Source organism: Aegilops tauschii, chromosome 5, assembly GCF_002575655.3.
Source record: "Aegilops tauschii subsp. strangulata cultivar AL8/78 chromosome 5, Aet v6.0, whole genome shotgun sequence".
NCBI lineage: Eukaryota > Viridiplantae > Streptophyta > Magnoliopsida > Poales > Poaceae > Aegilops > Aegilops tauschii.
Window position 1 is genome coordinate 395,358,757 of NC_053039.3, and position 72,089 is coordinate 395,430,845.

The following is a 72,089-nucleotide window of genomic DNA, read 5'->3' on the forward strand; positions in this document are numbered from 1 at the left end:
AAATCACCAGAAGGTGATAAAATATTGATTCCAATTGCTGATGATCAATAAACAAATTTTCTAGGTAGTCCTATTTTTTCTGAAGTTTTGGAGTTCCAGAAGTTTGCGTTAGTTACAGATTACTATAGACTGTTCTGTTTTTGACAGATTCTGTTTTTCGTGTGTTGTTTGCTTATTTTGATGAATCTATGGCTAGTAAAATAGTTTATAAACCATATAGAAGTTGGAATACAGTAGGTTTAACACCAATATAAATAAAGAATGAGTTCATTACAGTACCTTGAAGTGGTCTTTTGTTTTCTTTCGCTAACGGAGCCTACGAGATTTTCTGCTGAGTTTTGTGTTGTGAAGTTTTCAAGTTTTGGGTGAAAGATTTGATGGATTATGGAACAAGGAGTGGCAAGAGCCTAAGCTTGGGGATGCCCATGATACCCAAGATAATCTAAGGACACCTAAAAGCCAAAGCTTGGGGATGCCCCGGAAGGCATCCCCTCTTTCGTCTACTTCCATCGGTAACTTTACTTGGAGCTATATTTTTATTCACCACATGATATGTGTTTTGCTTGGAGCGTCTTGTATTATTTGAGTCTTTATTTGTTAGTTTACCACAATCATCCTTTCTGTACACACCTTTTGAGAGAGTCACACTTGATTCGGAATTTATTAGAATACTCTATGTGCTTCTCTTATATTTTTTGAGCTATATAGTTTTTGCTCTAGTGCTTCACTTATATCTTTTAGAGCACGGTGGTGGATTTGTTTTATAGAAACTATTGATCTCTCATGCTTCACTTATATTATTTTGAGAATCTTAAAATAGCATGGCAATTTGCTTTAATTAATATCATGAGAAATTTGATGCTTCATAATTGTTTTGAGATATAAAGGTAGTAATATCATAGTTGTGCTAGTTGAGTAATTGTGGAATTGAAAAATACATGTGTTGGAGTTTGTGATTCCCGTAGCATGCACGTATGGTGAACCGTTATGTAACGAAGTCGGAGAATGAAGTATTTGTTGATTGTCTTCCTTTGTGTGGCGGTCGGGATCGCGCGATGGTTAACTCCTACCAACCCTTCCCCTAGGAGCATGCGTAGTAGTACTTTGCTTCGAGGGCTAATAAATTTTTGCAATAAGTATATGATTTCTTTATGACTAATGTGAGTCCATGGATTATACGCACACTTACCTTTCCGCAATTTTCTAGCCTCTTCGGTACCGCGCATTGCCCTTTCTCACCTTGAGAGTTGGTGAAAACTTCACCGGTGCATCCAAACCCCGTGATATGATATGCTCTATCATACATAAACCTCCTTATATCTTCCTCAAAACAGCCACCATACCTACCTATCATGGCATTTCCATAGCCTTTCCGAGATATATTGACATGCAACTTTCCACCGTTTCATTCATCATGACATACTCCATTATGGTCATATTGCTTTGCATGATCATGTACTTGACATTGTATTTGTGGCATAGCCACCGTTCATAATTCTTTCATACATGTCGCTCTTGATTCATTGCATATCCCGGTACACCGCCGGAGGCATTCATATAGAGTCATATTTTGTTCTAAGTATTGAGTTGTAATTCATGAGTTGTAAGTAAATAAAAGTGTGATGATCATCATTATTAGAGCATTGTCCCAAGTGAGGAAAGGATGATGGAGACTATGATTCCCCCACAAGTCGGGATGAGACTCCGGACTAAATAAAAAAAGAGAGAAAAATCCCAAATAAAAATAATAATGAGAGAAAAAGAGAGAAGGGACAATGTTACTATCCTTTTACCACACTTGTGCTTCAAAGTAGCACCGTGATCTTCATAATAGAGAGTCTCTCATTTTGTCACTTTCATATACTAGTGGGAAATTTCATTATAGAACTTGGCTTGTATATTCCAATGATGGGCTTCCTCATATGCCCGAGGTCTTCGTGAGCAAGCAAGTTGGATGCACACCCACTTAGTTTCTTTTTGAGCTTTCATACACTTATAGCTCTAGTGCATCCGTTGCATGGCAATCCCTACTCCTCGCATTAACATCAATTGATGGGCATCTTCATAGCCCGTTGATTAGCCTCGTTGATGTGAGACTTTCTCCTTTTTTGTTTTCCCACATAACCCCTACCATTATACCTTATTCCACCATAGTGCTATATCCATGGCTTGCGCTCATGTATTGCGTAAGAGTTGAAAAGGCTGAAGCGCGTTAAAAGTATGAACCAATTTCTTGGCCAAAACCGAGGTCGTACATGATATGAATATTTTGTATGGGGAAGATGGAGCATAGCCAGACTATATGATTTTGTAGGGATAACTTGCTTTGGCTATGTTATTTTGATAAGACATAATTGCTTAGTTAGTATGCTTGAAGTATTATTGTTTTTATGTCAACATTAAACTTTTATCTTGAATCATACCAAATCTGAACATTCATGCCACAATAAGAAGAATTATATTGAAATTATGCTAAGTAGCATTCCACATAAAAAATTCTGTTTTTATCATTTACCTACTCGAGGATGAGCAGGAATTAAGCTTGGGGATGCTTGATACGTCTCCAACGTATCTATAATTTTTGATTGTTCCATGCTATATTATTTTTGTTTTGGACATTATTGGGCTTTATTATACACTTTTATATTATTTTTGGGACTAACCTATTAACCGGAGGCCCAGCCCAGAATTGATGTTTTTTGCCTATTTCAGAGTTTCGCAGAAAAAGAATATCAAACGGAGTCCAAACGGAATGAAACCTTCGGGAACGTGATTTTCAAAACGAACGTGATCCAGAGGACTTGGACCCTACGTCAAGACTTCAACCAGGAGGCCACGAGGTAGGGGGGCGCGCCTACCCCCCTAGACGCGCCCTCCACCCTCGTGGGCCCCCTGTTGCTCCACCGACGTACTCCTTCCTCCTATATATACCTATGTACCCCCAAACTACCAGATACGGAGCCAAAAACCTAATTCCACCACCGCAACCTTCTGTACCCGTGAGATCCCATCTTGGGGCCTGTTCCGGAGCTCCGCCGGAGGGGGCATCGATCACGGAGGGCTTCTACATCAACACCATAGCCTCTCCGATGATGTGTGAGTAGTTTACCTTAGACCTTTGGGTCCATAGTTATTAGCTAGATGGCTTCTTCTCTCTTTTTGGATCTCAATACAATGTTCTCCCCCTCTCTCGTGGAGATCTATTTCATGTAATCTTCTTTTGCGGTGTGTTTGTTGAGACCGATGAATTGTGGGTTTATGATCAAGTTTATCTATGAACAATATTTGAATCTTGTGAATTCTTTTATGTATGATTGGTTATCTTTGCAAGTCTCTTCGAATTATCAGTTTGGTTTGGTCTACTAGATTGATCTTTCTTGCAATGGGAGAAGTGCTTAGCTTTGGGTTCAATCTTGCGGTGTCCTTTCCTAGTGACAGTAGGGGCAGCAAGGCACGTATTGTATTGTTGCCATCGAGGATAACAAGATGGGGTTTATATCATATTGCATGAGTTTATCCCTCTACATCATGTCATCTTGCTTAAAGCGTTACTCTGTTCTTATGAACTTAATACTCTAGATGCATGCTGGATAGCGGTCGATGTGTGGAGTAATAGTAGTAGATGCAGGCAGGAGTCGGTCTACTTGTCTCGGACGTGATGCCTATATACATGATCATACCTAGATATTCTCATAACTATGCTCAATTCTGTCAATTGGTCAACAGTAATTTGTTCACCCACCGTAAATACTTATGCTCTTGAGAGAAGCCACTAGTGAAACCTATGGCCCCCGGGTCTATTTTCCATCATATTAATCTTCCAACACTTAGCTATTTCTGTTGCCTTTTATTTTGCTTTTATTTTACTTTGCATCTTTATCATAAAAATACCAAAAATATTATCCTATCATATCTATCAGATCTCACTCTCGTAAGTGACCGTGAAGGGATTGACAACCCCTTATCGCGTTGGTTGCGTTGATTTATTTGTTTGTGTAGGTGTGAGGGACTCGTGCGTGGCCTCCTACTGGATTGATACCTTGGTTCTCAAAAACTAAGGGAAATACTTACGCTACTTTGCTGCATCACCCTTTCCTCTTCAAGGGAAAACCAACGCACTGCTCAAGAGGTAGCAGTGCTTTGCATGGAAAAGGTTACTACAACATGTATACAACAGATGGAACCAAGCTTGGGACATTTGGGCATGGAGAAAATTAAATTTGTAGTTTATTACAACATATGTCGTTTATACTAAACTTTTGTACTTATATGTAACTTATTTTTCCTTATGCTACAATCTTATTAATTAATACCACCTCCGTAAACTAATATATGCCGTTTTAAAGACTTACCATTAAAAAGAAGTTGCGTTCCGATAAATGTGAATTATATTCTGTAAAAAAATCTCAAATTATTTGTGTGTGCGTGTGTGTGCGTGTGCGTGCGTGCGTGTTTTTTATTGCTTTATATTTCAATATTCTTAAATGTCATGGTAGAAATCTTTGAAATGCATGATCAACCAAATATCTTAATAAAACTTTCTAGTATATAATTAGACAATCATAATACTGAAACTTCTAGAGTATAAGTTGAACCATTTCCTCTTCTATTTTGCACGTTTTTGACAGGCCTGGTGTAGTGGTGAGGTACTGCTCACTTGTGGCAAAGAGGTACTGCGTTCAATGTGACCAGTATGTAGGTACATGGCTTGCCTGGTGTAATCCTTCCCAGGCCCTCCTTTTTTTACTTGTTTTACGCAAGGGATATGACTTATTCACTCCACACTTTGAAAATTTGTAGAAGTTTTTTTTGAGGAGAAATGCCACGTGTTCATTGAAATCAAAGCCAGGTACAACACACGTAGTTTCTCTCAGGAACTGTCCATAGAGACATCACACCACAGATAATTACAGAGAAAACCCCAGAAGAAAGAAATTCACAAACAAGCCTTTCCGGGTCCCTGCAACCACCAAATCCACGCTCGCCCAAACCAACCACCGCCGTCGCCGTAGCATCTGCCGGAGGAGAAGAAGGCGAGCAACCATACACCATGGATCCAAGAGAGAGTGCCATAGCAGTGTGAGCCAAGGCAAACAAACTGTGTTGCAGGCCTCAGAACAGGCGCCTCCGAAGACGACGGCACACGTGCCGCTATGGATCGTCAGCTGGGGATCCTCCCCACACTTCTTGGATCTGGAGCATGACATTCCTGAGCAGCAATGAAGCCGTTGGCGAACCACAGCACCATCAGCCTTCTTCCACAAACCAGTCTGCCGAAGAGCCGTCTCTCGAATGGATCCAGCGCCGAAATGCCGGCTAACTCCTATACATCATCTCCCAGCTCTTCGACGGCGTTGGAGGAGATGCCGACACGACGCGGATGGAACCGGAGGAAAAAATCCATGTGCGCGCCCTCCATCAACGCCTTGAGGGCGACACCAGGAAAACCTTACTCCGCCGACCCGGACAAGCGACGGAGAGACAGATCCGTGTCCCCTCGACAACATCAAACATCGCCGAGGAGGAGGCCCAGAAAGCTTTATTTGTTGCGGCGACGCCGGCATCAGCCAATCAACGTCGCCCAACATACCTATCCTACCACTATCTACACGCCGGGCGAGTGGATCCGGGGCTCCCCCTCTCTCCCGCTGCCGCCGGAGCGATGAGGGGAGAGAAGGAGAGCCCATGGCCTTGCCGGCAGCGGACGAGGAAGACTTTTCCACCCCCTTTTGCCTCTGTGTGTTGGAGAGAGGAACCGTCTGGGGCTTGAAAATTTGTAGAAGTTAGATTCAAACCTAGGTGATACTTAATCCGTTCTCATTATTTGCTTGAGCTGTAAAGAAAAGAGCGACTCCTAGTCATCTCCACACCGGTTATATTTTTTACCAAGCTATCGGTGAATCTTAGACCTAATAACAAAATTAAGTGAATACCGAAAATTATCACTACTGCAGGTTGCTGCTAACGCGACACTACAATCAGAGACCCTTCGACGAAACTATCTGCGATGCCATAATCGCAAACGGTGGTGTAAAAAACCATCAAAAAAGGTGCAAAACATTTGCGATGGAGGATGCATCAAGCACGGTTCAGATTTTAGTTGCGTGTGCAATGCAGGGCATATGGTTCAGTTCAATTAACTGTTTCCGATGAGGAGGAACACAAGAAATGGGCAGCCAGATGAAAGCGTGTGCGATATACAGCATACGGTTCACTCGGATGAACTATTTTTGATTAGGCAACACAAAAGAAACGGTCAGCCAGATCAAAGGTGTGTGCGATATACGGCATGCGGTTCACTCGGATGAACTGTTTGTGTTGAGACAAGAGAACAGAAACGGTTCAATATAACAAGATGTGTGTGATACGCGGCAAACATGTCTGTAATCAGAAATGTGTGCGAAGACCGATAATAACACAGACGGTTGCTGCTAATAAGACGTGTGTATTGTGCGATGGGATTGCATACAGAACAACAACATTATATACACACTTATAAGGACATGGTTGCATAACCAAATTAAACATCCACTTACATAGGTGGCTACTACAACCATGGCATTTGCACACACCAAAGTTAACTATTACATGCATAATTACATAGGTGGCTACTACTACACACATGACATTTCCACACACCAATAAAGTAAACTATATATTACATGCATGATTAACTAGCATAAATGATCATCTGATCATCATCTACTTCTTGTGACGCTTGCTCTGCTTGTTGCTCGATCCGGGCTTGTCGATTCGGGCAACGAGGCACTTCCTCATGTAAACGATCCGCCTGTGCATCTCGTAGCATGTGTACACGCTCTTGGCCGCGAACCTGAGGTGAGGTTCATCCAGTTGCCCCATCCAGGCCCTGTGCCAGGATAGGGGACTTGTTCTCTGGGCATCCTGGTTCATCTTTTCGTAGTAGGGGTCGATGATGGCCGAGGCGAATTCGACCAGGGAGTCCTTCTTAATGCTGCCCCAGACCCTGTAGTGGTCACGGATTTCGACAAGGTTCTTGCAGGCCAAGCCCGTAACACTGAGCGCATTTACATCGTCTTTGGTTTTCACCGTGGCGAACTTGTAGTTGGTGCTGTTGACAAACCTGTTGAAACGGTCGCAAGGCTCTATGGCCATGCAATAGTGGTAGATGAGGACATGATGGCGCACGCACAACTGGGCGACGACAACCTTCTGATCTATGCCGGGATGTCACGACCGGTTTTCCAATAAAACATTTATTGAGAAACCGATCCCTTAACGGACCAGTAGAGAAGAATCCTTCTTACCGGTAGACAAATTCTTGATTACAGAAATATCCAGGAGTACTAAATATAATACAAGGTTGAGCGGAGGCTGCTCAACAATCTATTACAAGCACGCCGATATTATACATAAAGGCGGATATGACACAGGAGTATGGTGGCATAACTACTGACTCGAATAAAAGTGGTGGTGGATATGTCATAGTGAAGTGGGTGACAGGACTCCTAAATCTTACAGCTCATCGAGCGTCGGAGTGAGGCTCGAGGACTTTTATTGTGGGTGGCGGAAGCGTATATAATACAAGTGACCAAATCCAGGATCGCACGGGACTGACTGGGACTCCTCTAGGCGTCGGACTCGCTATCAAACTCTTCATCCATGAGATCGCCTTCGTCAACATCTGGCCAAATCAACAAGCCAGGTGAGTACTATGAAAGTACTCGCAAGACGGTTTGGACATAAGATATAACAAATGCAAACATGAAGCACATGAGTACATTAGTAATGCACACTCCGATAATAAACTTGCACTGCATGGGAAATAAAAAGGAAGTCGGGCGGTAGTCCTCCCGAAATCCCAATGTAATGCTGAAGGCCAATCGAGTGTCTGAAATGACTCCTCGAAAGGGGTACAAATAAATTAACAATGCCGTAGTCGGGCGTCAGGGCGACACCACATAAAGGGCTTATAATGGAATATAAACGACAGTGCGTGCCACAGTCGGACGTCTGAGCGACATCACGTAAAGGGCTTATATCAAAAATAAATAACGAGAGTGCCACAGTCGGACGTCTGAGTGACATCGCATAAAGGGCTTATATCAAAAGTAAATAACAAGAGTGCCACAGTCGGACGTCTGAGCGACATCACATAAAGGGCTTATATCAAAGTAAATAACAAGAGTGCCACAGTCGGACGTCTGAGCGACATCACATAAAGGGCTTATATTTCACAACTCAATATTCCAGTAGCTCATGAAGTTAAATCATCTCAAGGAAATACTCAGGTACGAAATAATGAGATGGTTAGTCCGTCCACAGGAATAACATTCAACCGGGTTTACCACTCAAGCTTGCTCACCGGGGATTTCCACGGAGACTGACACAGGGACTGATACTGAGACTGATATGAATACTGCTATGGATACATTGACCCAGGTCCTTGACCATGGACACGATGACTCGGAAGGTTTTGACTCTGCAGAGTTTGTACTCTTAACCACAGCCAACGGATTTCAGTAGTCACAAGGGACTAGTTCCGTTTACGGTATTTTAGGAGAAACACATCTAACCAGTACACACCCATTCCACATTCCGATGCCAGGAATCACCCTAGGAAACGTTCAAGAAAAACCTTGAGACGGGGAGGCTACAACCTCGCGTAGCATGGGATCAAATTTATATCGCGTGCTCTAAGGGGTGCCCCCCTCTCGGTCCCAACCAGAAACACCCATGCCCCCTGACTGGATGACTGGCTTTAATCCAGGGCCATGGAACCCTCATCCCGGCCCCTCTATTTGGTGTGTACAAGGAAAGAGGTTTGCAACTTACTAAACCGTATTCTTTGCAGAAAACATGTGGCAGCACAAAAAGGGAACGAACGGTAACGTGGCTTAGTCCACGTTAACGTCGGAGTTTAACGGTTGACATAAGACTGGCATGCTACAACAATACCATCTTACTACCTCTCATGTCACCACATGATCAGGTCATCTCCCATCAAAAGATCACATCAAACTTTGAAGCACACGAGTAGTTGCCTTGCATGCAACGTGACACCATCGATGCCCATATGCCATGCACAAACTACTCAAGCAAACATGCAAAACACTCATCATATCAAAGGTTCAAACATGCTTGCCTGGTTCGGAGAAGTCGGAGTCTAGCTCGGCGAAGTTCGCGGCTCCGTCACCTCCTCCGGAATCTACGATATAAAGAAACCGTATACTAACGTGAATACCGTTGCGTGCATAAAAATTATTTCAAAAATTTTCCAAATAAATACCATAAAAAACTAGACAAAAATATAAGACTGACAAAAAAAGAATCAACCAAAAAGCATCTTTTGTTTAAAAGATATAAGGGTTTTAGTCCAAGGACTAATCTGTGATGAAACAGAAAAGATCCAGGGGCTTGTTTGAAAAAGCAGAAAATGCTTCGGTATGAAATACGCCAGCCCAGAAGGGAAAACGCACTTTGCCCGAAGGCGCCTTCAGAAAACGGTTCGAAGGGAAAAGAAAGAGAGGCTGACGGGGGGGGTCCCACCCGTCAGGTTCAAACTCCAATAGAGCTCGCCGGCGCCCGAAGGCTGCGGTGGTCGCCGGCGTCGATCCACGGCGAGCTAGGGTGATCGGAGGGTACCTACGGGTTCAGGGTGTTCTTCCGCGTCGGTGGGTGGTGGACTTGGCCGTCGGTGAGCACCACGTCGACGGCGACCTTATCTCCGGCGGACGGTGGTTCGGGCGAGGGTGGAACTCTCCGGTGGGTGCTGCAAACTCCAAATTAGGGCGCGGGTCAGAGAGGTGGATGCACTAGGAGGCTACTGGCATGAGTTGAGAGGTGGGGGCGCACGCACGGGAGCGAATCTTGCCGGATCCCGAAGCGGGTCGAGGCGGCCAGAGTTGGGGAAGAAGACCTCCTCAAGGCCCTCCCAGTGGCTTGGCGTAGTACTTGTGGGGTGTAGGGATGGTGCGTGTTCGAGTTCGAGCTCGGGACCTCCTTTTATAGGCGATCCGAGGAGGTGGCCGTGAACGGGATAACGCCGGCGAGCAATTACGACGAGGCAGAGGTTGGGCAGGAGGTTTAGGCGGTTGGGCATCATCGTGGTAGTCCACTGGCACCGTTCCTCCGCTAAAACCTCGGTCGGATTGGAGTAATGCTCCGGTCCTCGACGGAACGGCCGTACGGGCACAATGGCGGCAGGGAGCGCGCTCCGCGCCTTCCAGTTCACGACGACGGCTCCGCAGCGTGCACAGAGGAGGGGACAGCCACGCGCTGATCTCTGGTGGCTTGGGCGGTGCTGGACGGCGCCGTCCCTCGCTGCGCCTCTCTGGCAGCCGCAGCGGGTGCTGCTGCCGCCGCGCATGGGGCGATGCACCTCGGCCAGCTCGACGCCGACGCCCGCAAGCGTCCAGGCGACCGTGCGGCGCGGTGGATAAGAAGGAGCAACAGGGAGCAAGGCGCCACCGCGGCTACTGGCGAGATCGAGATGGTGTTCTGAAGAAAACGACATCGGCCACCGAAACTGTATTTCTGAAACTCTGAACTTGACAGTAACAGTGCCCTCCAGGTGTTCGACGATATGGTTTGGGCACGAGGAAAATTTTTCTGGAGCTGGGACTTGGTGAGGTGACCTCTTGATGCATCCAGAGGCTACCTGAATTTTCTCAGATTTTTAGGAGAAGAAAACAAATGAATTTCACCAAAATTTTCAAATATGGCCCAAACTTGCAGCAAGCACATTTTGAAATTTTTGAACTGGAGACCAGTGGATCTTCCTGGATCTTGGTTGAGGGTTCTAAGGACTAGCCAGGGAAATTTGTTTGGAGGTAAAACTCAAAGGAGAACTAGTGGTTCCTTTGTAAATCTCCAAGGGTCAAAATAGAGGACAGAAAAGATTTTTGATTAGAAATAAATGGAGATAAAATCATGGGGAAGTTAAACTTGCAGGATTTGAAGTTTATCTTGACACAAAGAAGGGAGATGGCCTTTGGGAGGGGGATTTCCACTTAGGTCATGGCAAGAGGAAAAGTTGAAAGGGAAAGGATCACTCCATATGCCATAGGGCTATTTTAAAAAGGAAAGATTTTCAAAAACTTTCCCAATGAAAAAACCATTTGTGTTGAGTCAAACACAAGATGAAAAACCTCCAAGACCAAAGGTCAAGTTTTGGATGAACTCAAGGAAAATACTTGTCATAAAAGAAATTTTTTGAGAAGGAGAGTCCTTTAGAAAAAAAATTTTAAATGACCTCCCTTAAATCAAATAAAGAATTTGATAAAACCAAATAAAATTTTTGGGTGTCACACGGGACGAACGGCGGTGTACTGGAGGCCGACGCCGACCACCTTGTACGTGTCTCGAGCAAGCAACTGCTCAACGCTGTTGATGTAGTCGTCCACCACGGCCGGGTTGATGGTGTACACCACCGAGAGATCCGTCTCCCTCGCGTGGGTCTCCACTCTATGCTCGCCGAACTCCATTGGAGCGCCGCTAGACATCCCCTCTCTATGTATCATCGTGGGTGTGCTTGTTGTGTTGTGGGGCGCGATCGAAAGGTCGAAGAGACTAAGGTTATAATGGCCACGGGAACTAAAGGGGAAGCCGGACGGCCAGGAATATCGGCAGGCCCTGATGGCAGTTCCAATTTGCAGCACGTAACTCCATCGTGCCGCACGTAACTGCATCCTGTGGCAACGCGCGCGGCGCAACCGCATGCATATGAGGCCCCCGACGTGATCGTGCGCACGCCCAACCGCTGGCAGAGCGCGCGCGGAGGGACGCGAGCAGAGCGCTCCGCAGTCGCCTCAACGGCGAGCAACCATATATATATATATAGGGTGGGTCTATTCTAATAACACCCTTAAGAGTCTTATTCTGCACACCAAAACTTCTTATTCTGATAACACCTCCCGAATCGCACCACAGACAGAGGCAAACGAATCCACCGACCACCACCTACACATGCATGACTCCCAGCCTCTATCCCCTCCACCTTCGCCCGACACGCCCCAACCTAGCTCACTACCTCCCACGGCCGGCGTGCCCACAACCCCCTCCCACCGGCCGCCGTCGTGCCCCCACCCCTCTACCTTTCCCGACCACCACCCCTGGTGCTGCACCTTCCCCCAACTCCACGCCCCACCTTCTACGCCGGCCGCCACACTCCCCCTCTTTCTCCCGTGCCACCCCAAACAATGGCGAGATCCGCCGCCACCGGCCCCCGGCGCGGCCTCAACCACCGGATCCGGCCACCATGGCCCCCCGGCGCGGCCTCAACCGCCGGATTCGGCCGCCACCGGCCCCCGACGCGGCTTGAAACCACCAGAATCGACCGCGACGGCCATGGGTGCGGCAACCAGCCCCCATCTTTACTTGGGCGGCTGTGGAGTTCGTCTCCATCACCGACGAGCCTCCCCTCTCCTCTGGCCGGATTCCAGCGATCTCCGTGGCCTGTCTCGCGCCGGATTCGGCCGCCGGGGCCACTGGATCCATGGAAAGTGGATCCCGTGCGTGCTAGATCCGGCTGTGGTGCGCCCCTCGACTCCATGCAGTTCTCTTCCCGTGAGGCTCGCCGTTCTCGAGCTCGAGCTCCAGGGCTCCTCAATGACGACTCCGAAGCACAACCGTGGCCGCCTGGGAGGCGCCCAAGGAGGGCAACGGCAGCGCCACCGCCGGACGGCCGGAGTCCTGCTCCTCCCCTTGTTCTCGTCCTTGTCTGCGTTCAGGCGCGCCTATCAGTGACGGCCGCTGCATGCGTCGCGTGCAGCTCGACCCACGAGGACGAGAAGTACGTCCCATGGGACAACGCAGTACTGGGTGAATCTCGTGCTCGTGCGTGCAGTCCACTGTTGGGACGGCGGGTATTGCAGCGCGAAGGAGTGCGGCGTGCAGCTCGCCCGGGCATGCGAGCCATGACGCTCACCTGCAGGATGCAGCTCTCTCCTCCACTCCTTGCTGTTCGCCACAGGGTGGCCGGCGGCATCCTTTTTTAGTAATTCAAAGTTCATCATGCAATACACTAGTTATCTGTAAAAATGGTACCTCATTATAATTTGTTATTCACACACGCAGTCCACTCACTATTTCTCTTCGGTTCATTTTTTGTTGTTTTCTTAGGATGGAGAACATACAAAAGTGGACGGCGTCCAGGGATGTAATTCTCTACATGTGGCACGTTCAGCTGGGTGCTGCCAGTGCAAAGGATATTGTTTTGTATTGGAGTATGTGTGTGTGTGTGTTGAGCAGGTTACTATTTTTGTTGTAGTCCATGCGCTCGACGCGAGTAGTGGTGTGGCAGTGCACTTCGTCGTCGTGTGAAGTTCCCTGTGTCGCCATTGCAGTGTGGTTGCCCGTCTTTTTATAAGTAAAACTTTGAAGCTCACTTTGTCGTCTCATGCAGTTTGCTATAATACTCCTCCACGGTTCGCTTGGTAAATATATCTCAATGAAGTTCGCTTTTCATTATATGTAGTTCACTCGCTCAGTCCCCGCGGTCCACTCGCGCGGTCTACGCACATAAAAAATATTGAGTTTGGAAAAAACTCACGCGGTTCACTTTCGGTAGTGTCGCGGCCCGTTTACGGTAGTCTCGAGGTTCAATTTTCATAGTATTGCAGTTTACCAACGCTCGACATGAAGTGCACTCCACCTCGTTTGCGAAAATTTACGTCCCATAAAAAAGGAAATTTACGTCCCACAAAAAAGAAATCATGCAGTGCATTTGTCTGTCCAATGAAGTGCGTTTTTAGTCTAAATAAGTGCGGTTTTCTGTCTGATGCAGTACGGCTCGTTTACGGTAGTCTCGAGGTTCACTTTTCATAGTATTGTGGTTCACCAACACTCGACATGAAGTGCACTCCACCTCGTTTAGGAAAAATTACGTCCCACAAAAAATAAATCATGCAGTGCACTTGTTTGTCCAATGAAGTGCGGTTGTTTGTATGATGCAGTGCGGTTTTCAGTCGGATGAAGTACCCACGTCGATTTGGGTGTCGCGAAAAACAGAGTGTCCGCATTTCGGTAAATTTAAAACTGCTCTTAAACTGTAAGGAATTAGAGAGAGTGTTCTACATGAAAAAGTTGCGTCTCGTCGATATCTTTCCAACGGCATATCATTTGAATCATTTCGACAACCGGTCTGTAAAACTTTCACGAAAAACGGCCGCTGCCACTCGTCGTCCGCCGCACGATTTTCGAAATTAACTTAAAACTGTAAGGAATCTCAAAACCATTTCTACATATGAAAGTTGCGCCTTGTCCATAGCTTTCCAATGACGTATTACACGCCTCGTTCGACAAACGGTTCAAAAATTAGAGCAAAAACAGTACCGAAAATTGCAAAAATTTCAAAAAAACAGAATTCCGCGATTTAGTAAATTCCAAACTGCTATTAAACCGTAACGAATTAGAGAAAATAATAGATATGAAAAAGATGCGCCTCGACGATATCTTTCCAACGGTTATCATTTGCCTTATTCCGATGAGCGGTTTAGAAAAAATCACGAAAATACGCTCGCTGCCACTCGTCATCCGCCGCACCATTTTTGAATCTTCTCTTAAACCGAGAGGAATCTCGGAAAGTGTTCAACATGGCGAAGTTGCGCCTAATCAATAGCTTTTCAACGGTATATTATAAGCCTCGTTCCGATAAACGGTTAAAAAATTAGAGCGAAAACAAAACCGGAAAAACACTGCGTGCTGTTTGTTTCGACACGATATCTTTTTCAAATAGTTACATTCCTATTGATTCACTACGTAAAATTTGGTATAAAAAATAAAAATATAGGTCATAAGACAAGAAAATTTGAAGTTTACGTATATTTTACACTATATTTTTATGTTTGTAATTTTACATAACATAATTTTTTTACGGCGACTATATATTTTCTTACGGTCTCTTTTTATGTCAGAAATAAGACAAAACTTAAGGAACGTCAAATTACAGTGCATTGGTGGTAAAATAGAGGGGTTTGAAGAATAACTATTCCTCACCCAGGGTAACGAATAGTCAATCCCTATATATATATATATATATATATATATATATATATATATATATATATATATATATATATATATATATATATATATATATATATATATATATATAGAAGATATGGTAATATGGAGAAGACAAAATTGTTTGAAGCACGCACAGAACCGGAAGCGCCCCTTGTTTCAAAGAGAGGAGGATGGGTTATTCACATTTAATTTGATGGTCAGAGGCAAATTGAAAGCTAAGCAGTGGTAATTAAGACCCCCGGGGGAAAATAGGGATGTCTCCTACGTTACCCATAATATGTGGAAGTATCGACGTAATTTCATAGAGTCATTCGATCTGAATGCTACATGAAGAACATAAGCCAGATGACGGAACGCAGAGACCTAGGATGTAGAAGATCATAACATGAGCGATTCGGCAGATTTGGATTCCTTTCCTATATATCCACTCATGTGGTACTTCATCATATGATTCATATAAGATCCATCTGTCTAGAGATCGTCATATACATCTAGAAAGCCGTATGCTTTGGAAGAAGCTTGTACAGTTTGGGAAGGGGTTTTTTGAGAGAAAAGAAGAATCTACTTCAACTGATATGCCCTTAGGCACGGCCATGCATAACATAGAAATCACACGTGGAAGGGGTGGGCAATTAGCTAGAGCAGCAGGTGTTGTAGCGAAACTCATTGCAAAAGAGGGTAAATCGGCCACTTTAAGATTACCATCTGGGGAGGTCCGTTTAGTATCCCAAAACTGCTTAGCAACAGTCGGACAAGTGGGTAATGTTGGGGTGAACCAAAAAAGTTTGGGTAGAGCCGGATCTAAGTGTTGGCTAGGTAAACGCCCCGTAGTAAGAGGGGTAGTTATGAACCCTGTGGACCACCCCCATGGGGGCGGTGAAGGGAAAGCTCCCATTGGTAGAAAAAAACCCACAACCCCTTGGGGTTATCCTGCGCTTGGAAGAAGAACTAGGAAAAGGAAAAAATATAGCGATAGTTTTATTTTTCGTCGCCGTAAGTAAATACGTAACTAGGAATATGGAAAATTGCATTTTTGGAATTTGCAATAATGCGATGGGCGAACGACGGGAATTGAACCCGCGCATGGTGGATTCACAATCCACTGCCTTGATCCACTTGGCTACATCCGCCCCTTATCCAGCTAAAGGATTTTTTTGCTTTTTTCCATTGATCATTATTCTATTTATTCTGACCTCCGTACTTCGATCGAGATATTGGACATAGAATGCCACTCTTTAAAAAGGAAAAAAGGAGTAATCAGCTGTGACACGAAAAAAACCGAATCCTTTTGTAGCTCATCATTTATTGGCAAAGATAGAAAAGGTCAATATGAAGGAGGAGAAAGAAACAATAGTAACGTGGTCCCGGGCATCTAGCATTCTACCCACAATGGTTGGCCATACAATCGCGATTCATAATGGAAAGGAACATATACCTATTTACATAACAAATCCTATGGTAGGTCGCAAATTGGGGGAATTCGTGCCTACTCGGCATTTCACGAGTTATGAAAATGCAAGAAAGGATACTAAATCTCGTCGTTAACTGAATTCTGAATAGAAAGATTAAGAAGAAAAAAAAGATTCAAAATAAAGACAGAAATACCCAATATCTTGTTCTAGCAAGATATTGGGTATTTCTGTCTTTTCTTTCTTCAAAAATTCTTATATGTTAGCAGAAAAACCTTATCCATTAATAGATGGAACTTCAACAGCAGCTAAGTCTAGAGGGAAGTTGTGAGCATTACGTTCGTGCATTACTTCCATACCAAGGTTAGCACGGTTGATGATATCAGCCCAAGTATTAATAACGCGACCTTGACTATCAACTACAGATTGGTTGAAATTGAAACCATTTAGGTTGAAAGCCATAGTACTAATACCTAAAGCAGTGAACCAGATTCCTACTACAGGCCAAGCAGCCAAGAAGAAGTGTAAAGAACGAGAGTTGTTGAAACTAGCATATTGGAAGATTAATCGGCCAAAATAACCATGAGCAGCCACAATATTATAAGTTTCTTCCTCTTGACCAAATTTGTAACCCTCATTAGCAGATTCATTTTCAGTAGTTTCCCTGATCAAACTAGAGGTTACCAAGGAACCATGCATAGCACTGAATAGGGAACCGCCGAATACACCAGCTACACCTAACATGTGGAATGGATGCATAAGGATGTTGTGCTCTGCCTGGAATACAATCATAAAGTTGAAAGTACCAGAGATTCCTAAAGGCATACCATCAGAAAAGCTTCCTTGACCAATAGGGTAAATCAAGAAAACAGCAGTAGCAGCTGCAACAGGAGCTGAATATGCAACAGCAATCCAAGGACGCATACCCAGACGGAAACTAAGTTCCCACTCACGACCCATATAACAAGCTACACCAAGTAAGAAGTGTAGAACAATTAGCTCATAAGGACCACCATTGTATAACCACTCATCAACAGATGCAGCTTCCCAAATTGGGTAAAAGTGCAATCCGATCGCCGCAGAAGTAGGGATAATAGCACCAGAGATAATATTGTTTCCATAAAGTAAAGAACCAGAAACAGGCTCACGAATACCATCAATATCTACTGGAGGGGTAGCGATGAAGGCGATAATAAATACAGAAGTTGCGGTCAATAAGGTAGGGATCATCAAAACACCGAACCATCCGATGTAAAGACGATTTTCAGTGCTAGTTATCCAGTTGCAGAAGCGACCCCACAGGCTTGTACTTTCGCGTCTCTCTAAAATTGCAGTCATGGTAAGATCTTGGTTTATTCAAATTGCAAGGACTCCCAAGCACACGTATTAACTAGAATATAGATAATAGAAGGCTTGTTATTTAACAGTATAACATAGACTATATACCAATGTCAACCAAGTCAGCCCAAAGATTAGCTATCCATATAACTAAATTAACCAAACCAATAATTTTGTATTTGTAAATGAAGTGAGTCAAAGTTAAAAACTTTGATGAGTCTTTTCTATATGGGTTGCCCGGGACTCGAACCCGGAACTAGTCGGATGGAGTAGATAATTCTTCCTTGTTACAATAGAGAAAAATCCCTCCCCAAATCGTGCTTGCATTTTTCATTGCACACGACTTTCCCTATGTAGAAATAGCCAATTTCTATTCCAAAGAGGAAGTTCTACTAATTTTTTTAATTAGTAAGTTGATTCACCTACTCTTTATTATAATAAAAAGAACATTTCAGAATGAAAAATAGAAAAGTTTTTTCTTGATCATTTATCAACCCTTTCCTGTTTCTTAATTTCGTCTAATGATTAATTAAGAGGGTTGACCAGGTCATTGATACGTATAATATCCAAATACCAAATACGCTCAGTATGTGATCCACAGAAAGAAAAAAGAGTTGTTTTGGTGAACATCAAAGAAAAAACTTGCTCTTCTTCCATAAAAAATTCTTCTAAAAATGCCGAACCCAATCGTTGCATAAAAGTTCGTACCGTGCTTTTATGTTTCCGAGCTAAAGTTCTAGCGCATGAAAGTCGAAGTATATACTTTAGTCGATACAAAGTCCGTTTTTTCGAAGATCCACTATGATAATGAAAAAGATTTCTACATATCCGACCAAATCGATCAAGAATATCCCAATTTGATAAATCTGTCCAAATGGGTTTACTAATAGGATGCCCCGATCCAGTACAAAATTGAGCTTTTGATAAGTATCCTATGAGGAGAGTAGCGGGGACTATGGTATCGAATTTTTTCATTCGAGTATCTATTAGAAATGAATTCTCCAGCATTTGATTCCTTACTAACAAAGAACTTTTTGGTACACTTGAAAGGTACCCCATAAAATCGAAGCAAGAGTTTGCTAATTGGTTTATATGGATTCTTCGCGGCTGAGTCCAAAAACAGAAATAATATTGCCAGAAATTGATAAGGTAGCATTTCCATTTCTTCTTCTTCTTCAAAAAAAGTGCCTTTTGATGCAAGAATTGCCTTTCCTTGATATCGAACATAATGCATAAGAGGATCCATAAAGAACCATAGGGTTTTCCGAGAAAAACCAGGGTACATTATCCCAAAATGTTCCATCTTCCTAGAAAAGTGGATTCGTTCCAGAAAAGTTCCAGAAGATGCTAATGGTAAGCAAGAAGATTGTTTACGAAGAAACAACAAAAAAAATTCATATTCTGATACATAAGAGTTATATAGGAATCGAAATAGTCTTTTATTTTCTTTTTGAAAATAAAAAATGGATTTCATTGAAGTAATAAAACTATTCCAATTCGAATAATAGTTGAGAAAGAATCGCAATAAATGCAAAGATGGAACATCTTGGATACGGTATTGAAGGAGTTGAACCAGGATTTCCAAATGGATAGGATAGGGTATTTCTATATGTGATAGATAATCCAAATGCAAAAATTTGTCTTCTAAAAAGGGAAATATTGAATGAATAGAGCGTAAATTCTGAAACTTTGGTATTTCTTTTTCTTTCGGACAAAATAATTCCCGTAGCGAGAATGGGATTTCCACAACGATCGCAAACCCTTCAGATAGAATCTGAGAATAAAACTCAGAATAAAAATAATTTTTGTAATCCAATAATCGATCTTGGTTAGGATGATTAACCGAGTTATCCAAAAAATTCTGCTGATACATTCGAATAATTAAACGTTTCACAAGTAGTGAACTAAATTTCTTGTTATTACAACTAACAACTATTTCCACAGGTTCAGAACCATTTAATCCATAATGGTGGGCAAATGCATAAATATATTCCTAAAAGAGAAGTGGGTAGACAAAGTATTGTGGACGAGATTTATGTTTTTCTGAATACCCTTCGAATTTTTCCATTTGTATTTCTACTTGAATCAGAGAGAAGAAGCATTTCTCGGTTTATCGAATGATGATACATAGTGCAATATGGTCAGAACAGGGTGTTGCATTTTTAATACAAACCCTGGAAAGAAAGGGAGTCTAATCCACAGATCTTTTTCTGCTCCTTTTCTACCCAATTAGTTTATGTTTGTTCTAATTAAAAAAAAGAACAGAACAAGTTTTTTATTTTTGCAGGCCAATCGCTCTTTTGACTTTGGAATACAGCCTCTTTATCAATATACTGCTTCTTTTACACATTCAATCCATAACATCCCTTATTCAATCCATAATCAAGAATAATTAGGATTTCTATAAAAAAAGAAAAAATAAAGGGTCCACTCATAGGAAAACCCAACCTTTCCCCGCATCCGGCACTAATCTATTTTTAACGTCTAATTAGAGCGGGGAATCATTCCAATTAGGAAGTTCAGCTCGTTGCTTTTTATTTTACCAGAATTGGAGCCAGGCTCTATCCATTTATTCATTAGACCCAGAAAATCGTAATTTTGGATTCCATTCAAAAAAGATTGATTTTATTACGACATGCTATTTTTTCCATTCATTACCTTTGAGGATCAGTCGTGGTCTTCTAGACTCTACCAAGAGTCTGGACGAATTTGTTGTTTCATCCAAATGTGTAAAAGATCATAGTCGCACTTAAAAGCCGAGTACTCTACCATTGAGTTAGCAACCCAGATAAAAAAAGGATCTTAGATACGATCGAAATCCAAAAATCAATGGAATTACACCGCGCGCTTCTGTCAAAACATTGAACTAGCAAGACATCAAAAGATTTTTTTATCGACCATGAAAAACACTCAAATGCCAAAACGAACAGGTCCGGTTAAATTCCACTAAAGTAAAGTTAAAAAAAGAGCGACCCTAATTACGATGGCCAAATTCTCCTTATTTTTAGCGATTTTTATTAAAAAAATATATATATTATATTGTATGAGAATACATGCAAGAGGAACACCCTTATCATTTGAGCGAAGTGTAGGCGGAAAAATTGAATATGGAGTGAGGATAAAGAGACCCATCTATCTACAAATTCTATTTGTTCAATAGACCTTTGTCAATGGAAATACAATGGTAAGAAAACAAATTAGATAGAAAAAGTAAATAAAATAGGGGCTTATGTTGAATTGGCACGATATAATATAAATCCAAATAGGATTAAAAAAGAGGTAAATTGTGTCTAAATAATTAGACAACTAGGAATACTAATAATCTTCTCCTATCCTACTTTTTGATTCATTTAGTTCTTCAATTAACTCAAAGTTCTTTCTTTTTCTTTAAAGAATTCCGCCTTCCTTAAAATATCATAAACAGTTCTTGTTGGTTGAGCACCCTTTTCAAGGAAATAGAGAATAGCTGGAACATTTAAACAAGTTTGATTCTTTATCGGATCATAAAAACCTACTTTTTGAAGATCTCTTCCTTCTCTTCGAGATCAAACATCAATTGCAACGATTCGATAGACAGCTTATTGGGATAGATGTAGATAAACAACGCCCCCCTAGAAACCTATAGGAGGTTTTCTCCTCATACGGCTCGAGAAAATGATTCGAATTTCTGTCGATAATAATAGAAATTAGACTATGACGTGCATTAATTTCCTTACAGAAAAAACAAATTTCATTTATACTCATGACTCAAGTGGGCTAATTTTGCCTGACAAACTTCGAAGGCAAAATCCTTCCAAAATTTTTGAGTCGTCTTTAAACTCTTTTCTTTGTCTCATTTCGAACGAATTGACTTTTATTCCTTATTCTGATCCAACTCTGTTGTTGAGACAATTGAAAATTGTGTTTACTTGTTCTGGAATCCTTTATCTTTGATTTGTGAAATCCTTGGGTTTAGACATTACTTCAGGAATTCCTATTTTTTTCTTTCAAAAGAGTAGCAACATACCCTTTTTTCTTATTTCCTTCGATAAAGCATTTATCTCTTCTATAGAAATCTAATAAGAGGGATTGATTCTGATATACTTTTATTGGACTTTATTCTTATTTTAACCTTTCGATTTATTTCTATATTAAGGATAGACTGACAAAGTTGGCCTAATTTATTAGTTTTCACTAACCCTAGATTCTTTCCCTTGATAAAAAAAAATTCTGTCCTCTCGAGCTCCATCGTGTACTATGTTACTTAAACCCAGCGCAAATTTGGTTCGGAACGAATAGAACAGGCTATGTCGAGCCAAGAGCATTTTCATTACTATGGAAAATGATGGATAGAAAAATCCACAATCGATCATGTCCTTCAAGTCGCACGTTGCTTTCTACCACATCGTTTTAAACGAAGTTTTACCATAACAAACATTCCTCTTTTCATTGCAAAGTGGTATAGAGAATTGATCCAATATGGATGGAATCATGAATAGTCATTGGTTGAGTTTTTTTATACTGATTAAAACTTGCTATCTATGGAGCAATATGGATAAAAGAAAGTAAGTATTTATCCGGGAAGCCTCCGCCAAGATCCAATTTATTTAAACCCATATTAAAATTCTATCATATGAATGAAACATAGTTTGAAAAAGACGACTAAACAAGTTTGCTTAAAACTTATTTATTCTTAAATTTCCACCCTCAACGGATGGCTCGAGATGATCAATCTTGAAGTGAGAAAAGAAGGATTGACTCTTCCTCAATAAATAAACTATCAACCTCCAAAAAAGTTTAATTAATTTAATTACTAGAATTAGAATTCTAGTAGTAATATATTTTTTCAGTACCAAAAACAATTAACTATAATAACTAAATAAACTATTCCAATGAAAAGATTGAAAGTTTTTGGTAGTTATAGAATTCTCGTACTTCTTCAACTCGAATACCAAAAGGAAGAAAAAAATATGACTAAGTGATTTTATAGTAGAGGCATATCCTGAATGTGCTTGATAGATCCCATTTTTTCATGAAAATAAAGATAGTCAATTTGACTGGACTTAAGACTTTATTATGTTTTCTGAGAAAGAAGTAAGATATCATTATTCTCTTTAATAAACTTTTGTCTCGTACGGAATACTATATGATTTCACCGTTTGTTTCATCAGAAACAATCTGGGACGGAAGGATTCGAACCTCCGAGTAACGGGACCAAAACCCGCTGCCTTACCACTTGGCCACGCCCCATTTCGGGTTTTATGCCACACTAATAAACACTAGTATGTTTATTTGTTATTCGTCAATACCATTTCAATTACATAAAAAAGGAGGGATATTCTCTTGCTAGTATTCTACACATGCGGATAATATAGAATCAAAAAAATGCATTGATCATTACATGGAATTCTATTAAGATATTATATGAAAGTCGAATTTATTCCACTCTCATTTGAGAGTGCAAATACAAGGAGGTATTTTGTGTTTGGGAAAGTCCGAAGAAAAAAGATTTTGAATCTGCCTTTTCCTTCTTTCCCTTAAAAAAATAACTCAAGAAAAATCCAATTATTTACTCTACAAGAATGAAATGCTTGTTATGCCTAATATACTTAGTTTAACCTGTATCTGTTTTAATTCTGTTCTTTATCCTACTAGTTTTTTCTTTGCCAAATTACCCGAAGCTTATGCTATTTTCAATCCAATCGTGGATATTATGCCTGTTATACCTCTATTCTTTTTTCTATTAGCCTTTGTTTGGCAAGCTGCTGTAAGTTTTCGATGAAATCTTTAGTACTCTGTATGCCAAATTGAATGATGTGTTCATTCCAAAAAAATTTAAAAATGGGTAAAAGCCGAGAAGTTTTATATTTTTATATTATGAACCTTCGATTCTAAAATTTAAATTCTTCTACATTGAATGGGTAGCTACAGCAATAAATTTGGATCAGCCTTTCTACTCCCCTGCACCTAGGTTGAGCAGGTACCTAAAGGTACCTACACAATACCTAACCACCTAACCCTATTTTTGCTATTGATAAGAGTGCTTACTATAAAAGAATTCTTGCAATTTTTTTCAAGAATTCTTTTTTGCATTTTTAGGTATAAAAAAAAACCATCCTAGTGGATCCGTGTGGTAAGGAAAAACTGGTAATCTATTCCTTAAAAAAAAATCTTGGAGATTATGTAATGCTTACTCTCAAACTTTTTGTTTATACAGTAGTGATATTCTTTGTTTCACTCTTTATCTTTGGATTCTTATCTAATGACCCAGGACGGAATCCTGGACGCGAGGAGTAAAAATTCAGTTTTTTTTTCTTATTGGATTTGTTTCGTACATTTATCTATGAGAAAATCCGGGGGTCAGAATTCTTTCCAATTCGAAAGTCCCAAATGATCCAAGGGAGCGGAAAGAGAGGGATTCGAACCCTCGGTACAAAAAAATTGTACAACGGATTAGCAATCCGCCGCTTTAGTCCACTCAGCCATCTCTCCACGTTCCAAAGCGAAAGGTTTCCGTGATATGATATAGGCAAGAAATAAGAAATAACGGTTGCAAAAAACCCCCTTTTTTTCTTTCAAAAGTCTATAAAAATTATATTGCCAATTCCATTTTAATTATATTCTTTTTTCTTAATGTTAATAAAAAAAGAAGAAAATTCTTGTTTTTTCTTTCTAAAAATCGATATTGGCCGAGAGACAATCAAATAGATTTTCTCTTTAGCGGGCATTTCCATATAGGACTTGTTATAATTATAATAAAACAAGCAGGTTATATAAAAAAACGCTTTTTTTGTCGATTATTTATCAAGAAAGCAAAAAGGGTTCTTATCAAATCCACCATAAAATTGGAAAGAAGCATAAAGTAAGTAGACCTGACTCCTTTAATGATGCCTCTATCCGCTATTCTGATATATAAATTCGATGTAGATGAAATTGTATAAGCGAATTTTTTTTATTTCCTTAGACTTAGACCGCGCAAGACAAGAATTTTTCGCTATTTACGATTTCATATTCTTGTTACTAGATGTTCTATAGGAATAAGAAGAAATCGCAACTCCTTTGCGCTACACATAAAATTGGATTTCGAAGGTCCATTTTTTTCAGAATCCTCTATTTTAGTTCTTCCACCCATGCAATAGAGAGGGAATGGGAAAAGAAGGGTTACTTTTATTTTCATTTTTCCCTTAAAAGATAGACTTTGAAATAGGAGTCTTGGAATAATGCTGAATTCAAAGGTTTATTTCTTTCTATAGTATAAGAAAAACAATTTATTTCTATTTCTATAGTATAAGAAAAACAAATAGTATAAGAAAAACAAATCGAATCAAATTCATGGATTTACCACGACCTCGGTTGTGACTGTGACTCCATAGATAAAAATGGGAAATTTCTCTCTTCGAGACCATTGAAAAAGGGCATTGAACGACAAAGAAATCATCCACAGATAATAAAACTATCATATGCCTTGGAAAGTGATATGAGGTGCTCGGAAATGGTTGAAGTAATTGAATAGGAGGATCACTATGACTATAGCCCTTGGTAGAATTCCTAAAGAAGAAAATGATCTATTTGATACTATGGATGACTGGTTACGAAGGGACCGTTTCGTTTTTGTAGGATGGTCTGGCCTATTGCTCTTTCCTTGTGCTTATTTCGCTTTAGGGGGTTGGTTTACAGGGACAACTTTTGTAACTTCTTGGTATACCCATGGATTGGCTAGTTCCTATTTGGAAGGTTGTAATTCTTAACCGCAGCAGTTTCTACCCCTGCCAATAGTTTAGCACACTCTTTGTTGCTACTATGGGGGCCCGAAGCACAAGGAGATTTTACTCGTTGGTGTCAATTAGGCGGTCTATGGACTTTTGTAGCTCTCCACGGGGCTTTTGCACTAATAGGTTTCATGTTACGCCAATTTGAACTTGCTCGGTCTGTTCAATTGCGGCCTTATAATGCAATCTCATTCTCTGGTCCAATTGCTGTTTTTGTTTCTGTATTCCTTATTTATCCACTGGGGCAATCTGGTTGGTTCTTTGCGCCGAGTTTTGGCGTAGCAGCAATATTTCGATTCATCCTTTTCTTCCAAGGATTTCATAATTGGACGTTGAACCCATTTCATATGATGGGAGTTGCCGGAGTATTATGAAATGGGTTCCCTCAGCCATTTCATAATTTTGTCTTCAAACAATTTTCAGCAATATATATATATATATATATATGACAGGCTATTCTGTTACTAGTAACAGAATAATATTCTGTTACCCCTCGGCACTATATGGGCGCGATGGACACCCGAACTCGTACGATGTGGCCCAAAACAAAAACAAAAAAGCCCACCCCACCTCCTCGCGACCCATCTCCCACCTCCCGGCGACCAGCCGCGCCTCTGCCTCCCACCTCCCTGGCGACCCGCCGCGGCCCTGCCTCCCAACCCCCGGCGACCCGCCGCAGCCCTGCCTCCCACCTCCCCGGCGACCAGCCGCGGCCCCGCCTCCCACCTCCCCGGCGACCAGCCACGGCCCCGCCTCCCACCTCCCGAGCAACCAGCCATGGCCCTGCGCCCCACCTCCCCGGCGACTAGCCGTGGACACGCTTCCCACCACCCTTGTGACCAACCGTGGCCCCGCACCAGCGTATCCACGCCACCTCCGACTCCTTGTTGATCTTGCTGGTAGATCTCGGGTGAAGTCCTCCAGCACCCATTGATGCTTACCCGCCACCACTCTGCCTCCTTCCCGATGGGACTACGCCGCCGCGTACAAGCAGTTCATCACCGCCGCCCCAGGCCGTTCAATGCCGCCGCCATGGACGCGCACCACTCCAGCGCCATGGTCCGCGCTTCAGCGCAAACACTGGAGCCTGCAGGAGGAGCCGCGAGGTCGAGAGGCTCCCTGTCAGCAGTCCAACTGCTAGCTCCGCCGCCGGTCGCTCAAGGAGCTAAGTACAGGCCACCCCGTGCTCTACCCTGGATCCTGCTGTCTTGTGCCTCACTGACTCTCCCTCTCTGATCGATCTCGCATAGTTTATGTTCCTTACATTCCCTACTGTGCAGTGTCGAGGGACTTTAGTTCTGAACCCTTTTTCTGAGCTTACTGTTCTATTTGTGTTACCTTATCCTCACATCAGTCTTATGATTTAGACTAGATTTCAGCCATGATTTAGACTTTCTTTTTGCAATAAATAAGTTCACTATCTCAGTACAACTAGTTGACCATCTCGGTTCAACTATTATTGGGTGTGCCAAAAGTAGATGCTTGACTGCCTTATTATTATCACTAGTGCCTTGTTCAGATTACTGTTGGTGGTGCACGCCACTGACGATAGTTGGTAGCTACGGCTGATGCACATTTTTTCACTACTGTTGTAACCTGAAGCACTGCTTAGCTACTGGTTGTGCGTGCAGGGTGATGTGAGTGAGATAGAGAGAGATAGCAAATGAAATGATCTTCCACATGTACTAACTCATGACACTGAAGAACGTTCAACTATGTTTCATCTCTGAACTTAAACGCGTTTGTTCTTTGAGCTAAAATTCCTAGAGCTTCAGTCAAACTTTTGGTGATTCTTGTACCTATTGTTCAGAAATCAATGGTGAAAAATTCTGATTGCAGCAATGGCATGCTCCCAGCCCGCCAAGACTGGATCATTTGACACTACTTCTCTGCACAGTGTGGCTCGACGCGCAGCCCGCCGGCTCCGTCGTGTACATCCAGACAAGACGCTATGGTGTACAATTTAATGCATGAAGTAAGCCCATCACTTTGGTTTCATTTTCTGAATTTCTTTTGAACTTGTTGTCACTTAACTTTTACATGTATCTAGTTACAGTAGTACTAACCAGATCAAGCTACTTCATTTTTTTTATCAAATTCTAGAATTTTACATATCCGTACTGCTGCTGCTCCATACTCGTATTTGTTATTTCTTCTTATGTGTGCACTAAACTTCTAATACTATTCACGATCCAGCTTCTAGTTTTTTGCTCTATTATGTGTTTCACTTCTACAAAAAAAGGCTGGGTTATATAAATAGGACAAAGATGTTTGCGTGCTTTCCAGAAATAAAATGGTTGGCATGTATTGACGATGTAAATAAAGCTCTTCTCTTGTGTTGTTTGAAAATAAAATCACACAAGTACGTGGTGGAAGTTTGTATCAGTTCGGAGGCCGTTCAACAATACATCACCCAGGTCGTCCACCTCTGCCACCCCAAGCCGTCACCTTTGCCACCCCCGTACACTCCCTCCCACCCCATCTACATTCAGTAGTTCTCTGCTTTTCTACCGATGCATGTTCACGAGCAATTCAAAACGTGTAGTTGTTCCCTGCTTTTCTATAACACTTGTTAGATTGCTCTCCAGAAACTGTATGTGTTCGTGAATTTGCTACTGGCGTAGCAACCCAATATGTATTTTATGATCAGTTCATAAAGAAAAGCTGAAACAGTGCAGTGTGTGTGTTAAAAAATATCAGTTTTAAATTGTATGGTAGTCCATTTTAGTATTGTTCTAGTCTCATATATACTTCAGTTCTAAATACTTTGCTCATTGTGATCAGAGATAATACAAAGTATGATGCAGTTTTGAAGCAATCCCGATGTCTCTTCGGAAAGCATTCATGGTTAAAAAGCAGCGGCAGCCTCTGTTCAAGTTGAGCACTCTATTTTTTTCTCTGTTTTGCCCGATTGATATCAGCCACTGCAAGTCCTTTTCTCCAGCCATGATAGAGATCCATTCAAATCAGTTGTTCTATGTTTCCACATTTAGATATACTAGTTGATCTGCTGAAAGATACGATATGTGTACTGCTGATAATCTCAAACATGTTTTACTTGATTTTAGAAAACATGTAATTTTGTTGTGCTGCTTTTTAATGTCTCCAGCAGTCCTACTTCTCCATGACGACAAGGACGACGTCGCCATGCGTGCTCGGCCGTGGTCTGCACGCTCTCCTTTCTTTCTCCTTCCGAGACAGTGAGGTGCTCCAGCAAGCGGCCGCTGGTGGGATCCGCAGGTTAGCCCCCATCTTCCACCTCCCCTACTCTCCTCTTCAACAGGAGCAACACCGTTAGGAGCTCGAAGTAAAACGAGGACGGCTGCAGCGACCGTGCAGTTCGCCCGCTCCTGTCCGACAAGTTCCCACCGTGCATTTTTGTGTGTGTAGAATTTCGTCTAATCTAGTTCTCGAATTTGGTCTACTTGTGTAAATCTGTCAGTTCAAGACAATTACCTTCTGATGCTTGAAATTAAGTCCTTTGTGAATATTGCTTGTTTCAGAAAGAAATAGACTATGTAATTGCATCACATGGTGTACTGATCAACATAAACATGGTGTACTGAACAAAACATACACATTCTATCTATTTAGCTGTGAGGAACATTTAAAAAACGTTTGATATGCACAACAACAATTGAGTCTTTGATCCAGGAATAGACACACCCAATGCCACTGCAAATAGATAGATGGCCACCTCCTACCTGATGTGTGTAATTCAAAGTTCCAAACCCAATGTAAATTACTCCTGCTGCTTAACACAAAAAAATTCACTTATTTGGACGGAGGAATATACTACTTATTGTCATGATCTATTGAAGCCAAGATCCGCTGTAGCATTCGAATCCCTTCAATTCACTTATAACTCTCTCGATAAGTTCAGTGTGTGTGTAATGGAAAAAACAATAATATAATAGTTCAGTTCAATTCAACCAGTTGATATTGGATTATGTTGGTTGATTGCAAAATACTTTGTTGTTTGCCCATCGCCATGGCCTGCACCCTGACCATCGCCACGGCCCCTCCTTTTCATGCCGTCGCATCGTGCACTCACCACGCCGTGTGTGGCATCCTCCCGGCGAAGCGCCCGCACTGGCAACACGCACTGTGCCGCGGGACAATTTTCCGGCGGCACCCTCCGCCGCCTCAGCCCAGGCCGTCCACCTCTGCCACCCCGGGCCGTTCACCACTGCGAAGAGAGCCCATTCAACTACGTGATAGAGAATTTATGTACCAGACTTAATATTAGTTCGGTGTGTAATCTATCGTCAGTCCATGAAAAATCACAGAATAGTTGGTGTGTGTGCAGAAATATCGTCAGTGCAAGTTTTAAAATTCTGTAAGTTTAGATATATCACCTAAATAAGTAATGATTTGCAGCGAGTTTCTTCAAAATTCTGTAAAGTTCAGATATATCACCTAAAGTATCGTCAGTGCAAGTTTCAAAATTCTGTAAGTTTAGATATATCATAAAGAAAAAAATGATGAGTCACCATCTGCTTTATATTCATGTTCTCTGCAACACAAGTAGCAGTGGGACTGACTGGGAGTGATCCCTGAACCATTTCATTGAACGCCATGGTTTCCAACAATGCTAATGCTACTAGAAAGTGTTAAGAGGCCATGAAGCCTCTTGGCTTCTCCAATAAGCAGGTTTGGCCAGTCCTGAAGCGCCTCCTCAAGTTTCTGAGTACACGATGCGTCGATGCACGCATCGCAGGTGGCCAAACACGACGTGTTTTGTCCTGCACCCAGAAGCTTTGGAGGCGATGTGTTGCCCTTTGTACTTTATTGACAAATCTAGCAGTGATGGTTCATATAGAACTTGAAATTACCTATCCGCCACGGGGATGTACTGCCCTCAGTCCTCTCTCAACAAATCGAGCAGTGCAGGTTCTCTGGTGCGCCAAGTACTACCGGCGGCGATGCCTGCTTATATATTTCTGCTTTCATGTATTAAACCTTATAATCTGGTACTATTTCATGATAATATGTGAACTGAAAGAAAGGTTCAACTATTTGTTATTTTAGTTGAGTTTAATTTCTTATTCTAGTTTAGTTTCAAATTCGTATCCCTTCAGTTCAGTTTCTAAATTTGGTTTAGTTCAATTCAGTTCAATATATTTGTGCCAATTCCTTCTTGTGATGCTTATACGTAGCTGGAAATGCAGATGCTGCTGTTTTAGAATTTATCATTCGGTATGGAATTAGGTGTGGTGTACCATCAGTCACTGCTGTTGATTTAGCCAGTTTGGTAGTACATGATAGTGGACGTCTCAAAAGTATTTTTATGTTTGATGCATGGCTTATCTTGATACTAGGCATCACGCCACTTTACAACGACATTACAGGGATCAGACCATTCTACAGCATAAATATTAAACTACACGCCAGGAAATTAGTACCTTTGTGCTTGCTAGGTGTTTGCATGTCTCTAAGAACCAAACAGTACTAGTAACATCCCTATATAGGGCCGTGAGTGTGCTATTAAGTTTGTTGATATGTCTCTTAAGGACAAAAATGAAAAAATTGCATCCTTTTCAGTTCATTTTGGGGGTCAAGGACAAGTAAATTTAGTGTCATTGCTAAAATGTAGGCGCTCGCCGCCGCCATCTCCGACTGGATCTAGCCTGGCTCCCCCTGGTTGCTAACACGACTTGTGCTGCTCTGGTGCTACTGTGGATGGGTAACAAGTTCAACTACGAGTCCAGACCAAGTTCTGGTATGTTGCATGTTTCCCACACATTCCCTAGGAAAAATACTTTTTAGCATTCAGTTTTGTTCAATTATTATTTTAGTTTCAGTTCAGTTCAAATTTCTAATTTTCATTTCAATTCAATTCTTATTTTTTCGCTAGCTACAATCAGAACAAAATACTCCTGCCTTCACCAGTTAACCTTCACTACATGACAAACAGGTGCCCTGGCCTGCTCCTGACGAAGCACCCGCGCTGGCGACACGCGGCGTGCCCCGGCCCCATGTCAGTTCCGGCGTTGCCCTTCGCCGGCTCAGCGCAAAGGCTGTTTTACTTGACATAAAAATTAGTATATGTTCTATTGTAAAAACATATCTAAAATGTCATGATGCATGCTAGCAGAAATCTGAAAATACACTCAGTTCAGTTCCTATATTTTATTTCAGTTCAATTTAGAACTATTTGCAACTGTTCAGACTCGAGTGTTCCTATATTTTATTTCAGTTCAATTTAGAAGTATTTACAACTGTTCAGACTTGAGTTTACAACGGAAAAACATTTGGAAGTTTAGCGAGCGAAAATACTTGTTAGATTCATTTAAAAAGTGTTGTATAGTTCAACTTTTATATATAATAAATTCATAATGAAATGTGGGAACAATTCAATATGTGTGTGTTAAAAACATAACAGTACAAAGAAATTTGGTATGTACTCGTCGAAAAAAATCGCATCAGTTCAAGAGGCACGGAAAAGAAAATTTGGTGCCAATAAAGTTCGAGGGAAAAAACAACTTTAAAAAGAAACGTGATAAGCTCACAAATTAATTCTGTGACATTGACGTCCAAGTTCTACAACTGATCCGTACAAACAAAAACGGTGGTCCGTTCTACAAAGGAAAATTGGTTTAATTAAAAATATTGATCAGTACAAGTTAAAAATGGTGGTCCGTTCGGAATAAAAGAAATGACAGAAATTCAAATTGTAAAAGTTCAAGCAAAAGGAAACGCCATGCAATTCAAATGGTAAAAGTACAAGTCATAAAATAAGAGAAGTTCAGAACATCGTTGTAAAAAAATGTTTAGTTAAAAAAAAGAATAAAAAAATGTTCAGTTTGATGATATAAACCATGCAAGTACAGGGCCGACGATACAATAACATTCAGTTCAACAATATAAACCATGCAAATTCAAGGCTAGGATACAGTAAACTGTTGAAAAATTATGAGAAAAATATTACCCAAAAACCAGAGCAAAGTCTAGTTAGTGAAAACACGCTTAGTACAAACCCATGCAAGCATCAGTACAAGTACCTTTGTTTGAAACCATTTAAAATCACTCTACAAAAAATAGCTCAGTACAAACATACACATATATCAGTACGACTACTCTGTTCTTCAGACGAGAAAACAGCAGGATCCGTCATGCCGTATTCAAGATTACTCTTAAACGGTTGCGAAGTAAAGAAAACGTCTAACATGACTAAGTTTCGCTTTTTCAATAGCTATCCAACGGTATATTATTTGCCCCATTTCGACAAACTTAAAAAAAACGCGTTCAAAACCATTTTTAACCGTATTTGAATTCGTATTTAAACCGTAAGGAATTAGAAAAAACTTTATATACGCAAAAGTTGCACATTTTTCATAGCTTTCCAACGCCTTATCATTTGCGTCAATCCGATAAACCGTTTGCAAAAAACAGTGAAAAAACATTTCGCCCAGAATTTCACCATTTGTCAAATTACTTTTAAATCATATAGAATTTGAAAAAAAGTAGATATATGGAAGATGCGTATTTTCACAAGCTTTCCAACGCCATCTCATTTGCTCAATTCCGACAAACCGTTTGAAAATTAAGTCCAAACTACGATTTGCGTTTTCGGTTTTGAAAAAAAACGGTTTTTTTCAAAACTGCTCTTAAATCATAATTCTTTTGCAAAAACAAATTGTAAGATTGTAATGCAACGATATATTACACGCCACGTTTTGACAAAAAAAATTGCAAAAAAATTTGAACTAAAGAAGACGATTTTTAATAGCAACAGAAATCATCAGTTCAACCGCTCGAATTTTATCAGTTCAACCGCTTGAATTCATCAGTTCAAGTAGGGTAGCAGAATAATATTCTGTTACGCGTAACAGAATAACCCATATATTATATATATAGCAGTTGAACACGCAAGAAAAATGTGCCCACAAGCCCAGCGCACCGACGGACGCGAGCAGATTGCGCCAACGGATGCAAGCAGAGCGCGCTGCGGCTCCTAACGGCGAGCAGAGGCCGGTACAGTGATAGGTGGCAAATAAGATGAACTGTGCGAGCGATGTCGGAGACATCAAGCACGAATCAGATTAGAGTTGCGTGTGCGATATGTGGCATACAGTTGATCCATCCGAGCTGTTTGTGATGGAATAAGCCGTGTGTGTTGCGGGCAAACGCTTACTGGTATATAACCTTAAATTTAACCAAAAAAGTGTTAATGCATGTTACAAAAATTGTATAGCTGGAAACTATGTTCAAATACGACTCCAACAATATAATCTTTGGGGACATGCATTCGTATTTTATTAGTTAAATCCTACTTATAAACCAGGACGGGGGTATAGTTGGTAATTAAATCGCAAATGTTTTTTTAATTAACCGTATGTGTACGCGGCCTTTCGTCCTCCTCTCGCACGTCTTGTCACCCCTGCGGTGTCACCCCGCTGCCGCAGACGTGTAAGTGCATCTAGTGCCCCTTAGTGATTTTGATGTATTGAAGACTTATAGGTTAAGGGACTAATGTGTTTGTGAGTGTACACAGGTCTATAAGTCTATGAGGAGTTTGATATTTACAGAGAAAGTCGACCCCTAAAAATGAATGTCTTCAACTGAGACTTTGGATTTCTGAAGACTTTGAAAGTGAAGAAATTGGTGTGATCCTGAAGACTTGGTTTTCATGCGAGGAACATGAAGCGTGAAGACTTTTGTTTTCATAGTTTCTTTTTCTCTTTCTTGAGTCATAGGAAACACCGTACTATTAAAGGGGGTCGAGGAAAAACTTAGGAAAAGTTTCCAAGTGATGCTCATCTCAAAATCCTACACCTACCCAATCCTTTTGAGTGAAGCCATTGGAAATCTCATACAGTTCAGTCAATTTCTTCAGTGACAGAGACGAAGATCTTCTGGTCTCGGAGGAATTTGTTCTGACTAAGGAGTTAGGAATTCGCTAGTGCGGATTACCTACAAGTGAGGAACATGATAGCCCTGAGGAATTTGATAGTCAAATTTCCAACCGTTGCTGTGCTACGCGTCAGCTATCCCAAAATATCTACCCACCTAACGGTCATATCATTGAAGGGCATTTATGTCTTATCATGTCGGGCTGCTCCCTAGGCTATAAATAGCCGCCCCCTACAACCACTAGCTGGTTGGCTGCTCCGAGAGAAACTGACACTTGTCATTGAGAGCATCCCATCCTTCGAGGACTTTGAGCGAAAATCATCAAGTGAGGAAAACCCAAACCCAAACACCTAGAAACCCAAAGTGATTGAGCATTACTGAAGAGATTGATCCTGCGTGGATCCGACGCTTGTTACCTTTGAAGACTGTGCATCTTTCAGATGGTTAGGCGTCATGGTCTAGAGCATCCAAGAGGAAATTATGGATCGCCGAGTGACCGAGTTTGTGAAGGTTTGGAAGTCACCTGAAGACTTACCACGAGTGATTGGGTGAGGTCTGTGTGATCTTAGCTCAAGGAGAATACGGTGAGGACTATGTGTCCGGGACTATGTGTCCTCAGGTTTAAATACCTAGCCGCTCCAACCAGACGTACAACTGTCACAACAGTTGGAACTGGTCTACCAAATCACTGTCTTCACCAAGCCTACTGGTTCTATTTCCTCAACCCTTCCATTTCCTCATTACTGTGTTGTGTGCTTGTTCATATCTGTTTGAAGACTTTGACTGAATACTTTCTCAATTTCCTCAGCTCAATTTCTTCAGTCTGTTTGTCTTCATCCTGCTTATCCCGTGTTTATGCTTCCTGTACTCTGTGCTCGTTTCATTTCATCATGATGACTGTGCTTATGTTCTGTCATGTTTGCATCTGAGTACTTATTCTGCTGCTAAGTATTTCTTCGTTTAGGAATTTCCTCACCCTGCAATTCCTAAGTGAAGAATTCATAAAAATCACCTATTCACCCCCTCTAGTCGACTTAATGCACTTTCAATTGGTATCAGAGCAAGGTACTCCCTTGTTCTGTGTGATTTTGGTTTAACCGCCTGGAGTTTTAGTTATGTCGACCGTAGGAATGAAGACCGTGTCATGCCCCATCTTTGATGGTCACGATTATCCCAAGTGGAAGGCCATGATGAAGAAGCGCCTCATGGCGATGAACAGCGAGCTGTGGACCGTCACTGAGATTGGTCTTACCGATCTGTGCAAGATGGCGGAAGCTGATGACATTCGCAAGTACACTCTTCTCAACCTCACGGCGAAGGACGTCATATGCTCCTGTCTGTCTCAAAATCAGTTAAGGAATATCATGCATCTCAGCCATGCGAAGTTTATCTGGGACTGACTCTCCGAGGTCTATGAAGGTCATCGAACTCGTCATGATCCTTGGTTTGAGGATTTCAAGGAATCGCTCAAAGCTATGACGTTCGAACCAGAATCATCATCCTCTACACCATGCCTTATGGCAAAAGGTGCTAAGGTAACTGAATGCTACCTATCCGAGTCTAGTGATGATGAATCTGGTGATGAATTTGGACCCAGTTATGTCAAACTTGCTTCTCTTGCCACTAAACAACAAAGAGCTTTGGAAAAATTTCAAAACATGCTTGATGAGAGCGATGATATGTTGGGTGAAGAAATGGATCGCACCAGAACTTTGACTGAAAATCTTCAGAGACTTCAGTCCAAGTTTGACAATCTTCAAAGTCATCATAACACTCTCTTATCTGATCATGAGAAGATTTCTTATGAATTTCTTCAAAGAAAGCAAGATCTTGAGAAGCTAAGGGAGAGTTATGAAGATCTTCAGAAGGAGCGTGATTCATTACTTGCTCAACAAATCAGCGTTGCTTAGGAAGAATTTATTCCTCCATGTTTGAAGTGCATTGAACGTGAATCTGCTAATTCTTCACCTGAATGTTCAAATGCTTCTACTGCTACAAATTCTTCACCTGTCTCTGCTATCACTAATTCCTCATCTGAGGATATTGCTAGTATCACTGACAATGCATGGCTGAAGGAATTGTATATGACAGGCATGTACAAAAGCCTCAAAGGGCATCATGCTCTTTGTGATGTGCTTAAAAAGCAGACCCTCAACAGGAACCCTAGGAAAGAGGGTTTGCCTTTGAGAGGAAACTCAATGCTGATGGAACATACTGGAAGCCTGAGCAGTATCCCAAAACCTCATGGGTTGCTGCAAAGGGACCTCCAATAGATCCATCTACTTTATCTGGCTTTACATGTGAATCTCCTCATTCTTCTGATGAGTCATTTGACTCCAACTATAAACTGTTCAAAAATCAGAATGGTGAAGTATTTGCTAGATATGTTGGCTGCAGGAACGGTTCTCCTATGAAGAAAATCTGGGTTCCCAAAAGGTGCCTTGAAAGTCTTCAGGTGAATGTCATCATGACACCACCTGTGAAGAATAGGAACCCCAGATCAAATTCTTCATATGGACCAAATTCTTCATATGGATCCAAGTCCTCATATGGACCAAATTCCTCACGTGGATCAAATTCCTCAAAAGGATCAAAGTCCTTATATGAACATCATTGTGCTAACACTTCTGTTTTGCTGGGAAGATCTAAGGGCTATGAACATGTGCATTATTCTTCTAACCATCATGTTCATAAGTCCTCGAAGAATTTCTCTGCTTATTCATAAGCTTACCCTAACTCCTCTTATGTGAAACGAAGTGGACTGGCTTCTATGCCACCTTTCTCTTATGGAGCTCGCAGAATGATGAACTCTTTGCCACCCCTTCAGATGTGGGTGGTGAAGAAAAAGAACTAATCTCTTATGCAGGGTCAGGTCTCCAGATGCACTTAAATGTCTGAAGAATTTACTGGAGACCTAAAATCGTCTGAAAGGACGCAGGCTAATCATGAAGAAATGAACTTTCATTTCTCACGTCCTCAAACTGCTTTAATTATGCTATTGCTTGATAAAATTGATGTCATATTCTTCACTGATGAAGTATATGAGTTCGTAAGCTGCACTAATTCATCTGCAGAATGATCAACCCAAAGCCACTAAGTGGGTCCTCGATAGTGGATGTACAAATCACATGACTGGTGACAAGAGCTTATTGATGGATGTTCCTCTATCTCCATCACATCTGAAGCATATCACCTACGCTGACAAAGGGAAAAGCAAGGTATTGGGTCTAGGTAAGGTTGCGATCTCAAAGGATCGACACATGGAAAAAGTCATGCTTGTCGAGTCCTTAGGATTCAACCTCATGTCAGTCTTAATGCTCTGTGATCTTGATATGGTTGTTATTGTTGGGGAACGTAGTAATTTCAAAAAAAATTCCTACGCACACACAGGATCATGGTGATGCATAGCAACGAGAGGGGAGAGTGTGTCCACGTACCCTCATAGACCGAAAGCGGAAGCGTTAGAACAACGCGGTTGATGTAGTCGTACGTCTTCACGATCCGACCGATCCAAGTACCGAACGCACGGCACCTCCGAGTTCAGCACACGTTCAGCTCGATGATGTCCCGCGAACTCCGATCCAGCAAAGCTTCACGGGAGAGTTCCTTCAGCACGACGGCGTGGTGACGGTGATGATGATGCTACCGACGCAGGGCTTCGCCTAAGCACCGCTACGATATGACCGAGGTGGAATATGGTGGAGGGGGGCACCGCACACGGCTGGAATAGATCAACAGATCAACTTGTGTGTCTAGAGGTGCCCCCTGCCCCCGTATATAAAGGAGCAAGGGGAGGAGGCTGCCGGCCAGGAGGAGGCGCGCCAGGGAGGAGTCCTACTCCCACCGGGAGTAGGACTCCCTCTTTTTCCTAGTTGGAGTAGGAGGGGGAAAGGAAGGGAAGGAGAGAGGGGGTAGGAAAGGGGGCGCCGCCCCCCTCCTTGTCCAATTCGGACTAGAGGGGGAGGGGGCACGCGTCCAGCCCTAGCCGCCCATCCTCTTCTCCACTAAGGCCCATCTAGGCCCATTAAACTCCTCGGGGGGTTCCGGTAACCCCCCGGTACTCCGGTATATGTCCGAAACTCCCCGAAACCATTCCGGTGTCCGAACATAGTCATCCAATATACCGATCTTTACGTCTCGACCATTTCGAGACTCCTCGTCATGTCCGTGATCACATCCGGGACTCCGGACTACCTTCGGTACATCAAAACACAAAAACTCATAATACAATCGTCATCGAACTTTAAGCGTGCGGACCCTACGGGTTCGAGAACTATGTAGACATGACCGAGACACGTCTCCGGTCAATAACCAATAGCGAAATCTGGATGCTCATATTGGCTCCCACATATTCTACGAAGTTCTTTATCGGTCAAACCGCATAACAACATACGTTGTTCCCTTTGTCATCGGTATGTTACTTGCCCGAGATTCGATCGTCGGTATCTCAATACCTAGTTCAATCTCGTTACTGGCAAGTCTCTTTACTCGTTCCGTAATACATCATCCCGCAACTAACTCATTAGTTACAATGCTTGCAAGGCTTATAGTGATGTGCATTACTGAGTGGGCCTAGAGATACCTCTCCGACAATCGGAGTGACAAATCCTAATCTCAAAATACGCCAACCCAACAAGTACCTTCGGAGACACTTGTAGAGCACCTTTATAATCACCCAGTTATGTTGTGACGTTTGGTAGCACACAAAGTGTTCCTCCGGTAAACGGGAGTTGCATAATCTCATAGTCATAGGAACATGTATAAGTCATGAAGAAAGCAATAGCAGAATACTAAATGATCAAGTGCTAAGCTAACGGAATGGGTCAAGTCAATCACATCATTCTCCTAATGATGTGATCCCGTTAATCAAATGACAACTCATGTCTATGGCTAGGAAACATAACCATCTTTGATCAACGAGCTAGTCAAGTAGAGGCATACTATTGACACTCTGTATGTCTATGTATTCACATAAGTATTATGTTTCCGGTTAATACAATTCTAGCATGAATAATAAACATTTATCATGATATAAGGAAATAAATAATAACTTCATTATTGCCTCTAGGGCATATTTCTTTCAGTCTCCCACTTTCACTAGAGTCAATAATCTAGTTCACATCACCATGTGATTTAACATCAGTAGTCCACATCTTTATGTGGTTAACACCCATCGTTCACATCGACATGTGACCAACACCCAAAGGGTTTACTAGTCAGTAATCTAGTTCACATCGCTATGTGATTAAGACCCAAAGAGTTCTAAGGTGTGATCATGTTTTGCTTGTGAGATAATTTTAGTCAACGGGTCTGTCACATTCAGATCCGTAAGTATTTTGCAAATTTCTATGTCTACAATGCTCTGCACGGAGCTACTTTAGCTAATTGCTCCCACTTTCAATATGTATCCAGATTGAGACTTAGAGTCATCTGGATCAGTGTTAAAACTTGCATCGACGTAACCCTTTACGACGAACCTTTTGTCATCTCCATAATCGAGAAACATATCCTTATTCCACTAAGGATGATTTTGACCGCTGTTCAGTGATCTACTCCTAGATCACTATTGTACTCCCTTGCCAAACTCAATGCAGGGTATACAATAGATCTGGTGCACAGCATGGCATACTTCATAGAACCTATGGCTGAGGCATAGGGAATGACTTTTATTCTCTTTCTATCTTCTGCCGTGGTCGGGCTTTGAGTCTTACTCAATTTCACACCTTGTAACACAGGCAAGAAATCTTTCTTTGACTGTTCCATTTTGAACTACTTCAAAATCTTGTCAAGGTATGTACTCATTGAAAAAACTTATGAAGCGTCTTAATCTATCTCTATAGATCTTGATGCTCAACATGTAAGCAGCTTCACCAAGGTCTTTCTTTGAAAAACTCCTTTCAAACACCCCTTTATGCTTTGCAGAATAATTCTACATTATTTCCGATCAACAATATGTCATTCACATATACTTCTTAGAAATACTGTAGTGCTCCCACTCACTTTCTTGTAAATACAGGCTTTACCGCAAGTCTGTATAAAACTATATGCTTTGATCAACTCATCAAAGTGTATATTCCAACTCCGAGATGCTTGCACCAGTCCATAGATGGATTGCTGGAGCTTGCATATTTTGTTAGCACCTTTAGGATTGACAAAACCTTCTGGTTGCATCATATACAACTTTTCTTTAATAAATCTTTTAACGAATGTAGTTTTGTTTATCCATTTGCCAGATTTCATAAAATGCGGCAATTGCTAACATGATTCGGACAGACTTAAGCATAGATACGAGTGAGAAACTCTCATCGTAGTCAACACCTTGAACTTGTCGAAAACCTTTTGCGACAATTCTAGCTTTGTAGATAGTAACACTACTATCAGCGTCCGTCTTCCTCTTGAAGATCCATTTAATCTCAATGACTCGCCGATCATCGGGCAAGTCAATCAAAGTCCATAATTTGTTCTCATACATGGATCCCATCTCAGATTTCATGGCTTCAAGCCATTTCGCGGAATCTGGGCTCAACATCGCTTCCTCATAGTTCGTAGGTTCGTCATGGTCAAGTAACATGACCTCCAAAACAGGATTACCGTACCACTCTGGTGCGGATCTCACTCTGGTTGACCTACGAGATTCGGTAGTAATTTGATCTAAAGTTACATGATCATCATCATTAGCTTCCTCACTAATTGGTGTAGGAGTCACAGGAACAGATTTCTGTGATGAACTACTTTCCAATAAGGGAGCAGGTATAGTTACCTCATCAAGTTCTACTTTCCTCCCACTCACTTATTTCGAGAGAAACTCCTTCTCTAGAAAGGATCCATTCTTAGCAACGAATGTCTTTCCTTCGGATCTGTGATAGAAGGTGTACCCAACTGTCTCCTTTGGGTATCCTATGAAGACACATTTCTCCGATTTGGGTTTGAGCTTATCAGGATGAAACTTTTTCACATAAGCATCGCAACCCCAAATTTTAAGAAGTGACAACTTTGGTTTCTTGCCAAACCACAGTTCATAAGGCTTCGTCTCAACGGATTTAGATGGTGCCCTATTTAACGTGAATGCAACTGTCTCTAATGCATAACCCCAAAACGATAGTGGTAAATCGGTAAGAGACATCATAGATTGCACCATCTCTAATAAAGTACGGTTACGATGTTTGGACACACCATTATCCTGTGGTGTTCCAGGTGGCATGAGATTGTGAAACTATTCCACATTGTTTTAATTGAAGGCCAAACTCGTAACTCAAATATTCGTCTCCGCGATCAAATCACAGAAAAACTTTATTTTCTTGTTACAATGATTCTCCACTTCACTCTGAAATTCTTTGAACTTTTCAACTGTTTCAGTTTCATTAAGTAGATATACCCATATCTGCTCAAATCATCTGTGAAGGTCAGGAAATAACGATACCCGTCGCGAGCCTCAACACTCATCGGACTGCATACATCAGTATGTATTATTTCCAATAAGTCAGTAGCTCGCTCCATTGTTCCGGAGAACGGAGTCTTAGTCATCTTGCCCATGAGGCATGGTTCGCAAGCATCAACTGATTCATAATCAAGTGATTCCAAAAGCCCATCAGCATGGATTTTCTTCATGCGCTTTACACCAATCTGACCTAAACGGTAGTGCCACAAATAAGTTGCACTATCATTATTAACTTTGCATCTTTTGGCTTCAATATTATGAATATGTGTATCACTACGATCGAGATACAATAAACCATTCACCTTGGGTGTATGACCATTGAAGGTTTTATTCATGTAAACAGAACAACAATTATTCTTTGACTTTAAATGAATAACCGTATTGCAATAAACATGATCAAATCATATTCATGCTTAACGCAAACACCAAATAACATTTATTTAGGTTCAACACTAATCCCGAAAGTATAGGGAGTGTGCGATGATGATCATACCAATCTTGGAACTACTTTCAACACACATCGTCACTTCACCCTTAACTAGTATCTGTTCATTCTGCAACTCCCGATTTGAGTTACTAATCTTAGCAACTGAACTAGTATCAAATAGGGGTTGCTATAAACACTAGTAAAGTACACATCAATAACATATATATCAAATATACCTTTGTTCACTTTGCCATCCTTCTTATCTGCCAAATACTTGGGGCAGTTTCCCTTCCAGTGACCAGTCCCTTTGTAGTAGAAGCACCCAGTCTCAGGCTTAGGTCCAGACTTGGGCTTCTTCACTTGAGCAGCAACTTGCTTGCTGTTCTTCTTGAAGTTCCCCTTCTTCCCTTTGCCCTTTTCTTGAAACTAGTGGTCTTGTCAACCATCAACACTTGATGCTTTTCTTGATTTCTACCTTCGTCGATTTAGCATTGCGAAGAGCTCGGGAATCGTCTTATCCATCCCTTGCATGTTATAGTTCATCACGAAGCTCTTGTAGCTTGGTGGCAGTGATTGAAGAATTCTGTCAATGATGCTATCATCCGGAAGATTAACTCCTAGTTGAATCAAGTGATTGTTATACCCAGACATTCTGAGTATATGCTCACTGACAGAACTATTCCCCTCCATCTTGCAGCTGTAGAACTTATTGGAGACTTCATATCTCTCAATCCGGGCATTTGCTTGAAATATTAACTTCAACTCCTGGAACATCTCATATGCTCCATGACGTTCAAAACGTCGTTGAAGTCCCGGTTCTAAGCCGTAAAGCATGGCACACTGAACTATCGAGTAGTCATCAGCTTTGCTCTGCCAGACATTCATAACATCCGGTGTTGCTCCTGCAGCAGGTCTGGCACCTAGCGGTGCTTTCAGGATGCAATTCTTCTGTGCAGCAATGAGGATAATCCTCAAGTTACGGACCCAGTCCATGTAATTGCTACCATCATCTTTCAACTTTACTTTCTCAAGGAACGCATTAAAATTCAACGGAACAACAACACGGGCCATCTATCTACAACAACATAGACAAGCAAGATACTATCAGGTACTAAGTTCATGATAAATTTAAGTTCAATTTAATCATATTACTTAAGAACTCCCACTTAGATAGACATCCCTCTAATCCTCTAAGTGATCACGTGATCCATATCAACTAAACCATGTCCGATCATCACGTGAGATGGAGTAGTTTCAATGGTGAACATCACTATGTTGATCATATCTACTATATGATTCACGTTCGACCTTTTCGTCTTAGTGTTCCAAGGCCATATCTGCATATGCTAGGCTCGTCAAGTTTAACCTGAGTATTCTGCGTGTGCAACTGTTTTGCACCCGTTGTATTTGAACGTAGAGCCTATCACACCCGATCATCACGTGGTGTCTCAGCACGAAGAACTTTCGCAATGGTGCATACTCAGGGAGAACACTTATACCTTGAAATTTAGTGAGAGATCATCTTATAATGCTACCATCGATCTAAGCAAAATAAGATGCATAAAAGATAAACATCACATGCAATCAATATAAGTGATATGATATGGCCATCATCATCTTGTGCTTGTGATCTCCATCTCCGAAGCACCGTCATGATCACCATCGTCACCGGCGCGACACCTTGATCTCCATCGTAGCATCGTTGTCGTCTCGCCAACTATTGCTTCTACGACTATCGCTACCGCTTAGTGATAAAGTAAAGCAATTACAGGGCGATTGCATTGCATACAATAAAGCGACAACCATATGGCTCCTGCCAGTTGCTGATAACTCGGTTACAAAAACATGATCATCTCATACAATAAAATATAGCATCATGCCTTGACCATATCACATCACAACATGCCCAGCAAAAACAAGTTAGACGTCCTCTACTTTGTTGTTGCAAGTTTTACGTGGCTGCTACGGGCTTAGCAAGAACCGTTCTTACCTACGCATCAAAACCACAACGATAGTTCATCAAGTTAGTGCTGTTTTAACCTTCTCAAGGACCGGGCGTAGTCACACTCGGTTCAACTAAAGTTGGAGAAACTGACACCCGCCAGCCACCTGTGTGCAAAGCACGTCGGTAGAACCAGTCTCGCGTAAGCGTACGTGTAATGTCGGTCCGGGCCACTTCATCCAACAATACCGCCGAACCAAAGTATGACATTCTGGTAAGCAGTATGACTTGTATCCCCACAACTCACTTGTGTTCTACTCGTGCATATAACATCTACGCATAAAACCAGGCTCTGATACCACTGTTGGGGAACGTAGTAATTTCAAAAAAATTCCTACGCACACACAGGATCATGGTGATGCATAGCAACGAGAGGGGAGAGTGTGTCCACGTACCCTCGTAGACCGAAAGCGGAAGCGTTAGCACAACGCGGTTGATGTAGTCGTATGTCTTCACGATCCGACCGATCCAAGTACCGAACGCACGGCACCTCCGAGTTCAGCACACGTCCAGCTCGATGACGTCCCGTGAACTCTGATCCAGCAAAGCTTCACGGCAGAGTTCCGTCAGCACGACGGCGTGGTGACGGTGATGATGATGCTACCGACGCAGGGCTTCGCCTAAGCACCGCTACGATATGACCGAGGTGGAATATGGTGGAGGGGGGCACCGCACATGGCTGGAATAGATAAACAGATCAACTTGTGTCTCTAGAGGTGCCCCCTGCCCCTGTATATAAAGGAGCAAGGGGAGGAGGCGGCCGGCTAGGAGGAGGCACGCTAGGGAGGAGTCCTACTCCCACCCTCTTTTTCCTAGTTGGAGTAGGAGGGGGAAAGGAAGGGAAGGAGAGAGGGGGAAGGAAAGGGGGCGCCGCCCCCCCTTCCTTGTCCAATTCGGACTGGAGGGGGAGGGGGCGCGCGTCCAGCCCTAGCCGCCCCTCCTCTTCTCCACTAAGGCCCATCTAGGCCCATTAAACTCCCCGGGGGGTTCCGGTAACCCCCCGGTACTCCGGTATATGTCCGAAACTCCCCGAAACCACTCCGGTGTCCGAACATAGTCATCCAATATATCGATCTTTACGTCTCGACCATTTCGAGACTCCTCGTCATGTCCGTGATCACATCCGGGACTCTGAACTACCTTTGGTACATCAAAACACAAAAACTCATAATACAATCGTCATCGAACTTTAAGCGTGCGGACCCTACGGGTTCGAGAACTATGATGACATGACCGAGACACGTCTCCGGTCAATAACCAATAGCGGAACCTGGATGCTCATATTGGCTCCCACATATTCTACGATGATCTTTATCGGTCAAACCGCATAACAACATACGTTGTTCCCTTTGTCATCGGTATGTTACTTGCTCGAGATTCGATCGTCGGTATCTCAATACCTAATTCAATCTCGTTACCGGCAAGTCTCTTTACTCATTCCGTAATATATCATCCCGCAACTAACTCATTAGTTACAATGCTTGCAAGGCTTATAGTGATGTGCATTACTGAGTGGGCGCAGAGATACCTCTCCGACAATCGGAGTGACAAATCGTAATCTCGAAATACGCCAACCCAACAAGTACCTTCGGAGACACTTGTAGAGCACCTTTATAATCACCCAGTTACGTTGTGACGTTTGGTAGCACACAAAGTGTTCCTCCGATAAACGGGAGTTGCATAATCTCATAGTCATTGGAACATGTATAAGTCATGAAGAAAGCAATAGCAGAATACTAAACGATCAAGTGCTAAGCTAACGGAATGGGTCAAGTCAATCACATCATTCTCCTAATGATGTGATCCCGTTAATCAAATGACAACTCATGTCTATGGCTAGGAAACATAACCATCTTTGATCAACGAGCTAGTCAAGTAGAGGCATACTAGTGACACTCTGTATGTCTATGTATTCACACAAGTATTATGTTTCCGGTTAATACAATTCTAGCATGAATAATAAACATTTATCATGATATAAGGAAATAAATAATAACTTTATTATTGCCTCTAGGGCATATTTCCTTCAGTTATCTTTGGCAAGTATCGTTGCGTTGTGATCTTGGAAGCTGACAATTCCAAAGTCTTCGAAGGCTTTAGGAGAGGAGATCTGTATATTGTTGATTTCTCTACGGGACCACAACCGGCTATATGTCTACTTGCAAAAGCTTCAGAAGGCTGGCTATGGCATCGACGACTTGGTCATGCTGGTATGAGGAACTTGCACACGCTCGCGAAGAAGAAGCATGTCATTGGCATTGAGAATGTCAAATTCCTCAAGGATCACATGTGCGGAGCCTATGAAGCTGGAAAGATGACCAAGGCCAAGCATCCAGCAAAGACCATCATGACTACCACTCGACCGTTTGAATTGCTTCACATGGATCTCTTTTGTCCTAATCACTATTCTGCATTCATAAATGAAGCATCTCTATATGGCTTTGTTATTTTTGATGATTACTCTCGTTACACATGGGTACATATCGTCACTTACAAACGTGAAGTGCAGGAAGTCTTCAAACGATTTTTCTCGAGGGCTTCAACTAACTTTGGTGTGAAGATCAAGCACATCAGAAGTGACAATGGGACTGAGTTCAAGAATACTGGTCTTGATGACTATCTTGATGAACTTGGTATTACTCATGAGTTATCTGCTCCTTATACTCCTCAGCAGAATGGCGTCGTGGAGCGCAAGAACAGGACTCTTGTTGAGATGGCTCGCAAAGAGAGCACCTACCTCCTGTGCTAGATGAACAGTCTCCTGAGGAAGCCATCAAGTTCAAGGCTACTAAGGATGTCATTCTTACCGAAGAATCTGCTGAAGAAGTCATTCCAGAATGTGAAGAACATCATGCTGGTGCACCTGAGGAAAATGGCTCTGAAGAAAATGCTGATCCAATTCCTCGTCGCCAACCCGCTCATCCTCGTGTTGCAAATGAAGTGCAGATTGAGAAAATCATCAGCGACATAAACATACCAGGTCCTCTCACACGCTCAAGAGCTTCACATTTATCTAACTTTTGTGGGCACTTTTCTTTTGTCTCTATCACAGAGCCCACTAAGGTAGATGAAGCATTTCTGGAGCCTGAGTGGATTCAAGCTATGCAAGAGGAATTACATCAGTTCGAGCTCAACAACGTCTGGGAACTTGTCAAGCGACCAGACCCTCGCAAGCACAATATCATTGGCACAAAGTGGATCTACCGCAACAAGCAAGATGAAAATGGCCTTGTGGTGAGGAATAAGGCACGACTTGTAGCTCAAGGCTACACACAGGTTGAAGGAATTGACTTCGATGAAACTTTTGCACCTGTTGCTAGACTTGAGGCTATTCACATATTACTTGCTTATGCTAACCATCATAACATCATCTTATATCAAATGGATGTGAAAAGTGCATTCCTCAATGGTAAGCTTGAGGAAGAAGTATATGTTGCTCAACCCCTAGGTTTTGAAGATCCAAAGCATCCTGACAAAGTCTTCAAACTCAATAAGGCCCTCTATGGCCTCAAGCAGGCCCCTCAGGCGTGGTATGATACTTTGAAGGAATTCCTCATGAAGAAAGGCTTCAAACCCGGTTCACTTGACCCAACTCTTTTCACCAAAACCTATGATGATGAATTGTTTGTGTGCCAAATATATGTTGATGATATTATCTTTGGCTGTACTGACCAACGTTACAGTGATGAATTTGCCTATATGATGAGTGAAGAATATAAAATGTCTATGATGGGAGAATTGAAATTCTTCTTAGGTCTTCAAATTCGTCAACAGCGCAATGGCATATTCATATCTCAAGAGAAATACCTCAAAGATGTACTGAGGAAATTTGGCATGCAAGATTGCAAAGGCGTCAAAATCCCCATGCCCACAAATGGCCATCTTTGCACTAATGAAAATGGTATTGACTTCGATCAAAAGGTATACCGCTCCATGATTGGTTCATTATTGTATTTATGTGCATCTAGGCCAGATATTATGCTTAGTGTTTGCATGTGTGCCCGCTTTCAAGCTACACCGAAGGAATCACACCATAAGGCTGTGAAGCATATTCTTCGATATCTAGCTCACACTCCAACACTTGGATTATGGTATCCCAAGGGCTCGGCTTTTGATCTCATTGGATATTCAGACTCTGACTATGCTGGTGATCGTGTGGACCACAAGTCAACATCTGGCACATGCCATTTCCTCAGACGATTTTTGGTCTGTTGGTCCTTGAAGAACCAGAACTGCATATTACTGTCTACTGCTGAAGCTGAGTACATTGCTGCTGGTTCATGCTGTGCTCAATTGTTATGGATGAAGCAAACCCTCAAGGACTACGGCGTCAATGTGAAGAATGTGCCTCTCTACTGTGACAATGAGAGTGCCATCAAGACTGCTCATAACCCAGTCAACACTCGAAGACAAAGCACATTCAGATTCGTCATCATTTTCTTCGTGATCATGTGTTGAAGGGCGACATCTCCATCAAGCATGTGAAGACTGAAGAACAGCTAGCCGATATCTTCACAAAGCCCTTGGATGAGAAGAGATTTAGCAAGTTGCGGTGTGAGCTAAATATCTTAGAATCTTCAAATGTCCTTTGAAAAGGATACACATCCTAACACTTATGCAAAATTGATGACTTAGATGTGCAACACACGAAGTAACGTTTTTCTTCAATCAATGAAGACTAACCCTCTAAGTGTGAAGAAATTAACGAAGAATTTGATTCTCAGAGCCCTACGACAATTGTACGCGGCGTCTGAAATCATCATTCTTATACGGTGGGTCACGCCACCAACAAAAGTTGAAAAATCTTCAATTTGAGTTTTCTTCAGTTTTGAATTTCCTCAGTTGTTCAATTTCTTCAATTTTACAATGTCTTCACTGTTTTTGTCGTTTTTCTTCATTGGCTATATATATATATATATATATATATATATATATATATAAGTTTATGTCTTCTACAACATTCACTTATTGCTAATTCTTCAAGTTGCTTTTTTCTGCTAAGTGAATGTGATCGGACCCTTCCCCCTCTATCCTAAACTCAACCCAATCTGTTCACAAATTCTTCATGTGCGTTCTATTTGACACCCGTTCAAAATCTTCACTATGTCCTTGTCAGCTGAAGAATTTGCGAATGAAACATTAAAATTTTCATATCTGAAATTTCTGCTGTTGCCGCTCAAACCGTTCGACATTCCATGATATATTATCCTATTCACCCACGATCTCCACCTCTCTGTACGTGGGTGACACATGTCGCACGAATGAGAAAGGTCAGGGGCACGTTCGTCCATTTTGCTCGGGCGAGCTTTTTTTCACCTCGGCTATAAATACCCCTCATCCTTCTCACTTCGTTTTTACTCTGCTCGACCTCACTCCCTTGCTCAAGCTCTCAAAACCTAGCGCCGCCGCTACTTCCGTCGTCGCCGGTGAGGAAGAGCATCGCTGCCTCGACCTCGTCGTCGTCGTACTCACGCCGGCCGCAGATTTCTTCACTCCGCCGCCGCCGTAGCTGTCTTCCTCCGCCAAGTTAGGGCGTGGAAGATCCGAACCGACGAGCTTCAAATCTACTATTCCCAGTTCGTCGTGTTCTTCGTCAAGGGTAATTAAAAGTTACTTTTACTGCCCTTGTTGATTCTGATGATTTCTACAAATCTTCAAAAAGGTGTTTATTCTTCAATCTCCACACTTTATACACCTCACACAAGCATCTGTTCTTGATCTATTTCTCTAAGCAACATTTCTCTTCAAGATTCCTCAATTGTGTGGATTTTCAATCTATACAACTCTGGAACCTAAGTCAAAGAACACTTAGTGAAATTCCTCAAGACACCTCTGGTCAAATTCCTCAAACTTGTTCTTTTTGCAAAAACTTCTGAGAACGCATATGACCTCTCCAAATTCTTCGCACCTATACTCTGTTCACAGGTACTCATGTCCGCTGCTGAATCACTAGGTTCTCATCAACTTAACTCATTTGCAGTGTTCCTCGAAGAAAAGTTGCATACCTCTTCAGAGAATTCAATCGTTAATAATCCTCAGCTGAAGAAAAAGGCTGATGGCAAGAAACCTCAGAAGGGAGGCAAGAAATTGGAAGTCAACAATGTTTTTGAGATTCCTGATGACATCTATGCAGGGTACTGCACTCCTCCTCATGAAACAAAGAATGAGCGCAGAGTGCGCATACAAAGGATTGAGAGGAGATGGGCCAGAGAATGGAGGGAATATCGTTATGTCACTCCAAAGTACATGATGAAATTCGCTGTACACCCTCCATGCCCAAGACCTCCATTAGCACCAGGCCAAGAAGCTAATCCCTCTAGCAGCAGAAGAGGTGAGGAATTTCCCAAGGAGTGGGCCAAGCGTCAAGCTAAACTGGACAAAATGGCAAAAGAGGCAGTGAAGAAATTCAATGAAGATTCTGCTGCTGCCACTGCTGAGGCCTCTGCTAGCAAGCCTAAGAAGGCTATGCCACAAGCCCAGGGCCTCTGATTCAATGCCCTCACGGCCAAGCTCCTCAGCAATGCCCTCTCGGCCCAGTTCTGCAAAGCCCTCACGACCAATTCCTCAAGCTGCTCCAGTTCCTCAAGTTGCAAAACCCTCTGCTCCTCCGGCAAAGTCCTCAGCACCTGTGCATCTCGCCTCGTGTCAAAGGACAACTGGCATCTCAATTGCCTCAGGAGCCTCTGCAAGTTCTTCAGCTCCTCCAACTTCCTCAACAGGCCCAACTCTGCTGAAGACCAAGACTACTGCTGGACGAGGCCCTAGACCAAGTCCTCACAAGAAGCAGGTCGCCTTCCAAGTACCGTCCGATGAAGACGAAGCTGATGATGAGGAACTTGCTGAAATCATCAGAGATAGACAGCAAAGGGCCGCTAGAGCCAAAGGAAGTGAAGTTCCTCTGCTGCTGGATCCAAAGCTGATCCTTGAGTACATTGATCTCTGGCACAAGGACCCCAACACTCCTATGCCCGACTTCAAGCTGACTCCTGGCCAAAGTCACATGCTGACCGCCTTCATTGGCGAACAAAAATGGAAATTCGAGAAGGCCAGGCAGTTGAAGAAAGCTCAATACAAGAAGGAGCGACTTCTGAAAAAGAACATTGTCACAATGACCCCTGATGAACTTATTGCTGCTCAAACTGAGATCAAAAACCTCAGTGATGAATTTGACTCCTGCCGTGCAGATTGGCTTGGAGCCAAAGTTAGATTTGTCAAATTGGCGAAAGAATTTTCTTCAAATGTTGCTCCAACGCACATTGAAATTCCTCAGGCTGAAGCATCTGCTCAGCCGACTGAAGAACATGCCAGCACCGCTGATGAAGATCAGGCTGCTGATGAAACTGAGAGTACCAAGGCTGATGACTTCATACCAGCCGCTGATGAAATTGCCAGGGCAACCTGTAGTGTTGCGCCTGAGGAACAAGTCAGGCCAGCTGAAGCTTCAACCGCTGTGCCTAAAGAGACTGACCAAGCCAGGGCAACTGCATCCGTTGTGCCTGAAGTAACTGCTCCAAATTCCTCTGCTCCTCCTGCACCAACACCAAGTTCAGTTCTTCCTTCCGCATCAGACGTGAAGAAAACTAAGGTTGCAGAGCGAGCAGCAGTAAAGAAGAGGAAAACATCTGCTTCGTCAGAATCTTCAGCTCCGAAGAAGATGAAGAAATTGACAAGCTCTGTTGAGAATCCTATTGATGTTGTTCCCATCTCAAGCATGCCATCAAAGGAAATTATTCCTTTTGGTGAAGAATATGTGATCCCGAGTGGATCTGATAAAGATGTTCCTTCTGCTGCTTCTTCAGAGCAGTTGGATGAAGAAATTGAAGTGGATGATATCCCTTTAACTCCAGTCGTCTCATCGCCAATGCCTCAGTTCACAGCTGGAGAGGCAGGCGTTGAAGAATTAAGTGAAGAAGATGAAGACGTGGACATTGGGAGCACCACGCCTGTGATGAATGATGACTTTTGGGAAAGTCAGCACCCCAACTCTCCTTTGTTCACGCCACTGCAACAAATTCCTCAGTCCCCAGTGCATACTGAAGTTTAAATGGGCTCTGACGAACGTCACACCACTCCTTCCATCCATGAAGAAATTCCAGCCACTAGTGCTGATGAAAATGCTGCTGAAGAACAGAAGACCCAGGCTGCAACTGAAGCAGAAACTGAAATTCCTCAGCCTGTGGTTCCTGAGAATGTGATTCCTGAGGCTGTAATGCAATTGACTGATACTCCTCAGCCCAAGCAGAAGAATCCCTTCTCCAAGAAGCAAAACTTCAAGGCCGATGTCTTCTTCCACGAGCATGTGTTCTTCACCGACTACAACCCATATGACTCTGCTCGTCTTAGAAGGAAGCGCTTCTGGACTGCCAGCCAAGCAAACTTCTATTCTTCACTGCGTTTTGATAAGGACAAAGTCTTTGACCATGAGCATATTCCTCATGTGGATATGGAATCGCTGCCGTGCTTCACACCAGTCCTCAGTGTTCTTCATGACGCTGGACTGCTCAACTTCTGCACCGCTATCTGTGATTGGAATGAAGAGTTAATTCTTCAGTTTTATGCGACGCTGCACATCACAGGAAATGCTGAAGATGTGAACTCTTGGGTGTTGGACTGGATGAAGAAAACACTCACATCAAAGCACCGGCCTCTGAATTGCTTCATGCCCTGCCTGTCAGTCCTCCCCTTGAAGGTGCACATTGTATATACCATGAACCTGAGCTCACAGATCACTACATGCAAGTTTTGATGAAGCCACTAAAGCCAGGTCAAGCCCCAAGGACCAAATTCCTCGTGAAGGAATTGCTGTATGTGCCACGGACTGTATATCGTATCTTGACCAAGACTTTGAGTCTAATCAAAGGCCACGACTCTAATGAGGAAGAGGTCGTTGGTATCATGAAGAATCTACTATTCAACATCATTCATGGCGTTCCTGTCAACTACCATGATTTCTTCATGAGGACTCTGGCAAATGTTGCATTATCTCCATTTGAATTGAAGCCTTATGCTCCCTCGATTATGAGATTCCTCAGAACAAGGTCTTCAATCAACTACAAGGCTGACACTCTCAACCATGGCAGCTACTTGCCCCCCATTGAAGTCCTCAAGTGGACATTTTCCTCAGCTGATGAAAAGGGCAAGGCCACTGCTGTTATTGATGAAGGCATTCGTCCATTGGATGGTCAGTTCCGCAAAGCTGCATCTTACTCCACCAATGATGACTCTGCCACTCATGACTCTACCGCCAATGCTTCAAAGCAAAATCCTCAAGCCACAGCTCCAAGGGTGATACTGATCGTGAGCTTCTCCTCGGTCTTCACCAGAAGGTCGATCGCAACCATAAATGGGTAAAAAGGCAGTTTGGTTCAATTCTTCACAACATGACTACTACACACAATGCAGTGAGGAAGAACCACTTCTACCTCCATGAAGTATTCAATCACACCTGGGCTCTTCTGTCTCATCTTTATGGTGAAGAAGATCTGAAGCAGATGGGTTTCGAGCAGGACTTTGACTTTTCTCGGCCACCGGCGAAGAAATTCAAGAAAGTCAAAGTTCCTTCCTTGGTTGCCAGCTCATATTCTTCATCGCGCGAGACTGATCAGCATGAAGATTTGGACGACACTACGGCAGGCCCTACTTCAACAACCGACCCCAACAACGCTGGCGCTCCTCCATCGACTTCGTGATTTTACTCAGGGGCGTTAGTCCTCATTTTTCGCCCCTTTTGGTCATTCGATGACAAAGAGGGAGAAATTTGAGTTAGTCTTCAAGCGGGTCTCTATATATGGGCGTTTTTTGCTAAGTTACAACTCTTGTTCTTTTGATGACTTTGTTGGATCGAGTTGTAAACTTAAACCCTATGGTGGTCTGGTACTTTCACTATGTTCTTCTACATGCTATTTCCTCATATATGTTAATGCACGCATGCTGAATTACATCAGTCACCATATTTCATCATGCATTTCAAGTTCTTCATATCATATGTTAAATGCGTGTATGAATTACAAGATATAGGGGGAGATCTCCATGATTATACTCTTCAAAATGTGCATTGCTTCAAAAGCAAATTCCTCACTATGCACATCTTCAGGGGGAATTCTTCTATATCTTGCAATCAGATTCCTCAATTTGAGTATTTACACTTCATATGTTTATCCCCGTTGAAAACTTAACCTATATTGTCATCAATCACCAAAAAGGGGGAGATTGTAAGTGCATCTAGTGCCCCTTAGTGATTTTGGTGTATTGAAGACTTATAGGTTAAGGGACTAATGTGTTTGTGAGTGTACACAGGTCTATAAGTCTATGAGGAGTTTGATATTTACAGAGAAAGTCGACCCCTAAAAATGAATGTCTTCAACTGAAGACTTTGGATTTCTGAAGACTTTCTGAATACTTTGAATGTGAAGAAATTGGTGTGATCCTGAAGGCTTGGTTTTCATGCGAGGAACATGAAGCGTGAAGACTTTTGTTTTCATAGTTTCTTTTTCTCTTTCTTGAGTCATAGGAAACACCGTACTGTTAAAGGGGGTCGAGGAAAAACTAAGGAAAAGTTTCCAAGTGATGCTCATCTCAAAATCCTACACCTACCCAATCCTTTCGAGTGAAGCCATTGGAAATCTCATACAGTTCAGTCAATTTCTTCAGTGACACAGACGAAGATCTTCTGGTCTCTGAGGAATTTGTTTTTGACTGAGGAGTTAGGAATTCGCCAGTGCGGATTGCCTACAAGTGAGGAACATGATAGCCCTGAGGATTTTGATAGTCAATTTTCCGACCGTTGCTGTGCTACGCGCCAGCTGTCCCAAAATATCTACCCACCTAACGGTCATATCATTGAAGGGCATTTATGTCTTATCATGTCGGGCTACTCCCTAGGCTATAAATAGCCGCCCCCTACAACCACTAGCTGTTTGGCTGCTCTGAGAGAAACTGACACTTGTCATTGAGAGCATCCCATCCTCCGAGGACTTTGAGCGAAAATCATCAAGTGAGGAAAACCCAAACCCAAACACCTACAAACCCAAAGTGATTGAGCATTACTGAAGAGATTGATCCTGCGTGGATCCGACGCTTGTTACCTTTGAAGACTGTGCATCTTCCAGACGGTTAGGCGTCATGGTCTAGAGCATCCAAGAGGAAAGTGTGGATCGCCGAGTGACCGAGTTTGTGAAGGTTTGGAAGTCACCTGAAGACTTACCACGAGTGATTGGGCGAGGTCTGTGTGATCTTAGCTCAAGGAGAATACGGTGAGGACTGTGTGTCCTCAGGTTTAAATACCTAGCCGCTCCAACCAGACGTACAACTGTCACATCAGTTGGAACTGGTCTACCAAATCACTGTCTTCACCAAGCCTATTGGTTCTATTTCCTCAACCCTTCCATTTCCTCATTACTGTGTTATGTGCTTGTTCATATCTGTTTGAAGACTTTGACTGAAGACTTTCTCAATTTCCTCAGCTCAATTTCTTCAGTCTGTTTGTCTTCATCCTGCTTATCATGTGTTTACGCTTCCTGTACTCTGTGCTCGTTTCATTTCATCATGATGACTGTGCTTATGTTCTATCATGTTTGCATCTGAGTACTTATTCTGCTGCTAAGTAGTTCTTCGCTTAGGAATTTCCTCAGCCTGAAATTCCTCAGTGACGAATTCATAAAAATTGCCTATTCACCCCCCTCTAGTCGACTTAACGCACTTTCAAGACGGCTTACAGCGCAAGCTTGCGCAGCACGCAGGGGCGTTCTTTTGGCCAAACGGTGGCTCAAAGTGGCACCAATGAATCGTCGGTGAGCCCGTTCCTGCGCAACCTCGCAGGTTCCCGCGCAAGCTTCCTGCCCGACTTGGTGAAATCCCCCAAAATCCCAATGCTTACCGGCCTGCTATAAAAACCCTCACGGCCGGCGAGTCCTGCGTCGCATTTTCCCCTCCCTCCCTGTAGCTTATCTAGTCTGCTTCTCCCACAATCGCCAATGTCACCGGTCCGTCATCATCGCTCAGCCACTCCGCCGTCATCAGAGGACAGCTCCAGCTGGGAGGCTACACCGCGGCGGCGGCGCAGTCCCCGGCGTAGTGTAGTGCGTGTGGCGTCCCTGTTGGTTGTGCGCGGAATACCCACCACACGCTCCGCCGCCGCTGCCCGTCGGCAGCTGTTGCCGGCCGCCGTTGCCGCCACACCATCGTCGAAAGCCAGGGCCATCTCCCGCTCCGCCGCCGCGGCCCGAAGGCAGGAGGTGGCCGTCGTGGCCACCACCCACTGCCGGCCACCGTGGCCATCACCCGCTCCGCCACCGCGGCCCGAAGGTGGGAGGTGGTGGTCGTGGCCGCCACCCCATCGTCGGCCGCCATGGCCGCCAGCCCACCGTCTACCACCGGGATCATCACCCTCTGCCACCGCCGCCCGAAGGAGGGAGGTGGAGGTGGAGGCCCGCACGTGCGTCAGCGACCCTGCGCGCTACATCGTGTTCCTGCGGGAGGAGGAGGAGCGCCTCGTCAAGCATGCAAAGAGCCTGACCGCATCCATGGCCGCAGCACACGCCGTTGCAGAGGCGAGGAATCAGGAGATGCACGAGCAGTCCGGCTGCTTTGAGAGGGATCGTCTGGAGCGGCAGTGGGCGTTCGAGCTGGCGAGCGTCGCTGAACGTGCAGCAGCGGCAGGCACCGTGTTGCATTTGTCCAGCTCGTCGGTAGGCTCCTCCTCCTCCTCTGCCTCTTACTGAGTGCGCTCGGCAGAGGAGAGGCTGCCGGAAGTAGCACAAAGCCCCTCCGCATTAGTAGTAGTAGTATTTAGGGGCAATTTTGTTCAGTTCATCTGACCATAGATGTGTGGTGGAACTGTACAACGTACTTAAAATTAGCTAGTATATATAGTTGAACTAACTATTTTAGTACGTGGTTGGCAACAATTGCGGAAAAGTTTGGTCGGTTCAGCTGTCGAGTTGAATTGTTTGTATAAATTAAGAACAACTGCTTAATCTATGAATGAAATCTATGCTTAATTACTGAATTTTAGTTGCAAAAATTAGATAGTGCTAGTGATTTTTAGCTGCATATTTTGACAAATCGCAGTGTTACAAGGGTTGACAAATGGCAATGTTACTAGATCAACAAATGCCAATCTTTCCAGTTTGACAAATGGCAACATACCCAATATGACAGATGCAAATCTTACCAAATTGTTTGTACGTGGTTGCACACGGGTCATCCAAAACAACCGTTTGCGTTGAAGGGATGCACAAATCCTGCACTGCGAATTTTCCCTCGACTTAAGGGGGAAGATGATACGTCTCCGTCGTATCTATAATTTTTGATTGTTCCATGCCAATATTCTACAACTTTCATATACTTTTGGCAACTTTTTATATTATTTTTGGGACTAACATATTGATCCAGTGCCTAGTGCCAGTTCTTGTTTGTTGCATGTTTTATGATTCGCAGAAACCCCATATCAAACGGAGTCCAAACAGGATAAAAACGGACGGAGAATATTTTTGGAATATTTTTGAAATATGGGAAGAAGAATCAACGCGAGACGGTGCCCGAGGGGGCCACGAGGCAGGGGGCGCGCCCCTGACCCTCGTGGGCACCCCGTAAGGCGGTTGCTGCTCTTCTTTGGCTGCAAGAAAGCTAATTTTTGGAAAAAAAATCTTGGGGAAGGTTTCAATCCAATCGGAGTTACGGATCTCCGGATATATAAGAAACGGTGAAAGGGCAGAAACCAGAACGCAGAAACAGAGAGAGACAGAGAGACAGATCTAATCTCGGAGGGGCTCTCGCCCCTGCCAAACCATGGAGACCAAGGACCAGAGGGGAAACCCTTCTCCCATCTAGGGAGGAGGTCAAGGAAGAAGAAGATGGAGGGGGGCTCTGTCCCCCTCGCTTCCGGTGGCGCCGGAGTGCCACCGGGGCCATCATCATCACCGCAATCTTCACCAACAACTTCATCGCCGTCATCACCAACTCTTCCCCCCTCTATGCAGCGGTGTATTCCCTCTTTTACCCGCTGTAATCTCTGCTTAAACATGGTGCTCAACGCTATATATTATTTCCCAATGATGTATGGCTATCCTATGATGTTTGAGTAGATCCGTTTTGTCCTATGGGTTAATTGATGATCGTGATTGGTTTGAGTTGCATGTTTTATTATTGGTGCTGTCCTATGGTGCTCTCCGTGTCGCGCAAGCATGAGGGATCCCCGCTGTAGGGTTTGAAATATGTTCATGATTTGCTTATGGTGGGTGGCGTGAGTGACAGAAGCACATACCCGAGTAAGTAGGTTGTTTGCGTATGGGAATAAAGAGGACTTGATACTTTAATGCTATGGTTGGGTGTTACCTTAATGATCTTTAGTAGTTGCGGACGCTTACTAGAGTTCCAATCATAAGTGCATATGATCCAAGTAGAGAAAGTATGTTAGCTTATGCCTCTCCCTCATATAAAATTGCAATAACGATTACCGGTCTAGTTATCGATTGCCTAGGGACAAATAACTTTATCGTGACAAAAAGCTCTCTACTAAAACTAATTTAGTTGTGTCTTTATCAAAACAGCCCCTAATTTTTATTTACACGCTCTTTATTTTCTTGCAAATCTATCCAAAAACACCTACAAAGTACTTCTAGTTTCATACTTGTTCTAGGTAAAGCGAACGTTAAGCGTGCGTAGAGTTGTATCGGTGGTCAATAGAACTTGAGGGAATATTTGTTCTACCTTTAGCTCCTTGTTGGGTTCGACACTCTTACTTATCGAAAGAGGCTACAATTGATCCCCTATACTTGTGGGTTATCAAGACCTTTTTCTGGCGCCGTTGCCGGGGAGTCATAGCGTGGGGTGAATATTCTCGTGTGTGCTTGTTTGCTTTATCACTAAGTAATTTTTATTTGCTGTTCTTAGTTGTTCTCTATCTTTATTTATGGATATGGAACACGAAATACCAAAAAAATTAGGTGTACTTGCTACTCATGGAGATGGGGAACCTTCTAAAACCCTCGATGCTCATTATGTGAAAGATATTATGTACTACTTTGATAATCCTGAGAAAACCCCATTCAACTTTATAATGGGAGACACGTTGGATCAACGTGAATACTTTAGGGATTATCGTTTGACACAAAAAGGGAAACTATTATGGGATCAAATTTATATGTTGCGCTGGTATGCTCGACAAGTATGCTTGAGATATGATTATACTTGTTGCTCTAGGATGAATGCTCCACATCTTCCCTTTTTAATGATGGTAAAACCTTGGCTTCTTATGCTAATGGTATATATGATTACTATGATGTGGAACAAACAGAAGAATTTTTTGCTTTTATGGGTGCTTATGAAATTGAATCTGTGTTTAAAGAGTGAAAATCTTGATGATGCTGTTTACAGACCTGAAAATTTTGCTATACTTAAATATTGTTATGAGAATTATGAATACAATTCCAATATTGATGCATTTATTGAGAAAGTCTCCGCTGTCCAAGAAGAGACTAATATTTTGCAGGAGTCTATGGAAGAAGAAATTGATGAAACTGTGAGCTCATTGGATGAAAAAGATGATGAGGAGAGTGAAGAACAAAAGGAGGAAGAGCGGATTAGCTACCCGTGCCCACCTTCTAATGAGAGTAACTCTTCAACTCATACATTGTTTAATTTCCCTTCGTGCTTACCGAAGGATGATTGCTATGATGATTGTTATGATCCTGTTGATTCTCTTGAAATACCCCTTTTTGATGATGCTTGCTATGCTTGTGGCCAAGATGCCAATATGAATTACGCTTATGGAGATGAACTTGCTATAGTTCCTTATGTTAAACATGAAATTGTTGCTATTGCACCCACACATGATAGTCCTATTATCTTTTTGAATTCTCCCGACTACACTATATCGGAGAAGTTTATGCTTATTAAGGATTATATTGTTGGGTTGCCTTTTACCGTTGCACATGATAATTTTGATAGATATAATATGCATGTGCTTTCTGCTCCTACTTGCAATTATTATGATAGAGGAACTACATCTCCACTTCTCTATGTTTACAACACGATAAAATTGCAAGAAACTGTTTATACTATGCATTGGCCTTTACTTTGTGTGCATGAATTGTTCTTATATGACATGCCGATGCATAGGAAGAGAGTTAGACTTCGTTGTTACATGATATATGTTACTTTGTGCTCACTACTAAATTACAAATCATTGTTAATTAAAATTGGCTTTGATATACCTTGGGATCCGGGTGGATCCATTACTTGAGCACTATATGCCTAGCTTAATGGCTTTAAAGAAAGCGCTGCCAGGTAGACAACCCGGAAGTTTTAGAGAGTCATTTATTTCTGTTGAGTGCTTTTATAAAGTTTAAAAACAAAAAAATAAAGAGGGGAACCTAAAACTTTTTCAAAAAGAAAAGCGAAAGTGAGAAAGATGAGCATTGTTAAAGTGGGAGCTAGCCTTGAACTTTGTTCATGCTCACGGAAACTTTGTGAATCTTGATTACAGAAACTTTTTAATAAAAATAATTATCCCCTTTTACAATTCCATTGTATTATAAAAATAATGTGCCAAGGTTTGCCTTTAGGATGTTTACAATGCTTGTTGGTTTGTACGGTGCAGGACAGAAACTTTGGCTGCAGTGCGCGATTTTTAGTTTTTTACTGGAACATTAAACGGTTCTGATTATTTTTGCACTGTGTTTCTATACAAATTGTTTATGTTTCCTAATTTTGGCAGAATTTTTCAAGTATCAGTAGTATGGTGAATGTTCAGATTACTACAGACTGTTCTGTTTTTGACAGATTCTGTTTTTGATGCATAGTTTGCTTGTTTTGATGAAACTATCAATTTCTATCAGTGGATTAAGCCATGGAAAAATTATATTACAGTAGACATAATGCAAAAACAAAATATGAATTGGCTTGCAACAGTACTTAGAGTAGTGATTTGCTTTATTATACTAACGGATCTTACCGAGTTTTCTGTTGAAGTTTTGTGTGGATGAAGTGTTCGATGATCGAGAAGGTCTCGATATGAGGAAAAGGAGGAGAGGCAAGAGCTCAAGCTTGGGGATTCCCAAGGCACCCCAAGTAAATATTCAAGCAGACTGAAGCGTCTAAGCATGGGGATGCCCCGGAAGGCATCCGCTCTTTCTTCAACAAGTATCGGTATGTTTTCGGATTCGTTTCGTTCATGCGATATGTGCAAATCTTGGAGCGTCTTTTGCATTTAGTTTTCATTTTTCTTTTATGCACCATGATGGTATGAGATAGTCCTTGGTTGATTTATAGAATGCTCATTGCACTTCACTTAAATCTTTTGAGTATGGCTTTATAGAATGCTTCATGTGCTTCACTTATATCATTTGAAGTTTGGATTGCCTGTTTCTCTTCACATAGAAAACCGCCATTTGTAGAATGCTCTTTTGCTTCACTTATATTTGTTAGAGCGTGGACATATCTTTTTTAGAAAGAATTAAACTCTCTTTCTTCACTTATATCCATTTAGAGAGATGACATGAATTGGTCATTCACATGGTTAGTCATAAAATCCTACATAAAACTTGTAGATCACTGAATATGATATGTTTGATTCCTTGCAATAGTTTTGCGATATAAAGATGGTGATATTAGAGTCATGCTAGTGGGTAGTTGTGGATTAGTAGAAATACTTGTGTTGAGGTTTGTGATTCCCGTAGCATGCACATATGGTGAACCGTTATGTAACGAAGTTGGAGCATGAGATATTTTTTGATTGCCATCCTTTGTGTGGAGGTCGGGGGCGCGCGATGGTTAACTCCTACCAACCTCACCCCTAGGAGTATGCGTATAGTACTTTGTTTTGATGGCTAATAAATTTTTGCAATAAGTATGTGAGTTCTTTATGACTAATGTTGAGTCCATGGATTATACGCACTCTCACCCTTCCATCATTGCTAGCCTCTTCGGTACCGTGCATTGCCCTTTCTCACCTCGAGAGTTGGTGCAAACTTCGCTGGTGCATCCAAACCCCGTGATATGATACGCTCTATAACACATAAGCCTCCTTATATCTTCCTCAAAACAGCCACCATACCTACCTATTATGGCATTTCCATAGCCATTCCGAGATATATTGCCAGGCAACTTCCATCATCATCATATACATGACTTGAGCATTCATTGTCATATTGCTTTGCATGATCGTAAGATAGCTAGAATGATATTTTCATGGCTTGTCCGTTTTTTGATGTCATTGCTACGCTAGATCATTGAACATCCCGGTATACCGCCGGAGTTATTCATATAGAGTCATATTTTGTTCTAGTATCGAGTTGTAATATCAAGCTGTAAGTAAATAAAAGTGTGATGATCATAATTATTAGAACATTGTCCCATGTGAGTTTAAAAAAAGAGAGGCCAAAGAAGCCTAAATAAAAAAAGGGGGGCCAAAGAAGCCCGCAAAAAAGAAAAAAAATAAAAAAAAAAGAGAGAAAAAGAGAGAAGGGGCAATGTTACTATCCTTTTACCACACTTGTGCTTCAGAGTAGCACCATGTTCTTCATATAGATAGTCTCTTGAGTTATCACTTTCATATACTAGTGGGAATTTTCATTATAGAACTTGGCTTGTATATTCCGATGATGGGCTTCCTCAAATGCCCGAGGTCTTCATGAGCAAGCAAGTTGGATGCACACCCACTTAGTTTCCAGTTTGAGCTTTCATACACTTATAACTCTTAGTGCATCCGTTGCATGGCAATCCCTACTCCTCACATTGACATCAATTGATGGGCATCTCCATAGCCCGTTGATTAGCCGCGTTGATGTGAGACTTTCTCCTTTTTGTCTTCTCCACATAACCTCCACCATCATATTCTATTCCACCTATAGTGCTATATCCATGGCTCACGCTCATGTATTGCGTGAAAGTTGAAAAAGTTTGAGAATACTAAGGTATGAAACAATTGCTTGGCTAAAACCGGGGTTCTGCATGATTTGAATATTTTGTGTGGTGAAGATGGAGCATAGCCAGACCATATGATTTTGTAGGGATAACTTTCTTTGGCCATGTTATTTTGAAAAGACATGATTGCTTTATTAGTATGCTTGAAGTATTATTGTCTTAATGTCAAATGATAGACTATTGCCTTGAATCACTCGTGTCTTAATATTCATGCCTTGATTAGATTACATGATCAAGATTATGCTAGGTAGCATTCCACATCAAAAATTATCTTTTTATCATTTACCTACTCGAGGACGAGCAGGAATTAAGCTTGGGGATGCTGATACGTCTCCGTCGTATCTATACTTTTTTATTGTTCCATGCCAATGTTCTACAACTTTCATATACTTTTGGCAACTTTTTATATTATTTTTGGGGCTAACAAATTGATCCAGTGCCTAGTGCCACTTCCTGTTTGTTGCATGTTTTATGATTCGCAGAAACCCCATATCAAACGGAGTCCAAACGGGATAAAAACGGACAGAGAATATTTTTGGAATATTTGTGAAATATGGGAAGAAGAATCAACGCGAGACGGTGCCCGAGGGGGCCACGAGGCAGGGGGCGCGCCCCTGAACCTCGTGGGCACCCTGTCAGACGGTTGCTGCTCTTCTTTGGCCACAAGAAAGCTAATTTTCGGAAAAAAAAATCTTGGCGAAGGTTTCAAGCCAATCGGAGTTACGGATCTCCTGATATATAAGAAACGGTGAAAGGGCAGAAACCAGAACACAGAAAACAAGAGAGAGACAGAGAGACAAATCTAATCTCGGAGGGGCTCTCGCCCCTCCCAAGCCATGGAGACCAAGGACCAGAGGGGAAACCCTTCTCCCATATAGGGAGGAGGTCAAGGAAGAAGAAGAAGGATGGGGCTCTCTCCCCCTCGCTTCCGGTGGCGCCGGAGTGCCACCGGGGCCATCATCATCACCGCAATCTTCACCAACAACTTCACCGCCGTCATCACCAACTCTCCTCCCCTCTATGCAGCGGTGTATTCCCTCTTTTACCCGATGTAATCTCTACTTAAACATGGTGCTCAACGCTATATATTATTTCCCAATGATGTATGGCTATCCTATGATGTTTGAGTAGATCCGTTTTGTCCTATGGGTTAATTGATGATCGTGATTGGTTTGAGTTGCATGTTTTATTATTGGTGCTGTCCTATGGTGCTCTCCGTGTCGCGCAAGCGTGAGGGATCCCCGCTGTAGGGTTTCAAATACGTTCATGTTTTGCTTATGGTGGGTGGCGTGAGTGACAGAAGCACATACCCGATTAAGTAGGTTGTTTGCGTATGGGAATAAAGAGGACTTGATACTTTAATGCTATGGTTGGGTTTTACCTTAATGATCTTTAGTAGTTGCGGACGCTTGCTAGAGTTCCAATCATAAGTGCATATGATCCAAGTAGAGAAAGTATGTTATCTTATGCCTCTCCCTCATATAAAATTGCAATAACGATTACCGGTCTAGTTATCGATTGCCTAGGGACAAATAACTTTCTCGTGACAAAAAGCTCTCTACTAAAACTAATTTAGTTGTGTCTTTATCTAAACAGACCCTACTTTTTATTTACACGCTCTTTATTTTCTTGCAAACCTATCCAAAAACACCTACAAAGTACTTCTAGTTTCGTACTTGTTCTAGGTAAAGCGAACGTTAAGCGTGCGTAGAGTTGTATCGGTGGTCGATAGAACTTGAGGGAATATTTGCTCTACCTTTAGCTCCTCGTTGGGTTCGACACTCTTACTTATCGAAAGAGGCTACAATTGATCCCCTATACTTGTGGGTTATTAGAAGACCATAGCTCTCACTTTGCATACGGGTTCTCTATCTAAAACGTTTGCGATCAAGAGCTGCAGAAATCCTGCTCGACACATTTTCTCTTGGCTTCCTGGGGAAGCTGCCGGTTTGCATATGGGTGTTCTAACTAAAACGTTTGTGATGAGTGTTTTATATTTAAAAACCGTATTAAACTGCGGCTTGGGCACCATTAATGTAGATGATGCGAGCAAGGCGGGCGGCCATGGAAGTCAAAGGGCTCGCTTCCCGGTGAGCCTGCGCGGCGTACAACTCGCACGCTTCCCGGTGAGCCTCCGCATTGGAGTACAGCTCGCACGCCTCCCGTTTAGTCAAGCACTCAAGCACCTATCCGCACGGCACCTCCTAGCCATTAAAAGATTGAGGCGTGGCATCACGTGAATGGTTAACAAAACGCACACAATTTAAATTATACAAAATGTTTGAGATGTTACAGTGGCAACTATTTGTTTCAAAATGCCTTTGTTGGCTGTTATTCGAGTGCGCATTCTCTCAAAATGGACACGAAAAATACCACAGCATTCGGGTGCCATTCCATTATAGCATGCCAAGTTTCATGAATTTCAGACGAGTTTTGGATTTACTAGAATTTAAAAACAAAGTATCTCAACGTTTTGCTGGCAATCAACAGTGCCCTGGAGTTTGAAATTCATTTCCATTTCTTGCATGGGACCTAAGCATGCAAGGACACATATTTGATATTTCAACCCGTTTATATGCACTGGAGCATGTGCATGTAGTTCAAATTTGAATTATGCACATAAAATGCCTGTAAACCCAGTTAATGTATAAAAATGTCCAAAAGAACCCTGAAAAATTCCAAAATTAAACACAACACTCCTGTTGTTCTATGTTGACACTGGAAAAGTTATGAAAGCAGTAAGAGGCAACGGATATCGTTTCGTCCCCAAAGGTGGCACGCTCCCTACCAAAACCATCACGCTTGTTGTGAGAAGCTCTGATTTGTGAGAAGCTTATACCCAAACTTGCCCCAAATGGGACAAATTTTTTACCACGACATGTTGATGCCGCTCCATGATAGCATGCCAAGTTTCATGAATTTCAAACCAGTTTTGGATTTACTAGAATTTAAAAACCAGGTATCTCAATGTTCGCAGCCGAGTGACGGTGGCAGGGCGTTTGAAATTCATTCCCATTTCTTGCATGGGACCTAAGCATGCAACCAAGAACACAGATTTGATTTTTCAACCAGTTTATATGCACTGGAGCATGTACATGTAGTTCAAATTTGAATTATGCACATAAAATGCCTGGAAAACCTAGTTAATCTATAAAAATGTCCAAACGAACCCCGAAAAATTCCAAAATCAAACACAACACTCCTGTTGTTCTATGTTGACACTGGAAATTTTTTGTCCCATTAAGAGGCAACAGATATCGTTCCGTCCCCAAAGGTGGCACGTTCCCTACCGAAACCATCACGCATGCCCAGTCAAAAAAAACCATCACGCATGTTGTGAGAAGCTCTGGTTTGTGAGAAGCTTATACCCAAACCTGCCCCAAATGGGACAAAATATTTAGCACGACATGTTGATGCCGCACCATGATAGCATGCGAAGTTTCATGAATTTCAGACGAGTTTTGGATTTACTAGAATTTAAAACCAGGTATCTCAATGTTTGCGGCCGAGTGACGGTGGCAGGGTGTTTGAAATTCATTCCCATTTCTTGACTGGGACCTAAGCATGCAACCAAGGACACATATTTGATTTTTCAACCACTTTATATGTACTGGAGCATGTGCATGTAGTTCAAATTTGAATTATGCACATAAAATACCTGGAAAACCCTGTTAATGTATAAAAATGTCCAAACGAACCCCGAAAAATTCCAAAATGAAACACAACACTCCTGTTGTTCTATGTTGGCACTGGAATTTTTTTGAAAGCAACAATAGGCAACGGATATCGTTTCCTCCCCAAAGGTGGCACGTTCCCTACCGAAACCATCACGCTTGATGTGAGAAGCTCTGGTTTGTGAGAAGCTTATACCCAAACCTGCCCCAAATGGGACAAAATTTTTACCACGGCATGTTGATGCCGCTCCATGATAGCATGCCAAGTTTCATGAATTTCAGACAAGTTTTGGATTTACTAGAATTTAAAAACCAGGTATCTCAATGTTTGCGGCTGAGTGACAGGGGGGTGTTTGAAATTCATTCCCATTTCTTACATGGGACCTAAGCATGCAACCAAGGACACATATTTGATTTTTTAACCAGTTTATATGCACTGGAGCATGTGCATGTAGTTGAAATTTTAATTATGCACATAAAATGCCTGGAAAACCCAGTTAATGTATAAAAATGTCCAAACGAACCCCGAAAAATTCCAAATTAAACACAACACTCCTGTTGTTCTATGTTAACACTAGAAATTTTTTGAAAGCAATAAGAGGCAACGGATATCGTTTCGTCCCCAAAGGTGGCACTTCCCTACCGAAACCATCACGCTTGTTGTGAGAAGCTCTGGTTTGTGAGAAGCTTATACCCAAACCTGCCCCAAATGGGACAAAATATTTACCACGGTATGTTGATGCCGCTCCATGATAGCATGCCAAGTTTCATGTGTTGGGGATCGTTGCAGAATTTGAAAATTTTCTATGCATCACCAAGATCCATCTATGGAGTTTACTAGCAACAAGGGGAAAGGAGTGCATCTACATACCCTTGTAGATCGCGAGCGGAAGCGTTCAAGTGAACGGGGTTGATGGAGTCGTACTCGTCGTGATCCAAATCACCGATGACCGAGCGCCGAACGGACGGCACCTCCGCGTTCAACACACGTACGGAGCAACGACGTCTCCTCCTTCTTGACCCAGCAAGGGGGAAGGAGAGGTTGATGGAGATCCAGCAGCACGACGGCGTGGTGGTGGAAGTAGCGGGGATCCCGGCAGGGCTTCGCCAAGCGCAAGCGGGAGAGAGAGGTGTCACGGGAGGGAGAGGGAGGCGCCAGGGTCTAGGGTACAGCAGCCCTCCCTCCCCCCTTTATATAGGCCCCCTGGGGGGGCGCCGGCCCTAGGATCCCATCTACATGGGGGGGCGGCAGCCAAGGGGGGGAAACTTCCCCCCAAGTCAGGTGGGGCGCCCCCACCCACAGGGTTTCCAACCCTAGGCGCAGGGGGAGGCCCATGGGGGGCGCACCAGCCCACCAGGGGCTGGTTCCCCTCCCACTTCAGCCCATGGGGCCCTCCGGGATAGGTGGCCCCACCCGGTGGACCCCCGGGACCCTTCCGGTGGTCCCGGTACAATACCGATAACCCCCAAAACTTTCCCGGTGGCCATAACTGGACTTCCTATATATAATTCTTCACCTCCGGACCATTCCGGAACTCCTCGTGACATCCGGGATCTCATCCGGGACTCCGAACAACTTTCGGGTTTCCGCATACATATATCTCTACAACCCTAGCGTCACCGAACCTTAAGTGTGTAGACCCTACGGGTTCGGGAGACATGAAGACATGACCGAGACGCCTCTCCGGTCAATAACCAACAGCGGGATCTGGATACCCATGTTGGCTCCCACATGTTCCACGATGATCTCATCGGATGAACCACGATGTCGAGGATTCAATCAATCCCGTATACAATTCCCTTTGTCAATCGGTACGTTACTTGCTCGAGATTCGATCGTCGGTATCCCAATACCTTGTTCAATCTCGTTACCGGCAAGTCACTTTACTCGTACCGTAATGCATGATCTCGTGGCTAACTCCTTAGTCACATTGAGCTCATTATGATGATGCATTACCGAGTGGGCCCAGAGATACCTCTCCGTCATACGGAGTGACAAATCCCAGTCTCGATCCGTGCCAACCCAACAGACACTTTCGGAGATACCCGTAGTGCACCTTTATAGTCACCCAGTTATGTTGTGACGTTTGGCACACCCAAAGCACTCCTACGGCATCCCGGAGTTGCACGATCTCATGGTCTAAGGAAATGATACTTGACATTGAAAAAGCTCTAGCAAACGAACTGCACGATCTTTGTGCTATGCTTAGGATTGGGTCTTGTCCATCACATCATTCTCCTAATGATGTGATCCCGTTATCAATGACATCCAATGTCCATAGTCAGGAAACCATGACTATCTGTTGATCAACGAGCTAGTCAACTAGAGGCTCACTAGGGACATGTTGTGGTCTATGTATTCACACATGTATTACGATTTCCGGATAACACAATTATAGCATGAATAATAGACAATTATCATGAACAAGGAAATATAATAATAACCATTTTATTATTGCCTCTAGGGCATATTTCCAACATCATGAATTTCAGACGAGTTTTGGATTTACTAGAATTTAAAAACCAGGTATCTCAACGTTTGCGGCCGAGTGACGGTGGCAGGGTGTTTGAAATTCATTCCCATTTCTTGCTTGGGACCTAAGCATGCAACTAAGGACACGAATTTGATTTTTCAACCAGTTTATATGCACTGGAGCATGTGCATGTAGTTCAAATTTGAATTATGCACATAAAATGCCTGGAAAACCCAGTTAATGTATAAAAATGTCCAAACGAACCCCGAAAAATTCCAAAATCAAACACAACACTCTTGTTGTTCTATGTTAACACTGGAATTGTTTTGTCCCATTAAGAGGCAACGGATATCGTTTCGTCCCCAAAGGTGGCACGTTCCCTACCGAAACCATCATGCTTGTTCTGAGAAGCTCTGGTTTGTGAGAAGCTTATACCCAAACCTGCCCCAAATGGGACAAATTTTTTACCACGGCATGTTGATGCCGCTCCATGATAGCATGCCAAGTTTCATGAATTTCAGACGAGTTTTGTATTTACTAGAATTTAAAAACTAGGTATCTCAATGTTTGCGGCCGAGTGACGGTGGCAGGGTGTTTGAAATTCATTCCCATTTCTTACATGGGACCTAAGCATGCATCCAAGGACACATATTTGATTTTTCAACCAGTTTGTATGCACTGGAGCATGTGCATGTAGTTCAAATTTGAATTATGCACATAAAATACCTGGAAAACCCTGTTAATGTATAAAAATGTCCAAACGAACCCTGAAAAATTCCAAAATGAAAGACAACACTCCTGTTGTTCTATGTTGACACTAGAAATTTTTTTAAAGCAATAGGAGGCAACGGATATCGTTTCGTCCCCAAAGGTGGCACGTTCCCTACCGAAACCATCATGCATGTTGTGAGAAGCTCTGGTTTGTGAGAAGCTTATACCCAAACCTGCCCCAAACGGGACAAAATTTTACCACGGCATGTTGATGCCGTTCCATGATAGCATGCCAAGTTTTATGAATTTCAGACAAGTTTTGGATTTACTAGAATTTAAAAACCAGGTATGTCAATGTTTGCGGCCGAGTGACGGTGGCAGGGTGTTTGAAATTCATTCCCATTTCTTGACTGGGACCTAAGCATGCAACCAAGGACACATATTTGATTTTTCAACCACTTTATATGCACTGGAGCATGTGCATGTAGTTCAAATTTGAATTATGCACATAAAATACCTGGAAAACCCTGTTAATGTATAAAAATGTCCAAACGAACCCTGAAAAATTCCAAAATGAAACACAACACTCCTGTTGTTCTATGTTGGCACTGGAAATTTTTTGAAAGCAACAATAGGCAACGGATATCGTTTCCTCCCCAAAGGTGGCACGTTCCCTACCGAAACCATCACGCTTGATGTGAGAAGCTCTGGTTTGTGAGAAGCTTATACCCAAACCTGCCCCAAATGGGACAAAATATTTACCACGGCATGTTGATGCCGCTCCATGATAGCATGCCAAGTTTCATGAATTTCAGACGAGTTTTGGATTTACTAGAATTTAAAAACCAGTATCTCAATGTTTGCAGCCAAGTGACGGTGGCGGGGTGTTTGTCATTCATTCCCATTTCTTGCATGGGACCTAAGCATGCAACCAAGGACACAAATTTGATTTTTCAACCCGTTTATATACACTGGAGCATGTGCATGTAGTTAAAATTTAATTATGCACCTGAAATGCCTACAAAACCAAGTTAATGTATAAAAACGTCCAAACGAACCCTGAATAATTCCAATTTTTTTGACGACACACCTATAGTTGCATGTTCACTACAGATAATAGTTCTAGCAATTCAAACACCATCCTTTGCAACTGTGACCCCATTATGTAATTCAAATCAAGACAAAAAATCAAGTAGATCGCACACAGTTTATTATCACCAACCGTGTGAGATGCAGCACAAAATATCCTGGAGCACCGTCGGTGTATAGTACGCCTATGGCTTACGCGAGAAGGTGCGTCGGCTACAGTCCACAGCCGGTGTGTCAAGCACACTAGCTCACTCCCCAAATATCATTTCACTGTTCAATCATCACCGGTGGAAGATGGGGACATGGACCCGCGTCGTGAGGGCAACTTCGGTGGCCCACTCCGGCGAGAGCGCGGCCGCAGCCGCCAGGCGCATGCTAACAAGCTTCGTGAGGGCGACCGCAATCTGCGTCCGGGTGGCCAAGGCAGCCCAAACCGCCGCTGTTGCTTCTCAGGCGGCGGCTGCAGCATCTGCCTTGGGAATAGCAACTGGCGAGAGCGGCACATCAACTGTCCGTTCTGCAGAGGCGGCCTTAGCCCTGATGGAGGCCGCCCACCACCATGTCGAGGCCGTCCACGCCCAGCTCGTGGCGGTCACCGCACAAATCGAAGGAAGCTTCTCCGACAATGGTCGGCAACCCACGGCCGAAGAGTTGGCAATCGCTGAGAGAGTTCGAGCAGCCATCCGTTCCTGCGCAGCATACCTTGCCACGTCGGAGCCCGCCAAAGCCCAGATCGCGACCGCCCACGCCCATCTCGTGGCGGCCTATTCCAAAGATATGGCGGACGCGGATGGCGAGATGCTTGCCGAGTATGGTGCGATGGATGCCATGGAGCCCCTTCCCCAGGAGACCGTCGGGCGCGAGCTAGACATGGAGGCGGCGGCGGAGATCGACGAGCACCAGCCGTATTACTAGTACTCTTTGTTTTGTTTAATTAAGAGCGCTGGTCTTTAATTCTTTAGAGTAATGTTTAGGTCAGCTAGCTCTATTTAA

The 72,089-nt window shown here is 42.7% G+C and overlaps 2 protein-coding genes, 1 long non-coding RNA gene and 1 other non-coding gene across 6 annotated transcripts; 1 reads left to right on the forward strand and 3 right to left on the reverse strand.

Annotated features, from left to right (window-relative positions):
- Positions 1-16,691: 16,691 nt before the first annotated feature.
- On the reverse strand, positions 16,692-17,753 carry LOC123494163 (photosystem II protein D1). The gene has a single exon (XM_045229012.2). The coding sequence runs from the start codon at positions 17,751-17,753 to the stop codon at positions 16,692-16,694; it is 1,062 nt and encodes a 353-aa protein (XP_045084947.1).
- A 423-nt stretch (positions 17,754-18,176) lies between these two features.
- Positions 18,177-19,126, reverse strand: LOC123494164 (maturase K). The gene has a single exon (XM_073500484.1). The coding sequence runs from the start codon at positions 18,978-18,980 to the stop codon at positions 18,279-18,281; it is 702 nt and encodes a 233-aa protein (XP_073356585.1). The 5' UTR covers positions 18,981-19,126; the 3' UTR covers positions 18,177-18,278.
- A 5,010-nt stretch (positions 19,127-24,136) lies between these two features.
- On the reverse strand, positions 24,137-24,224 carry TRNAS-GCU (transfer RNA serine (anticodon GCU)). Its single transcript has one exon. It is a non-coding gene; the product is annotated as a tRNA-Ser (tRNA).
- Positions 24,225-26,029: 1,805 nt separating this feature from the next.
- Positions 26,030-31,722, forward strand: LOC109774709 (uncharacterized). 3 transcript variants are annotated; one of them, XR_012184989.1, is made up of 6 exons: positions 26,030-26,670; positions 27,341-27,476; positions 28,286-28,377; positions 28,614-28,741; positions 31,098-31,223; positions 31,419-31,722. It is a non-coding gene; the product is annotated as an uncharacterized lncRNA (long non-coding RNA). The 3 variants fall into 3 exon arrangements; XR_012184987.1 differs by lacking the exon at positions 26,030-26,670 and having other exon boundaries at positions 26,833-27,476; XR_012184988.1 differs by lacking the exon at positions 26,030-26,670 and having other exon boundaries at positions 27,196-27,476; positions 28,611-28,741.
- Positions 31,723-72,089: the final 40,367 nt, after the last annotated feature.

Excerpts from the sequence above, each read along its gene's own strand:
- LOC123494163 (XM_045229012.2), bottom strand. The coding sequence starts at position 17,753 with ATGACTGCAATTTTAGAGAGACGCGAAAGTACAAGCCTGTGGGGTCGC.
- LOC123494164 (XM_073500484.1), bottom strand. The coding sequence starts at position 18,980 with ATGTTCGATATCAAGGAAAGGCAATTCTTGCATCAAAAGGCACTTTTT.